The following is a 68,400-nucleotide window of genomic DNA, read 5'->3' as shown; positions in this document are numbered from 1 at the left end:
AAAAAAAAAAAAAAAAAAAAAAAAAAAAAAAAAAAAAGAAATGCTAAAGATTTAAATATGGTATAAAGGAAATCAAAGCAAAGAGGAAAAACTCTGGATTTCTTATTTGCTGTAGGCAATTCTTTAAAAAAGTAGAAAGTATACTGACTTGAAATATAGAAATATGTGCCACTTCAAGTATTTTGTTTGCACTTTAATGAAATTATGTATTTTCTGTAGATTTATTTTAGTACCACTGAATGCATTTCTTTACTACACTGTTCCCTGTTTTTGAATAAACAATTGTAAAAGAAAATATATGCTAAGACTCATTTATTTTATTCAGATGCGTGAGTGTTCTGTGTGCCTGGCCCAGGCTAGTTCCGAGGGAGACAGCGGTGAGTGAGGCAGGAACAGTCGACCCTTAGAGCCTGTGGTCTGGGGCAGACCCAGACCCACCACTTCCAGTCCAGTGTCCACTGGGAAGCCTGCTACACAGAACCAGCCTGGTGGGCTGTATCTCAGTCTAAACAGTCAGTCTGCTTGTCTCTCTTAATTACCCCATCACAAAAAGGCAAATAAATGGTCCTTGTTTGGGCCCAGAGAGTGATCTAGTTGACATTTCTAAAGTCTAAAAGATATATCCTGGAATATGACAAATACAAAGGTCCTACTATCCTAAATGTGAAGTTAGCATTCCATAATATTTATCATTTTTTAAATAAATAAATTCAGTCCTTCAGATTTTCGGGCTCTTGTTTCTGAAAAAATGAATTTTTCATAAATACCACAGAGTCAGATCTTTACAAAGTTTGAATCTAAATGAGGAGGGTGAAAATCTTACATACTTACATACTGAAAATTATTCCCTAAAAAAATTCTTTAACTTGCCCATAAAGTACAGCATGCATAATGTTTCTAATGTCCAGCAATATGTAAAAATGTGTACTTTGTACACTTAGGCACAGTCTATGATTCTAAAGCAGTGCTTCTCAACCAGGGGTGATTTTGCTTCCTGACTCCCCACCCTCACAGGAGACATTTCATAATGTCTAAAGACATTTTTTGTTGTCACTGGCATGGTGAGAGTATGAAACACTGACACACAGTATTGAAGGTCAGTATTTCCAAATTGGGACAGAAACACGTAGGAGAGAAATGGTCATTATTTTACTTGGCTCTTGCCATGTTGTAAGTGTGTGTTCACTGCTGGTCTACAAATAACGTGTGGGTCACTATTTTTTAACCGTGGTAAAATACACATAACTTGACCATCCTTACTATTTTTAAGTGTACAGTTCAGTCGTGCTAAGTGTACATGCAGCTTGTCTCCAGCGCTCTTCACCCTGCACAACTGAAATTGTATAACCATTCCAAAACTCCCCATTCTCCCCTCCAGGTGGCTCTTGGCAACCACCATTCTATTTTCTGTCCCTAGCTACCTCCTGTAAGTAAAATCATACAATATTTATGTTTTTGTCGCTGGCTTATTTCATGAACACAATGACCTTAAGGTTCATTCATGTATGTCAGAATATATACCACCATTTTATGTATCCATTTATCCATCAGTGGACACTTGGGTTACTTCCCCCTTTTGGCTGTAACAAATAATGCTATGAATATGGCTGTACAAACATCTCTTAATATGCCAAAAGTATATAAAGTATATAAGTGCTTTAGAAATGTCAACTAGATCACTCTCTGGGCCCAAACACTGCTGGATCGTCTGGTAATTATATTTCTTATTTTTGGAGGAACACCATACTATTTCCCATAGCAGCTACACCATTTTATGTTCTTACCACCAGTGCACAAGAATTCCAAATTATCCACATCCTCAGTGCCTGTTATTTTCTGGGTTGTTTTGTTTTTATAGTAGCCACCCTAATGGGGTATGGCTGAGTCATTCTTGAAAGTAATAAAAGTACTGTATACTTTATATAAATCCTATGAGTGCTATTGCAAGAACTAACAAGTTCAATGCAGGAATACAGGCATAAACCCTAACTCCCACCCCTGACCCCTAGCCCTAACCCTAACCCCAGCAGAAGTCAGGGCTTCTTTATCTAGAGAGGACTCTACTACAAATTACCAGGCACATACCCTAACACCTAACTCTAATCCTTAAATTTAATCCTAACCCTAACCCTCTGGAGAAGTCTCAACTGCAAAATACCAGGCACACACTCTAACCCTAACCCTAGATCTGAAGAAAGTGGCTTCCTGAACACACAATAGAAAAGCTGAGAAGCAGCCTAGTTGTCCTGGAGAAGACCCCAGACATTTTAAGTATTGGTAGTATTTCTGAAAATGGTTGGGAAAGTAGAGTTAAAAACAGAAGGACCAATTGAATATGTATTTGAAGAGTATTTAGATCCCCAAATCCCCTCCTTGCCTTAGCTCAGTGGATGACTATTATGTCTATTCTCACCCCAGCACAAGTCTGGGGTTTTATTCTCTGGAGAGGTCTCTGAACTGCAGGACGCCAGGTACACACCCTAATCCCTCACCCCTAACCCTAACACTAACCCTAACCCTCAGGAGAGGTCTCTAAACTGCAAAATACCAGGCACATACCCTAACGCTAACCATATAGCTGAGAAAGAAAAGTTTTAGAAGCAAAATATGTTCTCCAACTGATAATTTTGAAACCAGATTCTGAGTAGTGTTGTTAGCTTTGCTAGTAAATTTTAATGTTAGTTTATTTAAAAACTACCTCAAAGTGTTCCCTGATGGTACATACAGTGTTTGAATATTCACTGTAGACTTATGTCTTTGTAAATATTGCTAAACTTAGTATTTTCAAAAAGATTTATTTATTTATTTTAGAGTGAGCAAGCATGAGCAGAGGGAGGGGCAGATGGAGAAGGAGAGAGAATCTTAAGCAGACTCCATGCTGAATGTGGAGCCTGATGTGGGGCTCAATCTCTCAACCCTGATATCATGAACTGAGCTGAAATCAAGAGTCGGATGTTTTTTTGTTTTTTTGTTTTTAAAGATTTTATTTATTTATTTGAGAGAGAGAGTGAGAGAGAGAAAGAGCACAAGAGGGGGGAGCGGAAGAGGGAGAAGCAGATTCCCTGCTGAGCAGGGAGCCCGATGCGGGACTCGATCCCAGGACTCCAGGATCATGACCTGAGCCGAAGGAGTTGCTTAACCAACTGAGCCACCCAGGCGCCCAAGAGTCGGATGTTTAACTGGGCCACCTAGCCGCCCCTAAACTTAGTATTTTCTAAACTTTTTTTTTCGGTATGCATGATAATGAGAGTTGGAAATATTTTAAGAGAAAAATGGGTAATCAGTCAACTGGTTACAAATTTGTTTAAAGCCATTGTAGTGTAAACCCAACATGGAAAGTGGATTTCATAGGCCTCCCAAACATATTCATGGCATGAGAAGAATTAAGCACAATGAAAACAATCCTGTTGAATCAAGGCCTTCTACTCAAAGAACACCAGTGCTACTCAAATATTTCCTGATATTTTAGTAAGAGCCCATTTTATGAGGCCTGCATTATCCTTATATCAAAAATTATGAGTTACAAGAAAACTGAAGACCAGTACCATGATGCAATGTAAATCAATTTCATCAATATTTAAAAAAGTACATTGTGACCAAATGACATTATTGAGAAATACCAGGGTGGTTTAATATGTGAAAATCAATGTGAATAAACTAACAAAAACTATATGATCATGTCAATAGATGCAGAAAAGGCAAATGACAAAATTCAACACTTAGGATAAAAATTCATCAAACTAGGAATAAAAGGAACATTTTCAACTTGATGAAGGACATCCATGAAAAACTCACAGCTCACATCATACTTAATGGTGAAAGACTAAATGTTTTCTCCCTAAGATGAGGAACAAGGCAAGGATGTCACTCTTACCAGTTCTGTTCAACAATGTACTGGAGTTTGTACCCACCAATAGAGCAAAGAGAAAGAAAAGACAGTTTGATAGGAAGTACAGTTATCTTCCATTTGCAGATGACATGATCATCTACCTCGAAAAATTCTCAAGATTCTATATGTTAGGTCTAGATCACATGATAAAGGTCAATATACAAAACATCAACAATATTTTTGTGTACCAGTGTCAGAGTGTCCAGACTAGGCCAAAGATGGAATCACTTATTCTACATCCCACATCAGCAAACCAAAACAGCTCAGTTTCTATGCTCAGCTCTCCCAGAAAAGGAATGCCCAGACCAAACAATTAGCACTTGCCTGCTCAGCATAAGTTACTTAACCAGTCTCCCAGTCTTCCCTTTTCTCCATATATGAAAAGTAATACTCTTTTAACCAGTTAAATGCCCAATATAACTTCCTTGTTCCTGTTCACCTTGGTCTATGAAACTTCTTCCTTTGTAAAAAGCTCTTTTCTATTTTCTAGACTGGATGCTTCCCAATTCATCAGTCACTAAATGAAAGCCAATTATATCAGGAAATAAAATACCTGTAAAATTTTCCTTTATTACCAGGAATGCCTAATTTGAAATTAAAAAACAATAATTAAAATTTAAAAATATCATCAAAAACATGAAATAGCTGGGCATAATTTTAATAAAATATGTGAAGTGCCTGTATGCTGAAATTTACAAAACATTAATGAGAAAGCAAAGGCCTAAATATATACAGAGAGATGTACTATGTTCATGGATTGGGAGATTCAATATTATTAATAAGATAGCAATTCTCCCCAAATTGATACATGTAATGAATCAATGCAATCCAATCAAAATACAAGCTTTTTTTTCCCCCCCCTTTTGGAACTTCAAATCTATGTAGAAATGCAAAGGAACTAGAATAAGCCAAAACAATTTTGAAAAGGATAAAACAAGGTTGAAAGACTTAAAGCCATAGAAACAAATACAAGGTGGTAATGCCATAAAAATTAGACACAGATTAATGGAGGAGGATAAGGAATCCAGGAACAGACCCTCATATGAGACTAACTGATTTTCAGCAAAGGCTCCAAGGTAATAGTATTTGGAAAAAAAATTTAAAAGTGCATATCCATATGCAAACCCTCTCTCGCCACCCCCAACAAATCTCAAATCTTCTCTCCCACTATATACAATAACTAACTTGAACTAGATATATCTGAATGTGAGAGGTACAATTATAAAATTTGTATAAGAACTCCTTTGTCGCCTTGGTTTAAGAAAAGATTTCATAGAGAAGACACTAAAGCATTGGCCATTAAAAAAAAAAAAAGGTAAACTGGACTTTATTAAAATGAAAACTTTTTTTCTCCTTAAAAGACATTAAGAAAATGAAAACACCAGCCACACCTGCCAAACCATATCAGATAAAGGATTTGTTTTTAGAACATATTTTTTAAAACCTTTTAACACAACAAGGAAATAAACTAACTTGAAATTGGCAAAAGATTTTAAAATACACCTCACCAAAAAAGACATCCAAATGGGAAATAAGCACATTAAAGAACCTCATATCCTAAGTCATTTAGGAAATGCAAACTAAAATCACAATGAGATGCCATTCAGTATACATCCACTAGAATACTTAAATTAAAACATCTGACGGGCGCCTGGGTGGCTCAGTTGGTTAAGCGGCTGCCTTCGGCTCAGGTCATGATCCTGGAGTCCCTGGATCGAGTCCCGCATTGGGCTCCCTGCTCAGCAGGGGGCCTGCTTCTCCCTCTAACCCTCGCCCCTCTCATGTACTCTCTCTCTCTCTCTCTCTCATTCTCACTCTCTCAAATAAATAAAATCTTTAAAAAAAAAAACAAAAAAAACCATCTGACAACACCAAGTGACAAAATGTAAGTGGAACAACTCAAACTTGTTCATTGCTTGTGGAAATACAAATTGGTACAGCCACTTTAAAAAACAGATTCTTGAGTTCAACAGGAGGAAAGGTGGCAGAGTAGGAGGATCTGGACTCACTTCATCCCATAGACACACCAAGGTAACAACTACATGTATCGCAACTAATTCTGAAAATGACCTGAGGACTGGCAGAACAGGTTTACCACAGCTAATCCTGGACAGAAGGCCACACCGAAAAAGGGAGGAGTGGTGGAGACAAGGTTGGGAACCGCCCTCCAACTCCACACCCCCACCCCAAGCAACTAACCAAAAACAGGAGAGACATCACAAGCAAGGAGAAGTGAGAGGATGAGACCCCACACTGGGCACCCCTGGCAATGGGAACCTGAATGAGAAAGGTGAGTCCCTAGGCTTGAAAACCAGTGGGGCTTAACTCTGATAAGTTTAAAAATCAGTGGATCTTAACTTCAGAAGCTTTAAATACCAGCAGGCTCCACTGTGGGACAGTGTGAAGGCAATAGGAAACAGTCCTTACCCTTAAAGAGCCAGCATTCTAAATAACTGGCCAAGACACAGCACAGAAGAAGCAGTTTGAAAACTGCCTGGGGCATACATGAAGGAGAACATGTGCTGAAGGGGCAGGGTTCTGTAAATTTCTCCAGGAACAAAAGTGCTTGCAGGTGTCATTTTTCTCTCCTCCTCCAGCCTAGACAGCCAGAAGCTTGCAGGAGCCAATGCTAACACTCTCTATCTACCTGGCTTACAAAGTATACCCTGCTTCTGTGCTCCCCCCTACAGATGCACCCCACCCTACCTGTCTACCCAAAGCAGCTTTGGCTTCACCACATCCTGTAGGCAGCCCTGGCCAGGAGCATACCACTCCAAAGTGACTCCTGCCCTGGAAAGTAAAGGAGATAACCACACATACCAGTGTGTTCCCAGTTACTGCAGCCAGGCTCCTTAGCTGGCTGTTCAGGGAGCAAGCCCTGACCTCCAGTGCACCTACAGCTGTGGCAGAGAGGCTAACTGCAGACATCTGGGCTGACTGCTGGCTCCACACAGCAGTGGGCCTGTGGTGGTCACAGATGGGCCTCCCAACAGCACTGGGAGCAAATGCTGCCAGTGTACCCACAGCAGGCAAAGTGGGTCATTGCAGCAGGCTGGGCTAGAGGCAGTTGTGCTTCAGCCATAATGGGAAGGTGCATGCAGCCCACACAGGGGACACCCCTGAAGCACCTAATTCTGGTGACTATAGGGGATTGTACTATAGGGCCCACAAGACCTCTTCTACACAAGGCCACTACTTCCAAGACCAGGGGACTTCCTGACATAGAAACAAAAACAAAGAGTCAGACAAAATGAGGAGAGAGAGGAATATGTCCCAAATGAAAAAACAAGACACAGTCACAGTAAAGCAGCTAAATGAAACAGAGATAAGCAATATACCTGATAAAGAATTCAAAGTACTGGTCATACAGATATTCGCTGACTTGAGAAAAGAGTGAATGAACTCAGAACTTCAACCAAGAGACAGTAAATATAAAAAAGAACCAGTCAGAGCTGAAGAATTCTTTAACTGAAATGAAAGATACACTAGAGGGAATCAATAGTAGTTTAGAGGATGTAGAAGAACAGATCAGCAATCTGGAAGACAAGGTAAAGGAAAGAAACCAAGCTGAAGAGCAAAAGAAAAAAGAATAATAAAAAACAAGAATAGGTTAGGGGAATTCTGGACATCATCAGGCATAACATTCACATTATAGGGACCCAGAAGGAGAAATGAGAGAAGGCGGCAAAAAGTTATTTGAAGAAATAATAGCTGAAAACTTTCCTAATCTGGGGAAGGAAACAGACATCCAGGTCCAGGAGGCACAGACAACCCCTAAAATAATGAACCCAAGGAGGTCCACACCAAGACACATAATAATTAAAATGGCAAAAAGTAATGATAAAGAGAGAATCTTAAAAGCAGCAAGAAAAAAAGAGAACAGTTGTATACAAGAGAAACCCAAAAAGGCTTACTGCTGACTATTCAGCCGAAACTATGCAGGCCAGAAGAAAGTGACATGATATATTTGAAGTGCTGAAAGGAAAAAAACCTACAACCAGGAATACCCTATCCAGCAAGGTTATCATTCAGAACTGAAGGAGAGATGAAGAGTTTCCCCCAAAAAAACCAAAAGTAAAAATAAGTTCATCACACTAACAACCGTTATAAGAAATGTTAATGGGAATTCTATAAGAGAAAAGCAAAGAAAATTATGAAAGGAAAAATGAAATGAAAAGGAAAAATGTTCCGGGTAAAAAGCAAATATACAGTAATGATAGTAGATTAATTACTCATAAAGCCAGTAGGGAGGCTGAAACACAAAAATAGTAAAATCATTTATAGCTACAAAAATTAGTTAAGGGATACAGAAAATAAAAACATGTAAACTATGACATCATAGACATAAAACATGGAGGAAGGAATAAAAATTTAGTGCTTTAACAGTGGGTTCGAATTTAAGTGACCATCAAGTTAATATAGACTGCTATGCAATAAGATGTTATACAAAGCCAATGGTAACCACAAGTCAAAAAACTATAATAGATACACAAAAAATAAAGTTATCAAAGCATACACCAAAGAACCATCAAACCACAAGGGGAGAGAGCAAAAGAACAAGAAACAGAGAACTATAAAAATAACCATAAAATAATCAACAAAATGGCACTAAGTATATATTTATCAATAATTTCTTTAAATGTAGGGGCGCCTGGGTGGCTCAGTTGGTTAAGCGTCTGCCTTCAGCTCAGGTCATGATCCCAGGGTCCTGGGATCAAGCCTTGCATTGGGCTCCCTGCCCAGCAGGGAGTCTGCTTCTCCCTCTGCCCCTCCCCCTGCTTGCACTCCCTCTCCCTCTCTCTCTCAATAAATAAAATCTTGAAAAAAATAATTACTTTAAATGTAAATGGGCTAAATGCTCCAATCAAAAGACAGAGAGTGACAGAATGGATAAAAAACAAGGCGGCCCCCACCCCCGCCCCAAAATAAGACCTATCTATATGCTGCCTATAAGACATCACTTCAAACCTAAAGACACATATAGATTGAAAGTAAAGGCATGGAAAAAGATATTACATGCAAATAGAAGTGGAACAAAAACTGGGGTAGCAATACTTTACACCAGAGAAGATAAATTTTAAAACAAAGACTATAACAAGAGACAAAGAAGGGCATTACATAATGATGAAGGAATCAATCCAACACAATTATGTAACAACTGTAAATATCTACGTACCCAACACAGAAGCACCTAAATGGATGAAGCAAATAATAATAGACAAAAAGAGAGAAACAGACAGTAATACTAGGGATACTTAAACACCCCACTAAATCAAGGAATAGATCATCCAGACAGAAAATCAACAAACAGTGGCTTTAAGTAACACATTAGACTGGATGGACCTAACAGATGTGTACAGAACATTCCATCCAAACACAACATGATACACATTCTTTTCAAGTGCACTTGGAACATTCTCTAAGATAGATCACATGTTAGGCCACAAAACAAGTCTCAATAAATTTAAGAATATGAAATCATATCAAGCATCTTTTCTGACCACAATAGAATGAAACTAGCAATCAATTACAAGAAAAAAATTGGAAAAAACACAAAGACATGGAGGCTAAACAACATGCTATTAAACAACCAATGGGTTAACAAAGAAATCAGGAGGAAATAAAAAAATATATGGACACAAATTAAAATGAAAACGCAATGGTCCAAAACCTTTGAGACAGAGCAAAAACAGTTCTAAGAGGGAAGTTTATAATGATACAGGCATAACTCAAGAAACAAGAAAAATATCAAACAACCTAACCTTACACCTAAAGGAACTAAAAAAAAAGAACAAACTAAGCCCAAAGCTAGTAGAAGGAAAACAAAAATAAGTAAATCTTTAAAAAATAAATAAAAGAACAATAGAAAGGATCAATGAAACTAAGAGCTGGCTCTGTGAAAAGATAAAATTAACAAACCTCAGTGAGAACTCAAATAAAATGAGAAAGGAAGGAGGAGAAATAATAACTGACACCACATCAAGAGAATATCATGGAAAATTATATGCCAACAAACTGGACAACCTAGAAGAAATGATTAAATTCTTAGAAACACACAACCTTTTATTCAAATCAGGAAGAAATAGAAAATCTGAACAAATCAATTACCAGTAATGAAACTGAATTAGTAATCAACAAACTCCGAACCAACAAGAGTCCTGGATCAAGATGACTTCATAGGTGAATTCTACCAAACATTTAAAGAAGAGTTAGTACCTATTCTTCTCAAACTACTCCAAAAAAAAAACGAAGAGAGAGGAAAACTTCCAAATTCATTCTAGGAGGCCAGCATTACCCTGATACCAAAACCAGACAAAGACACTACAAAAAAGAGAACTATAGGCCAGTATCTCTGATGAACATGGATGCAAAAATCCTCAACAGAATATTAGCAAACTGAATCCAACAATACATTAAAAGATTCATTTACCACATTATTCTAGGGATACAAGAGTAGCTCAACATTCACAAATCAATCAGTGTGATACATAACTTCAGTAAGAAAAGGAAAGACAGACACCACATTATCCTCTCAAAAGATGCAGGTAAAGCATTTGGCAAAATACAACCTCTTTCATGATAAAAACTCTCAATGACGTAGGTATAGTGGGAACATATCTTATAAAGTTCATATATGAAAACCCCACAGCTAACATCATACTCGATGGTGAAAAACTGAGAGCTTTTCTTCTAGGATCAGGAATAAGACAAGAATGTCCACTCTCACCACTTGCATTCAACATGGTACTGGAAAGTCCTCACTGCAGTAACCAGACAAGAAAAAGAAATAAAAGGCATCAAGGGGCACCTGGGTGGCTCAGACTGTTAAGCGTCTGCCTTTGGCTCAGGTCATGATCCCAGGGTCCTGGGATCGATCCCTGCATTGGGCTTCCTGCTCAGCGGGGAGTCTGCTTCTTCCTCTCCCTCTGCCTCTCCCCCTGCTTGTGCTCTCTCTCTCCCTACAAAATAAATAAAATCTTTAAAACAAACCAAAAAAGGCATCAAAACTGTAAGGAAGAAGTAAACTGTCACTATTTCCAGATGACATGATACTATATAGAGAGAGAACCTGAAAGACTCCACCAAAAAACTATAACTCATAAATGAATTCAGTAAACTTACAGGATACAAAATTAACATACATAAATTTGTTGTGTTTCTATGTACTAATAACGAAGAACCAGAAAGAGAAATTAAGAAGTCAATCTCATTCACAATTACACTAAATATAATAAAATACCTAGGAATAAACTTTTTTTTTTTTAAAGATTTTATTTATTTATTTGACAGAGAGAGACACAGCGAGAGCGGGAACACAAGCAGGGGGAGTGGGAGAGGGAGAAGCAGACTCCCTGCAGAGCAGGGAGCCCGATGCAGGGCTCGATCATGACCTGAGCTGAAGGCAGACGCTTAACAACTGAGCCACCCAGGTGCCCCAAAATACCTAGGAATAAACTTAACCAAGGAGGTGAAAACTGAAAACTGTAAGGCACTGAGGAAAGAAACTGACAACACCACAAACAAATAGAAAGATATGCCATGCTCACAGACTGTTAGAATTAATATTGTTAAAATGTCCATACTACTCAGAGCAATCTACAGATTTAATGCAATCGCTATCAAAATACCAATAGCATTTTACAAAAAACTAGGACATATAATCCTAAAATTTGTATGGAACCACAAAACACCCTGAATAGCCAAAGTAATCCTGAGAAAGAACTAAGCTGGATGTATTACAATCCCAGACTCCAAAATATACTACAAAGCTGTAGTAACCAGAACAGTATGGTAATAGCGCAAAAATAAACACACAGATAGACAGCCCAGAAATAAACCCATGGTTATATGGCCAATTAATTTATGACAAAAGAACTAAGAATAAACAACAGGGAAAAGATAGTCTCTTCAATAAGTGGTGTTGGAGAAACTGGACATCTACATGCAAAAGAATGAAATAACTGTGTTTCTACACCATACACAAAAATAAGCTCAAAATGGATTACAGACCTTTATGTGAGACATGAAACTGTAATATTCCTAGAAGAAAACATAGGTAGTAATCTCTTAGACATCAGCATTAGCAATGTATTTATGGATATGTTTTATCAGTCAAAGGAAACAAAAGCAAGAATAAACTACTGGGACTACAGCAAAATAAAAAGCACACCAAAGGAACCTATCAACAAACCAAAAGGCAAATCTACTGAATGGAAGAATATAGCAAATGATATGATAAAGGATTAATATCCAAAATATATGAAGAACTTATACAACTCAACACCAAAAAAACCCAAATAATCTGATTTTAAAATGGACACAAGACCTGAAAGACATTTTTCCAAAGCAGACATACAGATGGCTAACAAACATGTAAAAAGATGTTCAACATCACTAATCATCAGTGAAATGTAAATCAAAACCACAATGAGATACCACCTTACACCCATCAGAATGGCTAGGATCAAAAAGGTAAGAAATAATGTGTTGACAAGGATGTGGGGAAAAGGGAACCCTCATGCATTCTTAGTGGGAGTTTCAACTGGTACAGACACTTTGGAAAACACTATGGAGGTTCCTCAAAAAATTAAAAATAGAATTATCATATGATCCAGTAATTCCACTACTATTTACTCAAAGAAAACAAAAACATTAATTTGAAAAGATATATGCACCCCTATTTTTTTTTTAAGATTTGAGTTATTTATTTGAGGGAGAGTGCATGCAAACAAGAGAGCACAAGCAGGGGGAGCAGCAGAGGCAGAGGGAGAAGCAGACTCAATGTGGGGCTCGATCTCAGGACCCTGAGATAATGACCTGAGCTGAAGGCAGCCACTTAACCGATTGAGCCACCGAGGTGCCTACACCCCTATGTTTATTGCAGCATTATTGATAATAACAAAGTGTGATAAACACACACAACACACACACACTAATATTACCTGGACATAAAAAAGAATGAAATCTTGCTTTCTGTCACAACATGGATGGATGTTGAGAGTATTATGCTAAGTGAAATAAATCAAACACCATATAATTTCACTTATATGTGGAATCTCAAAACCGTAAAACAAACAAAAAATAAAACAGTTTAAATACAGAGAACAAACTGGTGGTTGCCAGAGGAGAGGTGAATGGGGGGTTGGTCAAAACAGATGAAGGGGATTAAGGGGCAAAAACTTCCAGTTATAAAATAAATAAGTCAAGGGTATGAAAACTACAGCATAGGAAATATAGTTAATAATGTCATAAAATAATGTTGTATGGTGACTATAGTTATCATGGTGAGCAATGGGCATAGAATTGTCAAATCAGTATCTTGTGTTCCTGGAACCAATATAACATTGTATGTCAATTATACTTCAATAATATATAATTTAAAAATATATTTATATTTTATTTTATATAAATATAAAAAAAGAAAAAAACAGGTTCTTATAAAATATAGTTTGCCTTTGCTATTCCCCTCTCAGGTATTTCCCAAGAGAAATGAAAACATATGTACCCACAAAGACTCATACATGAATATGTACATAGCACCTTCATTCATAATGATCCCAAACTGGAAACAACCAAATGTCCATCAATTGGTGAATGGATAAATAGTGGGATAGCCATACAATGGAATATTAGTCATTAAAAAAGGAATGTACTGATATAAGTGACAAGAAGGATGAATCTCAAAAGCATTATGCTAAATGAAAGAAGCTAAACCAAAAAAGACTACATATCCTTTTTTAAAAATCTTTTTTATTTTTCAGTTTTAGAGTCATATTCTATCCCTTCATAGTAGTTAACCTTATTTTTGGTATATATATATATATATATATATATATATATATATATATAAGTTGTTCTCTCTTGAAAATTTCAGGATACAGTTTCTTCTAACAGACCAAAATATACCCTAAATCTCTAGTGTATGGCTTTGTTCTAGTCTCCTGCCTGATCACATTCTCTCCCTTTTTTTTTTTTTAAATCCTCTTCTTTCTTTTTCCAACCAACTTCTTATATTATCAATTCCTTTTATAAAGTCTTTTATAATTCTCATCTTTACAGTCATAGTCCATCCCTTTCATCGTATTTACCCTTATTTTTGTACATATGTAAGTTTTTCTTTCTTTAAAATTTTGGGAGGCACTCTCTTCTAACAGACCAAAATACGCCCAAAATCTAGGGTGTGGCACTGACCTATGCACCAGCCTGATCATATTTGATCATATTCTGTTTTTTTCTTTTTTATCTTTATCTTTTTTTTTTTCTTTTTTCTTTCTTTCCCTTTCTTTTCCCCCGGTTTCAGGTCTCTTCTGATTTGTTTAGTGTATATTTTTCTGGGGTCATTGTTACCCTGTTAGCATTTTGTTCTCTCATTCATCTGTTCTCCTCTGGACAAAATGACAAGACAGAAAAAATCACCTCAAAAAAAAAGAACAAGAGGCAGTACCGACCGCCAGGGACCTAATCAATACGGACATTAGTAAGATGTTGGAACTAGAGTTCAGAATGATGATTTTAAAGATACTAGCTGGGCTTGAAAAAAGCATGGAAGATATTGGAGAAACCCTTTCTGGAGAAATAATAGCATCATTCCATTTATATAACATTTTAGCAAAGGCAGAACTGTAGTGATTGAAAGGAGATCAGTGGTTTCCAGGGGCTTAGTTGAGGTGACTGGATTGACTGAAAAAAGGCACAATTTGGGGGTGATAGAAATACTCTGTCTTGAATGTTCTATTTACATGAATGTACACATTTGTCTAAACTCAAATTGAACACTCAAAATGGGAAATTATATCTCAATAAATCTGATTTTTTTTCTTAAATATACAGTAGATCCTCTGAACACTGTTTTTTGGGTTTTTTTTAAATACTTGAGGGTACAAGCCTCTAGTCAATTGGAATTATAAACCGATTTTTAAAGATACAATGTAGTAAGTGGGATGATGAGTAGTAGCAAAGGACGTTTCTGGGAACATAGAGTAATTCAGAAATGGGAGACCTGACAGGTACCTCCACTCCTCTACTCCTCCCCTGTGGAAGCTGAAAGACAGATTTTTGCTTTTCTAGCTTCTTTAGCTAAGAGTGCCCCCATGACCCAGTTTCATTTCAAGGATGCCTAAGGTGATGAGGGCTGGGGCTTCTGGTAGAGCTTTGGCTTTCCTGATAAAAGGAGAACTTGTCACATTGCCCTTTCCCCTTTTTTAAATGGAAAAAGAGATCTGCCTGACATGAATGCGCAAATGAAGGATGCTTCAAGTAAAGAAGAAAATTAATCTGAAGATTTTTTTGCACCTAAATGTATTTATTTAAGTGGGATTATTAGAATACAAGGAGTAATTTCTACATTTTCCATGACCATTGGATTCAGTCTGATGTCCTATTTCTCTTTAGGCTTCCTTACTTAATTGAGCTACATAGATTCTGTGCCAACAATGTGCAAGTCGTTCCGGTCAGAATAAACTATCTCTTGACTATAACCAACAGAATCTGGGCTTGACGGGCTATAGCTCAGAAAAGCAGAGTACTTCATTTTTATATTCCATAAGTGGAATCAGGTGTTAGTCTAGTAGAATTTGGTGTTTTATAAATATTTCCATCTAAATTATCTTCTGGTGTTCCCATTTTCTCCTCTGATATATCTGCATAGTCATATCTTTTTGTCCGTGGTTGCTCAAGTGTATAACCTAGAGAGAAATGACAAATGTTTAGGAGGATGTCAGATATGATGGGGTGTAGACTCATTCAATATGCCTCTACCTACCAGGTGAGGTCTCTTCCACATTCCTTCTTACCACTCTTAGAGAAGATACCTTTATATCCTACTTAGCCATAAATGTCTCAAATTTCCCAGCTCATCTACTTTTCACACCATCATCGTCTATCTCTACAACAGGCTCTGCGGGACCTGGGTCTGAGGTTTGATCTACTACTAAGTAGCTGTATAATTTGGGGCAGGTTACCTAACCTCTCTATGTCCTCACCTGTAAAATGGGGATAATAATGGCACATGCTTCGCTCCAAATTTCTATGAGAATTAACTGTGAGGGTGCATGTAAAGAACCTAACGTTTAGTCCGTTTGGCATTTAGCTGGTGCTCCATAATGAAGTATTAACCAACAGTTCTTTATGCATAAAGGAAGAGAAGCCTTTTCTTTCCCTAGAGCTAAAAGTTCCGTATCTTCTCTGGATTTGATCTCCTCGTGCTTCTTGGAGAAAGGGCACACAGTCTCTCCTCTTCTCCCATGCCAACAGCCTCGGGGTGGTCACCTTCCACTGACTGCACTGACAGGGCAAATCTCCCCGACTTAAAATGATTTTCACTTGGTCTCATGCACCTTCCAACTGCCATGCTATAACTTTCCTTCTTTTCACAGTAATCTCTTTTAACTCAGTATTTACATTCTCTGCTTCAATTTTTGTACTTGTCATTCCTTTGTATTCTTTTATCTGCCGCTGAGAACCTACTATGGGCTACAAGTTGGGGATTCCTATCAAACAGACAAATCCCTGCTGTCAAGTGAAGGCAGTTACCTAAAACTGTTCTCTAGAAGGCCATCAGCTCCATTAAACCCCTCAAGTGGAGACCACAGAGCATTTCTAAGGAACAGGCCGGAGGCTGGTGATGCAGGGTTGTGGGGGAGGGGGAGAGTGGGACACGATAAGGGTGGAAGGGGAGCCAGAACCAGAAGGCCATGGCAGAGTTACGACTGTACTCCAAGCGCAGTGCGAAACTATGAGAAACAGCAGAGGTACTCATCGTTAGGAGTGTAGTTTCTAAGGCTAGCCGGCCTCCCTTCAAATCCTAGCCATCACAGGAACTGACTGTGTGACCTTGAGCAAGTGACTTGGTATCTGTTTGCTTATCTGTAAAATGAACCTTGTCTCATTGAGCTGTTCTGAAACTTAAATGAGTTAATTTTATAAAGCACTTTAGGACACCACTTCCACATAGTAATTGCTAAAGAAGAGTCTGTTAAATAAACGTTTTAAATGTACTGATTTAAATCTGTAAAAGAGCACTATCTATTGTGTGGGCAGTGCCCTGAATGACTGTCAGTTTGGAGGCTGTTGGAGAAGCCTGCAGCGGGATGAGGGACACGTGGACTGTGGGGATGGCCGTGAACTGGGAATAAGCAGACAGGTTAAGACGAATGACAGCTAACATTTACAGAGTACATATTATGTGCTAGGCACTATTCTAAGCTCTTCACATGTATTATCTCTTATAACCTCAAAACAACTGATGAGCTAGGTACTACTGTTATTCTCATTTTACAGATGAGGAAACTAAGCCAGTAATTTCCCCAGTATCACACAGCCAGTAAACGGCAGAACCAAAAATCAGAACGAGGCCGTCTGAATCGACATTCCACAATTGTAACCTCCTTCCTCTCAATGATGATCACAGGACAGAACCCATACACTCAGATTATACAATACCCATAATTAGGCTTGAGCTATGTTAGAATTACTAATATTTCTAGGACATGAGAATATGCTTCCTCAAGAGGCTATCACTTTCAGCTTCTCAGTACTGTGGACCACTGGCGGGACAAGTGGCAGACAACCTAAAAAATATTTCTAACGTTAAAAAAAAAATTTTTTTTAAAGTAGGCTCCATGCCCAATGTGGGGCTTGAACTCAAGACCCCGAGATCAAGAGTCACACGCTCTAACAACGCCAGCCAGGCGCCCCTATTTCTAACATTTTGAGGCATTTATTTTGCCATGTGAAGTTTGCTCATTAAAAAGAATTACCGAAACCATGAGAGAAGCAACTTTCCAAAAGGAGGGTTCATTTTTTAAGGCATTTTATCCAACCTAAATAAAACAGAAAATTTTCTTCTATTCCCAAATAACAAGCTTACATGTAAAGGTAAAAATGACTTAGGAAATCCATCCATGTCTATATACTGTGCAGGGTGCTGAAATGTTAGGTGCTTAGAAATGTGTACGTGTGTGCAATGTGTCATTCTGTTCACAAGAATTCCCCATAAAAGTATTGCTAAAAATCACCTACTTTTGAAGTTATCTGAAGAGTTGCTTGTAGCAATTTCCTTCCAGTTGGCAATATACCTAAGCACATTATATGGGCATTCATTAAATTAAATCAATGTATTAGTAATAAATTGATCCATTAGTACATGTTAGACTACTTCTAAAATTCCACTTTCTCTATGAAATCTTGGATTGATGGTGCCAAATGCTCAGGTCCAAATGTTTAATTCTCATGACTTGTCCATCTCTAGCTAGCTCCCATGTACTTAAGGCAAGCCCTAGAACAAGGAGTTGAAGGAGAAATAAAAATGGTACATCTACCATCTACCATAATCGTGCCCTCTGATTTCCCTCCAGCACACCTCTTCTCATTCTATGCTGTTCCACTCCTGCAACTTCATGTCCTCAGTTGAGTGCACACTAAGATCTCAGTTAACTTCTAAATTAAAAGTACCAACAGAAAATTCTCTGGAAGGGAAAAAGTCAGGGGAAAACAACAACAAAAAACTTCCTCCTTCATTCTGGGTTGTCAGACTTAGGGTCTCTGTCATGTCAATGGAAATTTAAAGTGTGTGCTTTATGATATTATTAGAGTAACGGTGCCATCTTTGCCATGTCTGGTAAATATAAGAAATTACATTAAAGTCAAGCACAATTTTCGGGCTGCCACCTCTATTCCCTAAACAGAGACTGAATTAGGGAGACAAAGGCAGCCCAAGAAGAGGTAGAATAGGGAAGGGGAAGGCACGATGAGCTACAAAGATGAGTAGAGCTTTAAGGAGGCAGGTTTCCTGTGACTTATCCTATTTCATCCCTTTTCCCAAGCCTCCTTGAAATCAGGTAAGGAGTTGGTTGCATCCCAAAAACATCAAGTAAGGAGGTGATCCCAAAAGGTGCTGACAAGGGACCTGGCCGAGAAAAAAATGAGAATTCTGAATCATGTAATTCAGAAAAACGCTATGATTTTGCAAGTATTTATTTATTCCTTTTGAATTGTTTTTACCTTTGTTGACTGTGTGTTTCTGGTTTGTTTGGGTTCTTGTTGTTGTTATAGGAAGGTATATATTATCCAACAGTATTTAATTATAACAAAGTATTGTGGTTAAGTTGGCTCCTTCCTGTCACAACTACCTATTGTTGCTCCAATAACTTTATTCTACAGCCTTAAATAGGATGCGGGGGGTCACAGCCACATAAAAAAGATGCAGGAAAACAGCAGGCAGTGTAAACCCCCTCCAGGATCTCTTAGTAGACAATTCAACCTGGCTTCACCTTAAATTTAGGCAAATTCTGTCTTCAGTGGTCACTGTCCTCGGAGGAACACTATGAAGTGTTGGATGTCAATTATCCTGCTTCCTTGGATTTATATACTGAAAGGTTTTCATTACACTTTCAAGAAACCAAGATAAAGGACCTCCTACAATTGTATGCCACGACCTGACAGCTTGGGGCATAAACATACACCATATTTAAGGCTGATCACTAACCCTGCTCTACCTGAGATTAGGACATGAATTTATTTAGTTGCATAATTTTTTTTTTCTCATAATGTACATACGAGCTGTGAGCAATAAGAAATCTAAGTTTTACAAAGAGAAGCAACAATCTAATGAGAGTATTGCCATGCTGATCTTTCTAAGATATTTTTAGAATTTTTTACAAAATAAAGTGTATGTGGACTCTATAGTGAATCCCTCAAAAGTATAAATTTAACATCTTAACAGCCCAGGAAAAGTCCCTGGCCAGAGAAGCTATGTAACTACATGTCTTAGATAACAAAGGAGCAGCTTCAGACATAGAAACTACCCATAACACACATAGGCAAAGAGCTCTCACCAAAAGGATTCACAGAATATCAGAAGACTAAGATAATCCAGCAACTAACCACTCAACAGGTTATGTCAAAATTCACTTGCAGTTTGAAAAATATGAAGACTCTGGAAGAGGAACATCCATCTTGATAGAGAATATGACCCTGAAACCCAGCAGGATAAATGCCAGCAACAGTCACAGTAGCCATCATGTGGGTGACTCAGTCATGGCAATGCAAGCACTGTTTTACATTCTAAGTGCCTGTAGCAGCGTATCCCTGGATACCACAGAAGGGCAACAGTCCTCATCTGTATCCCTGAGTCCTAGAGTTAAGTTGGCTCTATCTATTCTTCAAAGTAATAACAACATCGTTCTCAGTTGATATTGTTGCAATCAGAAGATGCCCATGATTGTTTCCAGTGGAGCGTCCATCTGTCACACAAGGAGCTAGCACACAAGCTTTTTGGGAAGAAACTGGTTTGTATCACTGAACATCAATGTTCAACACATTTATGTCATTCTAATGGTCTGACTACTGAAAAGTGTCCACAGATTTCCACTATCAATTTTCCTGAAGGGAAAAATGTCAGACGCTGAAATTTTTAACAAACAAGGTGTCATCGAGACAGCTGCAAATATCTAGATGACTACGAAGATCTAACATAGAGTGGACTGTGGAGTCCATAAATACACTGCGAAAATGGTGCTTATACCTAACGCCTGCCATTAGTAGGGGAAGATGTTTGCAAATTTGGTCTTGACTGAGATAATCAGTAGCTTGAGTTCAGTAATGTTACTGAAATATTCCAAATGATCATGCTGGATTCCTTTGAAAATTTGTTGTCTAGGACTCAATAGAAAAAAGTTAGAATATGAGAATACCACTAAAGAAAAACAATCAAACCACAAGGGAAGAAAGCAAGAGAACAAGAACAGAAAAGAATTACAAAAACAACCAGAAAAAGAAATTAACAAAATGGCAATAAGTGCATACCTATCAATAATTACTTTAAATGTAAATTGACTAAATACTCCAATCAAAAGATAAAGGGTGACAGAATGGATTAAAAAACAAGACCCATCTATATGCTACCTCTAAGAGATCACTTCAAAATAAAGACACACACAGACTGCTGGTGAAGGTGTTGAATAATGCAAATGGAAGTGGAGAAAAAGCCGGAGTAGCAATATTTATATCAGACAAGACAGACTTTAAAACAAAGACAGTAGCCAGAGACAAAGAATGGCATTACATAACGATGAAGGGATCAATCCAACAAGAGAATATAACAATTGTAAATATCTCTGCACCCAACACAGAAGCATCTAGCAAATGTTAACAGATATTAAGGGAGAAATAGACAGTTATACAATAATACTAGCGGATTTTAACACTGCCTCTATGTCAATGGATAGATTACCCAGACAGAAAATCAATAAGAAAACAGTGGCTTTGAACAACGTATTAGACCAGATGAACCTAACAGATGTATACAGAAAATTCCATCCAAACACAGCAGAATACATATTTGAGTACACATGGAATATTCTTTAAGACAGATCACATGTTAGGCCAAAAAACCAGGCCAGAAAATAAATCTCAATAAATTTAAGAAGACTGAAATCATATCAAGCATCTTTTCTGACCATATCTGTATGAAACTAGATATCAATTACCAAAAAAAACCCCACCAAAACCAAAAAAAATCACAAACACATGAAAGCTAAACTAAACAACCAATGGGCCAACAAAGAAATCACAGAAGAAATAAAAAATACATGGAGATAAATTAAAATGAAAGGATAACAGTCCAAAATCAATGGGATACAGCAAAAGCAGTTCTAAAAGGGAAAGTTTGTAATTATACATGCCTAACTCAAGAAACAAGAAAAATCTCAAACAACCAACCCAAACTTACACCTACGGAACTAAAAAAAAAAAAGAAAAAACTAAGCCCAAAGCTAGTAGAAGGAAAAAAAAAAAAGGAATAGAGAGGAAATAAATTACATAAAGACTAAAAGAACAATAGAAAGTATCCATGAAACCAAGAGGTGGCTCTTTGAAAAGATAAACAAAATTGATAAACCAGAGAATAAAATCAGAAATGAAGTTGGAGAAATTACAACTGACACCACAGAAATACAAAAGATTATGAGAATATTATATAAAATTATATGCCAAAAAATTGGAACAACTGAGAAGAAATGAATAAAGTCCTAGAAACATATGATCTTCTAAAACTGAATGACAAAGAAATAGAAAAAACTGAACAGGTCAATCACTCTTAATGAAATCGAATCAGTAATCAAAAAACCCCCAACAAAAGTCCAGGATCAGATGGCTTCACATGTGAATTCTACCAAACATTTAAACCATAAGATATCTAGAAATAAACCTAACCAAAGAAGTAAAGGATCTGTACTCTGAAAACTATAGAACACTTGTGAAAGAAATTGAGGAAGACACAAAGAAATGGAAAAACATTCCACGCTCATGGATTGGAAGAACAAACGTTGTTAAAATGTCTATGCTACGCAAAGCAATCTACACATTCAGTGCAATTCCTGTCAAAATACCATCAACATTTTTCATAGAGCTGGAACAAACAATCCTAAAATTTGTATGGAAACAGAAAAGACCCTGAATAGCCAGAGGAATGTTGAAAAAGAAAACCAAAACTGGTGGCATCACAATTCCGGACTTCAAGCTCTATTACAAAGCTGTCATCATCAAGATTATATAGTGAGGGCCCAAAAACAGACACACAGATCAATGAAACAGAACAGAGAACCCAGAAATGGACCCTCAACTCTACGGTCAACTTATCTTCAACAAAGCAGGAAAGAATATCCAGTGGAGGGGCGCCTGGGTGGCTCAGATGGTTAAGCGACTGCCTTCGGCTCAGGTCATGATCCTGGAGTCCCTGGATCGAGTCCCGCATCGGGCTCCCTGCTCGGCAGGGAGCCTGCTTCTGCCTCTGACCCTCCCCCCTCTCATGTGCTCTCTCTCTCTCATTCTCTCTGTCTCAAATAAATAAATAAAAAAAAATCTTAAAAAAAATTAAAAAAAAAAAAAAAAAGAATATCCAGTGGAAAAAAAGACATTCTCTTCAACAAATGGTGTTGGGAAAATTGGACAGCCACATGTAGAAGAATGAAACTGGACCACTTTCTTACACCATACACAAAAATAGACTCAAAATGGATGAAAGACCTAAATATGAGACAGGAATCCATCAAAACTGTAGAGGAGAACACAGGCAGCAACCTCTTTGAACTCGGCCACAGCAACTTCTTGTTAGACATGTCTCTAAAGATAAGAGAAACAAAAGCAAAAATGAACTATTGGGACTTCATCAAGATAAAAAGCTTTGCACGCAAAGGTAACAGTCAACAAAACTAAAAGGTAACCTATGGAATGGAAGAAGATATTTGCAAATGACATAACAGGTAAAGGGCTAGTATCCAAGATCTATAAAGAACTTATCAAACTCCACACCCAAAAAACAAAAAAATCCAGTCAAGAAATGGGCAGAAGACATGAATAGACATTTCTCCAAAGAAGACATCCAAATGACCAATAGACACATGAAGAAACGCTTCATATCACTCAGCATATCAGGGAAATACAAATCAAAACCACAATGAGATACCATCTCATGCCAGTCAGAATGGCTAAAGTTAACAACTCAGGAAACAAAAGATGTTGGCAAGGATGTGCAGAAAGAAGAAGGAACCCTCTTATTATACTGTTGGTGGGAAAGCAAACTGGTATAGCCACTCTGTATGGCGGTTCCTCATAAAGGTACAAATAGAGCTACCCTACAACCCAGCAATTGCACTACTTGGTATTTATCTAAAGGACACAAACATAGTGATTTGAAGGGGCATATGAACCCCAATGTTTATCGCAGCAAGATCCACAGTAGCCAAAATATGGAAAGAGCCCAGATGTCCACCGACAGATGAATGGATAAAGATGATATGGTGTGTATACACACACACACACACACACACACACACACACTCACACTGGAATATTACTCAGCCATCAAAAAGAATGAAATCTTGCCATTTGCAATGACGTGGATAGAACTAGAGGGTATTATGCTAAGCAAAGTCAGTCAGAGAAAGACAAATACCATATGATTTCACTCATATGTGGAATTTAAGAAAACAGATGAACATAGGGTAAGGGAAAGAAAAATAAAATAAGACGAACACAGAGAAGGAGACAAACCATAAGAGACTCTTAACCATAGGGAACAAACTGGGGGTTGTTGGAGGGGAGGTGGGTCGGGCGATGGGGTAGTTGGATGATAGGCATTAAGGAGGACACTTGAAGTAATGAGCAGTGTGTTATATGCAATTGACAAACCACTAAATTGTACCTCTGAAGCTAATAATACAGTATATGTTAATTAAATTGACTTTAAATTAAAACATTTAAAAAAATAAAGATTTAATACTGATTCTTTTCAAACTGTTCCAAAAAGCAGAAGAGAAAGGAAATCTTCCAAATTCATTCCATGAGTACACATTAGCCTGATGCCAAAACCAGTCAGACACCACAGAAAAACAAAACAAAACAAACTATGGGCCAATTTACCTGATGACATAGATGCAAAATCCTCAACAAAATATTAACAAACCGAAGTCAATAATACATTAAAAGAATCATCCACCACAATCCAGTGGGATTTAGTCCAGGGATGCAAGGGTGGCTCAATATTTGCAAATCAATCAGCGTGATACATCACGTTAACAATAAGAAGGAGAAAAACCATATGATCCTCTTAATAGATGGTAAAAATGCATTTGACAAAATACAATATTGTTCATGATAAAACTCTAAACAAAGTAGGTTTAGAGGGAACATACCTCAATATAATAAAGGCTATATATGAAAAACACATAGCTAACAATGGTGAAAAACTGAGAGCTTGCTTTTCTTATAAAATCAGGAACAAGATTAAGAATGTCCAATCTCACTACTTTTATTCAACGTAGCACTGGAAGTCCTAGCCACAGCAATCAGACAAGAAATAAAAAGCATATAAATTGGTAAGGAAGAAGTCAAACTGTCACTATTTGCAGTTGACATGATACTATATATAGAGAACCTGAAAGACTCCACCAAAAAACTACTAGAACTCATAAATGGGGTGCCTGGGTGGCTTAGTCCGTTAGGCATCCGACTATTTTTTTTTTTTAAGATTTATCTATTTGAGAGAGAGAGAGTACTCACGTGAGCATGAGCACTAGCATGAGCACGAGTGGGGGGAGGGGCAGAGGGAGAAGCAGGCTCCCTGCAGGGAGTCTGACACAGGGCTCTATCCCAGGACCCCAGGATCATGACCTGAGCTGAAGGCCAATGTTTAACCAACTGGGCCACTCAGGTGCCCCTTGGCATCTGACTCTTGATATTGGGGGTCATGAGCTTGAGCTCCATGTTGGGCTCCATGCTTAGGAGCCTACAAAAAAAGAAAAAAAAAAGAATTCATAAATGAATTTAGTAAAGTTGCAGAATCCAAAATTAACATACAGAAATCTGCTGCATTTCTATGTACTAATGACAAAGTAGCAGAAGGAAATTAAGAAAACAATCCCATGTTCAATTGCACCAAAAAGAATAAAATATCTAGGTATAAACCTAACCAATGAGGTGAAAGACCCATACTCAGAAAACTGTAAGATACTGATGAAAGAAATTTAACACAACACAAATGGAAATATATACTGTGCTCGCACATTGGTTGTTAAATGTTAAAATGTTCATACTACCCAAAGCAATCTACAGATTTCATGTAATCCCTATCAAAATACCAACAGCATTTTTCACAGAACTAGAACAATCCTAAAATTAGAATGGAACCACAAAAGACCCCAAATAGCCAAAGTAATCTTGAGAAAGAACAAAGCTGGAGGCATCACAATCCCAAAATTCAAAATACACTACAAAGTTATAGTAATTAAAACAGTATGGTAGTGGCATGAAAACAGAGTCATAGGTCAATGGAATAAAGTACAGAGCCAGAAATAAATCCATACTTATATGGTTCTTTAATCTACAACAAAGGAGGCAAGAATATATAATAAAGACATTTTATTCAATAAATGGTGCTGGGAAAACTGGATAGCTACATACAAAAGAATGAAACTGAACCACTTTCTCAGACCACACACAAAAATAAACTCAAAATGATTATAGACCTAAATGTGAGACCTAAAACTATAAATCTCCTAGAAAAAAATGTAGGCAGTCATTTCTTGATATTGGTCTTGGTAACATTTTTCTAGCTATGTCTCCTCAGGCAAAGAAAACAAAACCAAAAATAAACTATTGGGACTATACCAAAATAAAAAGCTTTTACATAGCAAAGTAAACTATGAACAAAATGAAAAGGCAACCTACTGAATGAGAGATATTTACAGATGAAATATCCAATGAGGGGTTAATATCCAAACTACATGAAGAACTTATACAACTCAACACACACATACACACACACACATCCGGTTACAAACAGGCAGAAGATATGAATACACATTTCTCCTAAGACATGCAGATGGCCAACAGACACATGAAAAGATGCTCAACATCACTCATCATCAGGGAAATGCAAATCAAAACCACAATGAGATACCACCTTACACTTGTCAGAATAACTAAAATAAAAAAGACAAGAACTAGTAAGTGTTGGTGAGGATGTGGAGAAAAGGAAACCCTCCTGCACCGTTGATGGGAAGGTAAACTGGTGCAGCCACTGTGGAAAACAGTACGGAGGGTCTTCAAAAATTGAAAATAGAAATACCATATGATCCAGTAATTCCACTACTGGGTATTTACCAAAAGAAACAAATACACTAATTCGAAAGGATATGTATGTTTATTGCAGCATTATTTACAGTGGCCATGACATGGAAGCAACCCAAGTGTCCATCAACTGATGAATGGATAAAAAAGATGTGGTAGATACACACACACACACACACACACACACACACACACAGTGGAATATTACTCAGCCATAAAAAATGATCTCAACATTTGTGAAAATATGGATGGAGCTAGAGGGTATAATGCTAGGTGAAATAAGTCAGAGAGAGAAAGACAAATACCAAAGAATTTCACGACCCTATGAACTAGATTTTGTTTCTAAGAAACAAAACAAATGAACAAAAAAGAATCAGACCCTAAATGTAGAGAACTGATGTTGGTCAAAGGGGAGGTGGGTGGCAGGATGGGTGAAACAGATAAAGGGGATTAAGAGATACACAAACCTCCTACAGCCAAACTATGGAAAGAGCCTAGATGTCCATTAATAGATGAAAGAAGATGTGGTATATATACACAATGGAATATTATGCAGCCATCAAAAAAAAAAAAAAGAAATCTTGCCATTTGCAACCATGTGGATGGAATTAGAGGGTATTATGCTAAGCGAAACAAGTCAATCAGAGAAAGACAATTATCATATGATCTCACTGATATGAGGAATTTGAGAAAGAAGACAGAGGATCATAGGGGAAGGGAGGGGAAGATGAAACAAGACGAAACCAGAGAGGGAGACAAACCACAAGAGACTCTTAATCTCAGGAAACAACCTGAGGGTTGCTGGAGTGGGGGGGTGGGGTGGGAGGATGGGGTAAGTGGGTGATGGACACTGGGGAGGGTATGTGCTGTGGTGAGTGCTCTGAATTGTGTAAGACTGATGAATCACAGACCTGTACCCCTGACACAAATCATACATTATATGTTAATAAAAAAAGAGAGAGATGCAAACTTCCAGTTATAAAATAAGTCACAGAGATGAGAAGTACAGCATCGGGAATACAGTTGATAATATGTGTGGTAAAGTTGTACGGTGACAGATGGTGACTATATTTATCATGGTGAACACTGAGCTACACACAGAACTGTCCAATCACTGTTTATAGACCTACAACTCATGTAACACTGTACGTTAATCATACTTCAATTAAAAAAAAAACCTAAGTCTAATTCTCTTTTTCTACTTTTATATCATCTTTTTTATATTCTTCCCTCTTATCTTCTTTTTTTCTCGACAAACAATACTCGTTTGCTTTTTGTTTTTCTTTTTTAAAGATTATGTTTGTGGGCCCAAGATTCGAGGCAGAGGTGGGAACATCAGAAACATACATGAGGCCCGCCCTTGCTCCCCAGTAAAAGCAGAATGCATTTACTCATCAAAGTTCAGTGCATTTGTCCAGTTCAGCACTTCATCCACTTCCCATTCCATCACAGAATCTATTCCACCGCCTTCGACAGCTCTCATTAGCCCCTTGGTGGCTGTGTGAATTAAATCTAGAGTTCTATGATTTGTTGACTTAGCCTCTAGGTTTCCTGCATAGTACCTAAACAGGGGAAAGGAAGGGAGACATCATCTTGTGAAACAGGTCATTACTAGTAGATACAGTTAATACATATATTGTTGCTGTGAAACCACTTACATATTAAACCAGGTTTTCACCTGATTTATCTCAAATACATCCAAACCACGTTCTATGTGATGGGATCTTTTGGGGAAAAAAAAGAAAAAGAAAAAAGAAACAAGGCAACTTAATCAACCATGCTAACTGGTGAAGCCTCATTTCAAAACCACCCCTTGGTACACTGCCCTGCTATGATACAATGAAAAACCAAGTAATTAAATCACCAAATCATAGAATTACAGAGTCAAAGGATCTTGGAGACCAGATGATTAGCCTTCTTGTCTTACAGGAGAGAGATTTAAGTCCTGGAAGACAAGGTCATGTGGCTAACAGCAGGTAAAGAGGGGAAAGCAGAGGGAACAGGAAAGAGAGGGAGAGGCAAAGGGAAGAGAGATGGTAATATCCTTTTTTGTGTCAGGTACTTTTCATACATTATCTTGTTTAATTCTCTCTAAAAAGACACAGCCATTTGTGACACCTGTTTTTATTCCTATTTTACGGGTGAGGAAATGGAGAGCTGGGGAAGTTAAATTGTTCAAGATCATGTAAGTAGTAAGCAGACGTCAGAGCCCATCTTCGAATCAGACTCCAAGTCCAGACTTCTTCGGCTGCACTGTTCTGTCTCATGTTAGTCTGAGCACATAAATGAACGCATCCCCCAAACGTGAGCTAAGTGTGTACAGGCAAGTTAGCAGTCCTTCCAAGAATATTAGAAAATGGTGTTTTTTCTTTGGTTTTTCATTTTAAGATCTACAATGGTATTCCATTTTCAAAGTTAACCCACTCTGAAACTGTTTTCATTTCTTTTTTTTTTTTTTTTTAAAGATTTTATTTATTTATTTGACAAAGAGAGACACAGCGAGAGAGGGAACACAGGCAGGGGGAGTGGGAGAGGGAGAAGCAGGCTTCCCACCAAGCAGGGAGCCCGACGCGGGGCTCGATCCCAGGACCCTGGGATCATGACCTGAGCCGAAGGCAGACGCTTAACGATGGAGCCACCCAGGCACCCCCTGTTTTCATTTCTTAATTCAACACAGAGTAGGAAGCAGCATGGTGGTCGTGTAGGGCTAGATAGGACTCTGATATCCAACTATCTGGCCTTGAGTCTTGCTTCTGTGATTTATTTACTAGCTCTATGACCTTTGCCAAATAACCTAGTCTTCCTGGGCTTCAGATTACCTTAAAATGGTAGTCATAATACTCCTCAGCATTCTTGAGAGGTTTAGAAGTGTAAGTCTTTATAAAGCATTCAGAACTATGACTGGCACATAGGAAGCATTCAATAAAAGAAGGCACACAAATTCCTGGAGAGAAGTTAAAATGCAAAAGACCTAGTAAGAATCAAAGTTTAAACTGGAAAAGAAGTCAAGAAAAGCTAAGATCTCTAGGGCAGCACAGGAAGGGAATGTAAAAACCACATTTTTTTTTTTTTTTAAGAGAGAGGTAAAAAAAAATCAAGATTTTGTTGATTTTGTTTACTGCTGATTCTCAGCAGAAGTAGGTAGAGGATGCCATCATCAGTGAACAAAGCACACGAAGTAACACTTCTCATTCATCCCCTGCAACCTTACAGAAAGGAAACATTGCAACATCCAGCTATAAGGACTCACTCCCTCCCTCCCTCACTCAACTCATTCAACAAACAACATGTCTTCATTAAGGATCTACTATGTCTACAGCCCTGTGCTGACAAATAGATCAGAGTCCCTGTTCTTTAGGAGCTCCCAGTGTAGTGGACGTGGCAGACAAATATGCAGAGATTTGCACAAGTGTGACAACTGAGTATATAACACATCTGTGAGGGCACCTCCGAAAACAGAGCCCGTGCCTCGCTATGTCAGGGTCAGGGCAGGCTTCAGAAGCTGTTTGAGCCAAGCATCACAAGGTGAAGGCCTTGTTGCCATGGAATTGAGCCAGAAAAGAGCAATCTGGGGAGAGGGACTATCATGTGGGATGGAGGTAATGGTGAGCCCCCAACATGCTTCGGGTAAGGAGGTGATTTAATTCGTGTTTTCAAGACATGGCATCAGTGTTTACACAGAGATGGCAAAGGATGAGAGACAAAGAGACCAAGTGGAAGGACTCTGCCTGTGAAGTGGAGATGAGAATACTGAGAAGCTCCAGTCGGGGAGGGACAGACATGCCAGACTTGGGAGAGTCTCTGGAAGCAGAATTGATAGGACTTTATGACAGATGACCCACGGGAGCTTATGACAGGTAAGAAGTCAAAGAGAACCCCTACATTTCTGACTTGGATGACTGGGTAAATGATGGTGTCATAACCTGAGGCCAAGAGGAATATGGAAAAGAAACCATTTTTATGATGAGCAATATAAGAAATTCAGTGTTAGACCAGTTGAGTTTGAGATAGAAATGTCCATGTAATTAGAAATAGAGAGCTCAGTTATGGATGAGGATTGAGAGTAAACAGAGCAAAAGAAAAGAAAAAAGAAATAAAACAGATTATTATTCATGTGCATTGGCTTATTTCCAGGTGTCTCGCCCTCCGGTCTCCCCCCACCGCGGTGCTGTGTCTCAGCGTCAGCAAATCACACGAGCGTTCTGTCAGTGCTAGCTGTTTCTGGGGACAGCACACACGGTGAGCGTACTGCGTTGTTCTCAGCCTATTACCACTTCCTTTACTGTACATGCATCCCCAGTTAGAGGCAATGTTGTATGGAATAAAATGATGATGGATAAGGCTTCTGTAATAAATGGTATTGCTGACAGAAGTAATGCAAGCAGAGAAATAAAACACACACCCAAAATATTTGTCTATCACTGCGAACACAAAGAGATGCCACCTCTATCTGGGAAGGGTCCAACATAATCAGCCTGCCACCAGGCAGCCAGCACACTGTTGGAGGCAAAGTAATGGTTTCTGCTGTCCAGTTATCTGTGACTACAGAGACGGAACAACCTCAGTGAGGAAAAGACCAAGTTTATGAATCTGTATGTAGCCTCCATCCCTATACCCATGACCACTTTGTACATGGCTCCATTGAGCAACAACTGAAGAGGCCAGGTGAAAAAATGGACATTGACAGGATGGATCACCTCGTCCATCTGAATACTTAGAGCTTTCTGCCTCCTAGGGAGGACATTCACAAGGACACAAATATATGCTATGCCCATTCTGAGTATACCTGTCCCCAGACCTAATCCCAATTTCCCCCATTTAATTCCATCCAAGTACCTAATCAGCTGAGAAGCTTTCAGTTACTGCCCATAGACAGTAAGGTTTCTATCTCAAACTGCTTCTCCTTTCTATATGAAGCAGAAAACCACTTGTGCTCACTGGGAGGATACCCTTTGACCATTCTCTGGGCCTACTGCGGGGTTGTAATCTAGTCACTGTCCATATTTGGATGTTGCCAGAATCCTGTGCAGATGCCTGGTGAATTAGACCTAATATACTCTCCCTCTGTTAGCTTGTCACAGGGGACTCCCCATGAAGCCAAAGGCATGGAGATGAAGCAGAGCCAAAGTACGATTGAAGGAATCCGAGCCATCTGCTCATACAGCTTACCATAGCCCTCTGGACCTTCTCAGACCCATTCTCTTTTGTACTGAGATGATGCTGTATACTCTCAGTTTTACGGTTCATTGGATTAGATAAAAGTCAGGTCAGTTCATAATCACAGAGCACTTGGAATCCTACTGCCAAGCATCCAGTCTCTCCCAGGGCCGAGTAGCAGAACCAGAACTGATTTTCAAATGTAAAATAGCTGCTGGCAGAAGAGGGCATTACCTTACTCCTAAAACCTCTGTGCTGAGATCCTCTAATTGTAAGAAGCTTCATACAGCATTTCACTGTCTGTCCAATACTGTTGGGACTGCTTGGCCCTAAATGCCAAGTGGGAGCACCTTGACCACACTGTGGACCTGCTACCATGTTCATTCTTACACCATGTCCCACTTGAGCCCAGTAGCCTCATTAGGTTACCTTGAAAACTAGTTGGAGCAGCATACCGTAATGTGGCATGTTTTACCTCCTAAATCCAGAGAAGCCCTTTAAGTGCTGTGTGCCTTCAAGACAGACATGCCAAGGTATTGAAACTTATCTCTCACTTTAGAAAGGATATCCCAAAATGTCCATAAGCTTTAGCTATGTGGCAAACCCTGAACATTTTGCAAAATTTCTCTCTCTCCTTCTGGTGTGCATTTGTCCTAGGAAGTCAACCAGGGAGTTCTTTTCTGCTCACTGCATCTGATTAGTATAAGGTCACCAATGTAAGGACATGCATGATGGTCTGTGGGAACTGAGATGTACAAGCCCCTAGGGAAAACAACAGGAGAGCAGACACAGCTCTGAGAGTAAGATGGAAAGGCACATCCTCTTCTTTCCATGTAAACGCAAACTGCCTCTCTTTTTGCTTACGGGTTGGGATGGAAAGAACACGCGTCAGGTCAACAGCAACGTAACAGGGGCCAGGGGCTGTGCCGACCTGCTGCATTAGAGGAAGCACTTCTGGAAGTTTAGCTGCTATCTGTGTCACCACCTGACCTCCACCGTTACTCCTGGTGAATTAAAGGTACCAATCCCACCACTGCTTTCACCACTGTCATGTCCAGTCTATAAAAACAGCCACCACGGAGTTCATCAAGAACTCTGCGGCTCCTCTCATTTATTAATGACTTGATGAAAACTGTATCTTCTAGGCCTCCTGGGGTTACAGCCTGTGGGTAGCTGAGTAGACTGCATGTAAGAGGAACAAATATATGCATTCCCCTGACACGTCAGAAATCCTTTTTTCTACAGTATACCAGAGAAGTTCAGGCATTTTGCAATAGTAGAGCTTTGGTTGAGTTGAGGCTTTGATTAGCCAACCAGACAGACTATTTAACATCATTTCTGGGTACTCAAGCCAACACATTAAATTCATAATCCTAGATGAACGTGGCCATTATCAGTAAATTTAACCCATTTTCTGATCTTGCAACCTGAAAATTCACTCTCACACATGTTTCCAAGACTCCTATTAATGAGATTGGTAAATTCTTTTAAGTCTTTTGATTTATAAGCAATCTCCTCCTGGAGTAGATCTCGTACCTCTGTGTCCCGGCTGCTCTGAGACAGAACTCCCGCTGGGGGCTGGAGGCGATGCGCGATGTTTGTGGGAGAACGCTAAGGAGAATCAGCATGAGCACGTGCAGCAACTGTGCCAGATGCAGTCACTGAAAAGCTTTTATGCAGAGAAGGCCTGTCCCACAAAACAGGGAGGAAGAACTTCCTCCACCAACAGGGGAGTTTGAAGTTCAAGGTTCTCAGCCTTGTCTATACCTGCCCATATGTCTCCATCCTAGGTCTCTGGAGTCCACTTCTTCCCCACTCATGCCCTTAACCTTAGTGCATAAGGCCTGAGAGCATTAAGCATTTGATTGCACTGTAGGCGCTATAACCCTATGACCCTTACAACTGGTTCCTGGGTTGCCCCCAACTCACCCTGCAAGTACAAGAGATGAAGAACTACTTTATCAAGATCTTCTGAATGTCTGCACATGTTCTCACAAAAATCAGTGGATGAACGGACAAATAAAATGGGATACACACACGAGAATATTATTCAGCCATAAAAAAATGAAATTGTGCCATTTGCAACAACATGAATGGAGCTTGAGAGCATTATCGAAGTGAAAGAAGTCAGAAAGATAAATACCATATGATCTCACTTACATATGGAATCTAAAAATACACACACAAGCTCATAGATTAACAGAATACATTGGTGACTGTCAAAGGCAGTGGGTTGGGGGGTAGACAAAATGGGTGGAGGGGGGTCACAAAAGTTTTTACAACTTTACTGAGGTATATAGTAAACACACATATTTTAACAGAACAACTTGAAGAGTTTTGGTATAAGTATACACCTGTGAATCCATCACTACAGTAAAAAATGAACCTATCCATCACCCCCAAAGTTCCTTGGGGGACTTCGTCATCCTTTCCTCCCTTCATCCCCCCACCCTCATCTCCAGACAACTACTAATCTGCTTTGTGTATCTCCAGATTTGTTCATATTTTCTAGCATTTTATGTAAATGGAATCATACAGTATGAACTCTTTTTATTATTGTTATGTTAATCACCATACATTACATCATTAGTTTTTGACATAGTGCTCCATGATTCATTGCAGTATGAACTTTCTTTTTTTTTTAAAAGATTTTATTTATTTATTTGACAGAGAGAGACACAGTGAGAGAGGGAACACAAGCAGGGGGAGTGGGAGAGGGAGAAGCAGGCTTCCCGCCGAGCAGGGAGCCCGATGCGGGGCTCGGTCTCAGGACCCCGGGATCATGACCTGAGCCAAAGGCAGACGCTTAACGACTGAGTCACCCAGGCACCCCAGTATGAACTCTTTCTTGACTGGTTTCATTCAGCGTTGTTATTTTGACATTCATCCATGTTGCTATGTGTGTCAGTAGTTCATTCCTTCATATTGCTGAGTAGTATTTCTTTGTATAAATAATCACAATTTGTTTATCCAGTGACATTTGGGTTGTTTCTGGGTTTTGGCTATTACAAATAAAGCTGTTATGAACACTCATATATACAATCATTCTGTGGACATAGGTTCTTATTCTCTTGAGTACATATCTAGGAGTGGAATGTCTGGGATGAATAGTGGGTGTATATTAATTAGTAAGAAAACTGTCAAACTGGTTCCCAAAGTAGATGTAGCAATTTGCATTCACTCCGTATCTGTGCCAACAATTAGGCAGACTGAACCATTCTATATATATAGTGGTAACTCATTAAAGTTTTAGTTTGCACTTCCCTGATGACTAACGATGACAGTCATTATTTGTGCTCATTTGTTATCCATGTATCTTCAAGGATAGAGTGTTCAAATCTTTTGCTCATTTAAAATGAGGCTGTCTTACCATTAAGTTTTGAGGGTTTTTAATATTCTAGATACAAGACTTTAATTATATATATTTTTTGCTAATGTTTTCTTCCTGTCTGTGGCTTGTCTTTTTTTCCTCAGGATTTTACTTAAATTCCAGTTAGTTAAATACATGTAGCTTGTCTTTTTATTTTTTTAAACAATGTCTTTCAGAGAGCAAAAGCTTTTAACTTTGATGAAGTGCAATTTGACACCTTTTTCATGTATCATGCTCCTGTGTCCTATTTAAGAAATTTTTGCCAGAACCCAAGGTCACTAAGATTGTCTCCTTTGCTTACTTGTAGGTATTTTATGGTTTTAGCATTTATATTTAGATCTGTGATCTCTTTTGAGATATAAAACTTTACATATATGGTGTGAGAGATAAGGGTAAAGGTTCATTTTTCTGCATTTGAATATCCAATTTGTTGAAAAGAATATCGTTTTCCAATTATATTGCCTTGGCACCTGTGTTAAAACTCATCAGTATACATGTGTATCTATTTTACTCAACTCTTGATTCTGTTCCATTAACCTATGTCTGTCTTTATCCTAATAACACAAAGTCTTGAGTATAGTAGCATTATAGTAAGTGCTGGAACCAAATAATGTAAGTTCTCCAAATTTTGTGTTTCCAAAATTGTTTTGGCTAATCTAGTTCCTATGCATTTCCATAAAAATTTTCAAATTAACTTGTCAATTTCCCCAAAAATCCTACTCTAACTTTTGTGACTGAACTGAATGTACAGATCAATTTGGAGACAATGGACATCTTAACAATATGGAGTCTTCTGATCTAAGACCACCTTATATCTCATCTTTTATTCAGGTCTTTTTTAAGTTCTCTTAGCAATGTTTTGCAGTTTTTAGTGGATAGGTCTACAGAATTTTTTCTTCAGTTTATGCTTAGGTATTTCATTTTTTCTGATGTTACTGTAAACGTATTTTTAAAAATTTCCCATTGTTTCTTGCTGAAATAATGGCAGTACGGTTGGTTTCTGTATCTCACAATCTTGATAAACTCACTTAGTAGTTCCAGTAAGTTTGTAAATTCCTTAGGATTGTGTACCTAGTCAATCATGTCAACTGTGAATAAAGACTCTTTGAAATCTTCCTTTCCAATCTCAGTGTCTCCCTCCTCCCTCTTTCTTGCCTTATTGCACTCACTAGGACCTCTCCAGTAAAGAAGTGGTGAGAGCAGACATCCTTGCCGTGTTCCTGATCTTAGGAAGAAAGCGTTCAGTCTTTCACCTTTAAGTTTCTGCATCTATTGAGATGGTTATATCCAACGTTCTTTCTAAGTCTGTGAGTATGGTAAATTGCATTGATTGATTTCCAAATGTTAAGCCAACCCTGTACTCCTTGGATAAACTCCATTTGTTTATGATGTTATTTACTAACCCGTATATATGTTCCTCAGAGATACTGGTTGTTATTTTCTTGTAATATCTTTTTTTAATAAGCCCCGAGTGATTTTTATATTGGGTAATACTTTACAGATATTGTTGGGACATATTCCCTCCTATTTCTGGAAATATTGTGTAGAATTTGTATCGTCTTTCTTAAATGCTAACTAGAATTCACTAGGAAATCCACCTGAGACTGGAGTTTTCTTTGTGGGATTTTTATAAACTCAACTTACAATTTAATAATTTAATAACTCAAATTTAATTGAATTTAAAAATTCAATTTAATAGACAGACCTATTTGTTATTTTTATTTGTTTTTTAGTGAGTTTTGGTTTATGCCTTACAATGAATTGTTCTTTCACCTAATTTTTCCAATTTGTGGGCATTAAATGATTCATAATATATCATCTTAAGGCCTGTAGGATTGGTAGTAATATCTTGCTTTTTATTTCTGACATTTCTGAATTGCGTGCATTCTCTTTAAAATTTTATTTAGAGGTTTATAAATTGTATTGCTCTTTTCAAAAGCAACAAGTTTTGATTTCATTCATTTTCTCTGATGGTTTTCTATTTGCAATATTACTGATTTCTACTGTTATCATTTCCTTCCTTTTACTTGCTTTGGGTTTAATTCGCTCTTCTTTTATTGATTCTATGTTGGAAGCTTAGATCACTGATTTGAGATCTTTCTTTTTAAATATCAGTATTTATGCTATAAATTTCTCTGTAAGTACTGCTTTAGCTGCAGCCTCAATTTTTTATGTTGTATTTTCATTTTCATTAAATCAAAGATACTGTCAAATTTCCTTTGTGACTCATGGGTTATACAGAGGTATGCTATTTAATATCCAAATATTTGGAAGTTTTCCAGAAATTTTTCTGTTATTAATTCTATTCTATTTTTAAATACTTTTTAATTCCATTGTGATCAGAGAAGTTTCTTTGTATGATTTTAATTCTTTCAAATTTGTGGATGTTTGTTTTATGACCCAGAATATAATGTATCTTGGTGGATGTTTCACATGCACTTGAAAAGAATATGTTTTCTCTTGTTGGGTGCAGTGCTCTATAAATGCCAATTATGTCAAGCTGGTTGATAATTTTGCTCAAGCCTCAGCTCTATCTTTACTAATTTACTGCCCACTTGTTCTATCAATTACTAATAAAAGGGTTTTGAAATCTCTGATTATAATTCTGGTTTTGTCTACTTCTCCTTTCAGTACTACTAATTTTATTTTCATGTATTTCAAAGCTTTGTTACTAGGTAAATAAGTATTTAGGATTGTTATGTCCTTATGTATGGCCTTCTTATCCAGTCTGTCAATCTCTGCCTTTATTTGGGGTGTTCAGACTACTTAACATTTAATATTATTATTGATATGATTGATTTTAGTCTTTATCATGCTATCCACTTTCTATTCTCTCTGTTCTTTGTTTCCTTTCCTCTTTTTTTACCCTTCTTTTGATGTTTCTTTATGATGCTATTTTATATCCATCATTACATTATTATATATACATCTTTGTTCTTGTTCTTGTTGATTTTATGGTTGTTTTATGGTTTTTAATAATCACAGTCTACCTTTAAGCATATCATACCACTTTATATGTAGAGTAAGGACCTTCTAGCAGTATACTTGCATTTCACCTCTCCCAATCTTTGTGGTATCATCATCATACATTTTACTTTCGTACTGTTTTGAGTTTATAAATGTCACAATACACTGTCAGTGTTTCTGCTTTAAATAGTAAATTAACTTAAAAAGTTTTTTTGAATTTTATTCAGTAATTGCATACATATTGATATTATTTTGTTATTTTGGAACAATCTATTTGTAATGTCAGAAAAATAAGCAATTATATTTTATTTGAAATGAAGATTTTCAATATAAGAGAAAAGGAATATAATTGTGGAATCAAAAATGTAGGTAGAACTGGATTGGCAATATCAATATTAACTCATTCCTCTACAGTTTTAATACCTATCTTTTCAAAATTGTAATAAAAAACATGTAACTTAAAATTTATCGTCTTACCTATTTTTAAGTGTATAGTTCAACAGTTAGTTAGCTACCCTTTAAAGAGATTTAGTAAGAATAAAAGTCCTTTATATTTACTTACATAATTACCACTTTTGGAGTTCTTCACTCCTTATATAGATCCAGATTTCTACCTAGAAGCATTTTTCTTCTGCCAGAAAAATTTCTTGCAGTGCTGGTCTTCCATGATAAGAGAACTCAGCTTTTATTTGTCTGCAAAGTTATTCTTTTGCCTTCCTTTTCAAAAGATATTTTTGGTGGGTCTGTTGCTACTTATTAATTTTTCTTCTCGTATGAGATCTATTTTCCTGTTTCTTTGCATACCTGGTTATTGATTGTTATATGGTAGACATTGTGAATTTTATATAATTTGGGATACTGGATTTTTTTGTATTACTTTAAATATTTGGGGGGAATTTGTTCTGCATATGGAGTGAAGTAAACTTGTAAACAATTTGATGTTTTGGCTTGCTTTTAACATTTGTTAGACAGGTGCAGAATGTCTTTTAGTGTAATCCATACAGGTCAGAGTCTTAGGGCAGAAAGAAGGGTTGAGAAGGGTACAGAGTGGATCTGGAGGGCCAAATAAAAGTTATCTGATATATAAGAGTAAATGCTTATTTTCATATCTGGTATTCCAATAGACTGTAATTTCCTTGGGGTCAAAGACAAAATGTCTTTCCCCATTTATATCCTAGAGATTAATAGTATCTCACACATAGCAGGCATTTGTTAAATGTTTGCTTTCTATATATTTTTAAAAACATAACTGTAATCTTACACTTTTCTTTTTAAAATAACATGTAGTTGTTTTAATAGTGATAGCATTTTTTAGAAAGAACTTAAAATAGTATATATTTAGTAAGTCTATTTCATCAACTTACATTTTCCTCATCCATTCCATCTTTCTAATTTTTCTTTTCTTTTCCATATCTTGCCTTCTCTTCAGTTTAGAGAAATGGAATTTGATTTCTTTTTCTTCTCCCACCTCTACATTTTCAGTAGACACCCAAAACTATTGAGAAATGAAAGATGAATATACAAAATGTTGAAATACTGATTGTGAGGTTATCTGGCTACAGACAGGAATTTCTGTAAGTTCAGTGGGAATATGCCAAGGTAGAAATAGAGGAGCGAATACACCCCTTTTAAGGTATTTCTGATTATGTCATGGGTGAGTGGCACATTGAGCTTTTGGAGGCACATGTCACAGAAAGACTAACAAAGTGCTAGTATACTGAGGTACTTAAGAACTATTTGTTGAATGGATAAATGAATAGACATACTCCAGTACTGTTTTTGTTTTTCATAAGAACAGACCTTACCTACTCTTAGTGCTGTTGACTTTTGAAGACTCTAAATCTCAAGAAGTACAGGCACCCTTCAAGAACAAAGTCTCATCATTACATCCCCAGAGTTTGTGGTTTCCCTGTGTGACATGCTATCCTAACTGGTTGCCTGTTTTCCTACTTCGAATTCATTCCCTCTCCTTCACCACATACACATTAAAGAACAAGGAGGAGAGTTTGCTATCCCCCGCAACCCTATGTATTTGTCCCTCTTAAAGCACGTATTTACTGCACTATACTGAAATATTCTTTTTACTTTTGACTCTCTCACAAATTAAAAGGAAAGATACTTGAGGGGAGGGACTATTTTATCTACCATTGTATCCCTAGCATTTAGTACTATGCCTGACATATGGTTGGTAGGCAATAAGATTTGTTGAATGAATGTATGAATTCACACCTTGATTATTTTCATTTTCATACTTAGTATACTCAATATACCAATTCTATAATCTGCCTACCACAGATTGAGGACCTGAATGAAGACATGAGCCCATATAGACATCTAGAGCTATACAGAACCTGATTATATTAACCTATAAAATGTAAGCTTACAAACATCCTTAGGTAGAGATTATCTCCACAAAAAGGACATTAAACATGGATGTCTATGGAAAAGTCCCTAAATCATATATATGTTTTAAGAACTATGTATATTTAAAATAATTCCATTCGATTAACGAAGACATGTTGAAGTTCCAAACACCATGACAATCCAAATGATTTCCCCCCAGTCTCTGCTGTGACAAGCTCTATAAGAGAAAATGTCATATTTTTCTCAAGAATTCCCACCTCTAGTCCAAGGATTAATCAATATAGAGTCAACAACATTTTCAAATTCGCTTCACTATAAAGATGCTAAACTCCTGAGTACCAGACAGTATCTAAAGATGACCCAGATGAAAGCTCATTACTAAAAGTAGAAGTTAGAGGGAAAAAAAGGATATATAGCTGATCTTGAAGTATTATTAGTAACCCTTGAGTAGTTAATGTCATCACTTTTTATCAGTTAAATCACCAAGATTTATTATTTTAAAATTAATTTTCAAGAAGACAAATGAGTTTCTAAATATATAAGATTCAAAGTTATTAATATTTCTCTTTTCTTACTGTATCAGAGACAGGCCTCCAGCCATTGTTCTCTACACGACGATACCAGCCACTATGATCCTCTTCCTGAAGATCATCACTTTTAATATGAGATGTATATTTTGCTGGAAGTTTTGTATAATCTCTAGGGCTATTAGCACACAGATCTTCAATATGTCTATGAGTGAAAATTTTATAGTATATATCAGGTGGAAATTTAACCTGTATATGGAGAAGTTCAAAGGACCATTGTAATCTAATTACAAAAAAAGGTTTACATTTTAAAAACTTACATCTTTTAAATTTCACATAAATGTGCTTTAAAACTACCAAATAAGAATTCATCCATACTTACACCACCTAATCTGAATCGTACATGAACGCCAGCAGCAGCATCTAGAAGCTCTGCCTATAAAAAAATGTATTACTCTTCAACACTGTAGATATCAATTCACTACTTCTCACTCTATCATGTTAAAATAGTTGCTGAATATTGATTATTTATGAAATAGGTCAAATAAATAAACCTCAAATAATTATTTTTAAATTAAAAATATTTTAAGATTTAATTTCTTATGGGCATCCAATAAGTAAAACAGTTTTCATGGTAACTGGAAAAATGATACTAAACTATGTTTACATTCTATGTAACATATAAGTATAAAAACCAACTGATATGTTTTTCACAGAACAGAAATTTTATATAAGTCCTCAAATATATTATTTAATTTATTAAATTTAATAAATTTAATTAATAATACTATTGAGCATTATTTTACAGGTAAATTCAGAGAAAAAATTATCATTGGCTAATTTGAGTTTAACACCAGATGACCTTTCCTAACTAGCTTTTATTAAGTCAAAAATACATGTTTAAATTTTGTAAGAATTGTCTATAATTGGTCTTCTAAATTTTAGTGCCCTGCACCAAATGCAAAGTAGAGAAAACAATTTTGGGTCCTCAGTCAGAAGACAGTTTAATCTTACCTCCTGATAATATTAAGTTAGATGAGAAAATACATGTTATCCTAAGTCATTCAGTCTGTAAAGCCTGAAAGACCACATGGACTTTTGCACAATTTTCTCCTGACTAAAGAGTATATATATACATGCATACATATATAGGGTCACAGTTCAAACATGAAAAAATATGTTTTATAACAGGATCTAAAACTTATAAAATTCATAAAATTTATACAGGTGACACTTGAACAACATGGGTTTGAAGTGTGCAGGTCAACTAATATTTTTTTGTAGTACAGTACTGTAAAAGTAATTTCTCCTCCTTATGATTTTCTTAACATGTTACTTTAGCTTACTTTAATGTAAGAATACAGTATGTAATATATATAACATATAAAATATGTGTTAATTGACTACTTATGTTATTAGTAAGGCTTCTGGTCAACAGTACGTTATTTGTAGTTGACTTCTTGGAGAGTCACAAGTTACACATGGATTTTCGACTGCATGGCGGCGGGGGGGGCGGTCAGTGCCCCTATCCCAGTGTTGTTCAAGGGTCAACTGTATGTAATTTTTAAGCAAAATTCATTATATATACACTTTTATTTCCACTAAAGTAGGCAAATCTTAAGGGTATAGCTTCGTGGATATTTTTTTCTTTCCTCTTTTAGTCAGTTAGGGTGAGAGGATGATCAAGTCAATCCAATCAGAAATTGAAGTGGGTCAAGCCTGGATTGCAGTTTTACTAATCCATATCTGGTTTGTCCACTTCTAGTTTTTCTCTATTTCTTAGAGGTGGTCCTGGTAAGTCTCTATCTCCTCAACTATGAAAGCCTATAGGAAATTCAGGTGTACTTTTGGGAAGATTTGAGTTTACTTCTTTATCCTTCTATCATCTACAAACTTAAATGGCGGTGAGGGTTGGCTGGGTATTTGAAGCAGTTCCCTTCCTTTTAGCATGACTTTGTCTCCTAAACTCATGGGAATTTTTATTTAGTAGAATAGTGTTGTTTAAAGTGGACTTAGATTAGTTGTAAATATTGACTGCAAACTCTAGGGAAATCAAAAAATAGTAAAAAAGAGGTATAATTGATAATGCTGAGAGGAAAGAAAATGTAATCATATAAGATGCTCAATTAAAACCAGAGAAGGCAGAAAAAGAATGTAATACAAAAAAAGATGGAACAAGGGCAAGAAATAGAAAACATTAACAAATATGTTAGATATCAATCACTATATTAAATGTCAATGGTCTAAATATACAAGGTAAAAGGCAGAGACTATAAACATAGATTAAAAAAATAAGATCCGGGCGCCTGGGTGGCTCAGTCGGTTAAGCGACTGCCTTCGGCTCAGGTCATGATCCTGGAGTCCCAGGATCGAGTCCCGCATCGGGCTCCCTGCTCAGCGGGGAGTCTGCTTCTCCCTCTGACCCTCCTCCCTCTCATGCTCTCTGTCTCTCATTGTCTCTCTTGCAAATAAATAAAATCTTAAAAAAAAAAAATAAAAAAAAATAAAAAAATAAGATCCAACTGTATGTTGTCTATAAAAAAACATTTTATTTATTTATTTATTTTTTTAAAGATTTTATTTATTTATTTGACAGAGAGAAACACAGTGAGAGAGGGAACACAAGCAGGGGGAGTGGGAGAGGGAGAAGCAGGCTCCCCGCAGAGCAGGGAGCCCGATGCGGGACTCGATCCCAGGATCCTGGGATCATGACCTGAGCTGAAGGCAGTCGCTTAACCAACTGAGCCACCCAGGCGCCCTATAAAAAAACATTTTAAATATAAAGACACAGATAGGTTAAAAGCAAAGTAATGGAGAAAGATATAACATATTAACTAACATTAATTATATGAAAACTGAGCAGGTATATTAATTTCAGAAAAAGCTGAATTAAGAGCAAGGAAAATTATCAGGGATAAAGAGGAGGATTACATGATGATAAAGTGGTCAATTCTCTATGAAGATATAACAATCCCTAAAGTATATATGCCTAACAACAGAGTATCAAAATATGTAAGGTAAAACCTGAAAGCACTACAAGAACTAAGAGAAATCCACTATTACAGTTGGAGAATTGAACACCTCTCTGTCAGTAACTGACATATTCAGCAGACAGAAAAATAATTAAGACCATTAAGAAACTGAACAACACTTGTAATCACCTGGACCTAACTGACATTTCTAGAACACTTCATCCAACAATAGCAAATATACACTCTTCTCAAGCTCATATGGAACATTTACCAACATAGAACATGTTATGGACCATAAAACACACCTTAACAACTGTAAAATAATAGAAATCATACAAAGCATGTTCTCAGACCCCAATGGAATTAAATTAGAAATCAGTAACAGAAGGATAGCTGAAAAGCCCAAAACTTGGAAATTCAACAATACACTTCTTAGTAACAAATGGATCAAATAAGAGGTCTCAAGAAAAATTTAAAAATACTTTGACCTAAGGGAAAATGAAAATACAGCTTATCAAAATTCATGAAATGCACAGACAACAGTGCTTAGAGGAAAATTTATAGCACTGAATAAATATATGAAAACAAGCAAGACCTGAAATCAATAATCTAGACTTCCATCTTAAGAAACTAGGAAAATAAAGCAAAAGTAAGCAGAAGTGGGGCACCTGGGTGGCTCCGTTGGTTAAGCGGCTTCCTTTGGCTCAGGTCATGATCCCAGGGTCCTGGGATAGAGCCCCGCATCGGGCTCCCTGCTCAGTAGAGAGCCTGCTTCTCCCTCTCCCTCTGCCTGCCTCTCTGCCTACTTGCGCTCTCTGTCAAATAAATAAATAAAACCTTTAAAAAAAAAAAGTAAGCATAAGAAAAGAAATGATAAAATTTAAAACAGAAATCAATGAAATTGAAACAGGAAACCAACTGAGAAAATCAAAGAAATTAAAAGCTAGATCTTTGAAAAGATCAATAAAATCAGTAAGCTTCTGACCAGGGAAACTAAGAAGGAAAAAGAGAGAGAGGGAAGACACAAATGACTAATATCAGAAAAGAGGGGCTATCACCACTGATTCCATGGGCACTAAAAGGATAATTAACAAATATTAAGAAAAACCCTATGCCTACAAATTTGATAGCCTATATGAAATTGTTCAAATGCCTGAAAGACACAACCCGACAAAACTCATACAAGCAGATATAGAAAATCTGAATAGACCTATTAAAGAAATGGAATCAATAATTAACCTTTCAAAAAAGAAAGCACCAAGCTTCGATTGGCTCAGTGGTTAACACTACCAAACATTTCAGGAGAAAATCATATCCATTCTCTGCAATCTATTCCAGAAAACAGAAGCAAAGGGAACACTTCCTAACACATTCTATGAGTCCAGCATTATCCCAATACCAAAACCAGACAGAGACACTACAAGAAAGGAAAATTACAGACGATTATCTCTCATGAACATAAATGCAAAAATCCTCAACAAAGTATTAGCAAGTCAAATTCAACAATGTATAAAAGGAATTATAGGGCGCCTGGGTGGCTCAGGTGGTTAAGTGACTGCCTTCGGCTCAGGTCATGATCCTGGAGTCCCGGGATCGAGTCCCACATCAGGCTCCCTGCTCGGCAGGGAGTCTGCTTCTCCCTCTGACCCTCCTCCCCCTCATGCTGTCTCTCTCATTCTTTGTCTCTCAAATAAATAAATAAAATCTTTAAAAAATACCAACAACAACAACAAAATAAAAGTAATTATATACCATGACCAAGTGGGATTCATTCCAGGTATGCAAGGCCATTATCAAATTACAACAGGCTAAAGAAGAAAAATCATATGATCATATCAACAATGCAGAAAAAGCATTTGATAAAATTCAATACCAATTCATGATAAAAACTCTGACAAACTAGGAATAGAGGCAAACTTCCTCAATTTGACAAAGGATATCTACAATAAACACACCTATCATATTTATTGGTGAGAAACTGTATGCTTTCCTGCTAAGATAAGGAACAAAGCAAAGATGTCCCTTCACCCTTCCTATTCAACATCATATTGGAAGTCATAGCTAATTCAATAAGAAAAAGAAATAAAAGGTATACAAATTGAAATGGAAAAAAAAAACACCTGTTTTTGTTCACAGATCACATAATCGTCTATATTAAAAATTCCAATGAATCAATGAAGAAATTCCTGGCACAAGAAAGCAACTATAATAATGTTGGGGGATACTACATTAACATACATAAGTCAATTGCTCTCTTATATACCAGCAACAAACAACTGGAATTTGAAATTCAAAACACAATGCCACTTATATTAACAACAAAAAAGTGAAATATGTAGGGTATAAATCTAACAAAATATATGAAAATCTGTATGAAGGAAACAACACTGTAATAAAAGAAGCTCTATTTTTTAAAGATTTTATTTATTTATTTGAGAGAGAGATTAAGAGAATGAGTGGGAGGAGGGGCAGAGGGAGAAACAGACTCCTGCGGAGCAGGAAGCTCACCCCAGAACCCTGAGGTCATGACCTGAGTAGAAGGCAGATGCTTAACTAACTGAGCCACCCAGGCACCCCATAAAAGAAGACCTAAATGAGAGATATTCAATGTACCTGGATAGAATGATTCAATACTGTCCAGATGCCCACTCTGCTCAATCTATAGATTCAATGCAATCTCACCCAAAATTCCACCAAGTTATTTTATAGATATGGACAAACTGATTCTAAATTTTATACAAAAATGTAAGAGACCTAGAATAACCAACATAATATTGCCATTTGCATAATTTTGAAGGAGAATAACAAAATTGGTGGACCCATCTTTAAGATTTCCCGTAATAATCAAGTGTGGTATTAGCAAAAGAAAAGACAACAGGTCAGTGGAACAGAGACAGCCTGGAAATAGCCCCACATAAATATAGTCAACTTATCTTTGATAAAACAGCAAAGGCAATTCAATAGAGTAAGGATAGTCTTAAACAAATGGTGCTGGAAAAACTGGACATCCACAAGCAAATGTTTAATTCCAATTCCAGTTAGGTAACATACAGTGTAATATTAGCTTCAGTTGTAGAATTTAGTGATTTCAACATTTCCTCTTTGATTTCCCGTTTGATCCATTCATGATTTAGTAGCATACTGTTTAAATTCCATGTATCTGTGGGCTTTTCACTTTTTTTCTTGTGGTTGACTTCTAGTTTCATAGCATTGTGATCAGAAAAGGTGTGTGGCATGACTTCAATCTTTCTGTATTTGTTGATGCCTATTTTGTGACCTAATATGTGATCCACTCTGGAGAATGTGAGAAGAATGTGTATTCTGCTGTTTTAGGATGGAATGTTCTGAATATATCTGTTAAGTACATCTGGTCCAGTTAGTCATTCAAAGCTACTGTTTCCCTGTTTATTTTCTGTTTAGATGATTTGTCCATTGATGTACATGGAGTGTTAATGTTCTCTACTATTATCTACTATATTATCAATGAGTTCCTTTATTTGTTTCATATATCAGGTGCTCCCATGTTGGGTGCATAAATATTTATAATTGTTGTATCTTCTTGTTGGATTATCCCTTTTATTATGATATAGTGCCTTTCTTTACCTCTTGTTACAGTCTTTAAAGTCTATCTGTCTGATATAAATATTGCTACTACCTCTTTGACACTCATTAACACAATAGATGTTTCTCCATCCTTTCACTTTCAATCTGCAGGTGTCATTAGGTTTGAAATGAGGTTCTTGTATACAGCATATAGATGGGTCTTGTTTTTTTATCCATTCTGACACCGTACGTCTTTTGATTGGAACATTTAGTCCATTTACACTCAAAGTAATTATTGATAGATATGTATATACTGCTATTTTATTACCTGTTTTGTGGTTGTTTTTGGAAATTTTCTCTGATCCTTTTTTATCTTTCTCTCTTTCACGTTTTGCTGATTTTCTTCAGTGATATATTTGGATTTCTTTCTCTATATTCTTTGCATGTTTATTAGTGGTTTTCAATACATGGTTACCATTAGGTTTGTATATAACTTCTTCAGATAGCAGTCTATATTATATTGGTGGTCACTCAAATTTGAACCCCTTCTTTTCTCCTCTCCTTCCCACATTTTAGGTATATGTTATTATATTTTACATCTTTTTAATGTGAGTTCCTTGACTGATTTTTACAGAAATATTCATTTCTACTGCTTTTGTGTTTCCTGCCTTTATACCGTCACTTTTGGTCTCTACTTTCCACTCAAAGGATCGCTTTAATATTTCTTGCAGGGTTGGTTTAGTGGTCATGAACTCCACTGGTTTTTATTTGTCTGAGAAACTCTTCATCTCTCCTTCTATTCTGAATGACAGCCTTGCTGCATAGAGTATTCTTGCCTACAGATTTTCCCCATTCAGCATTTTGAATATATCATGCCACTCTCTTCTGGCTTGCCAAGTTTCTGTTGAAAAATCTCCTGCTAGCCTTATGGGTTTTCCTTTATTCCCTTTATAAGCAGTTAAGGACTTCTTTTGGCTTGCTGTTTTTTAAGGTTTTCTTTCCTTATCACTATTTTTTTTAAAGATTTTATTTATTTATTTGACAGAGAGATAGAGAGCACAAGTAGGCAGAGCTGCAGGCAGAGGGAGAGGGAGAAGCAGTCTCTCTGCTGAGCAGGGAGCCTGATGTGGGGCTCGATCCCAGGACCTGGGATCATGACCTGCCGAAGGCAGCCACTTAACCAACTGAGCCACCCAGATGCCCCTCCTTATCACTATATTTTGCAAATTAAATATGTCTTGGTGTTGGCTTGCTTTTGTTGATTTTGATGGGAGTTCTCTGTGCCTCCTGTATCTGGATGTCTGTTTCCTTCTCCATATTAGGGAAGTTTTCAGCTATTATTTCTTCAAATAAATCTTCTGCCCCCTTTCTCTCTTCTTCCTTTGGTACTCCAATAATACAAATGTTACTACGTTTATTGGAGTCATTCAGTTCCCTGAGTCTATTCTCATGTTGCACAATTGCCTTTTCTCTCTTTTGTTCAGCTTCATTGTTTTCCATTACTTTGTCTTCTAGGTCATTAATTCTTTCCTCTGCTTCTTCCAGTTTACTGTTCATTGCCTCAAGTGTGTTTCTAATCCTGTGTATTGCACTCTTCATCTCTGATTCTTTTTTAACTCTTTTATCTCTGTGGTAAGGGTCTCATTGATGTCTTATATTATTTTAAGTATCCTTATGATCGTTGCTTTAAATTCTCCATCAAGCATGTTACTTTATATCTGTTTCAGTTAGATCTCTGGTGGTGGCCTTATCTTTTTCCTTCATTTGGGATAAGTTCCTCTGTCTTCACATTTTGCCTAATTCTCTGCCTTCTTCTCTGTGTTAGAAAAGCCAGTTATGTCTCCTGCTCCTGAAAGTAATGGCCTTATGAAGAAGAGGTCATATAGTGTCCAGGGACTGGTACTTCAGGGAATATCTCCAGTGTGTGCTGTGTGCATTCTGCTGATGTGTTCTCTGCTCTATCCTTTAAGCCAGTCATCTACAGAGGCTCTCCTTGCTTGCTGTGGGAAGTGTTTGGTCCTTGGCTTGAATGTGGCGAGTTTTAACTAGGTGTGCTCTGGTCTGCTTCTGAAATGAGACCTATTATTACCTCCACCAGAACTGAGGCCCTGCAAAACTCTCTGGTACAGAGGCGTGGTATGAGCAGGAGTTTGTGCTGGTCTTCCTGGGGAGAGGTCCACCACACTGGGACTGAGGCAGGTGTGACTGAGAAGGGCAGTTCCACCAGGGCCGGGAGTGGTGGTGGCATAGGACTTGGTGTATGCAAGTTAGGCAGCCAGTATCAGTGCTGCACTACTTCCCACAGGTGGCTCTGTGTTTATGCTGAGGGGCAGGGTTGGGAAATGGTGCTGGCCAGCTCCTCTGTTCCCAGAGAGGTGTGTCTGTGAATGCTGCCTCTGAGGGACACACTCTGAGAAGAGCAAATAATCACCCCCTGAGTGCCCTAGGTGTTCTTAAGATTGCTGTTTCCAAGCTGTCTGCTCCTGGGATGTTTGCCCGCTTTCTCTCCAGGAGTAGGGCAGTACCCTCCAGGCTCTATCCCAGCCAAGCCGGCTGACCTTTAAAACTCCAGATTTTATTAAGCCCTGCTGGTTACAAGAACCCACAAAATTCAGTCCCTCTCATTCTCCAAGCCAATGGCTTTGAGGAAATGTTCTCCTTGTGTGTTTCCTGTGTGCTCCTGTCTCTTGCCCTTCTCCGTGACCACAGCTCACTTCATAGTACCCATGATCTATTTCTCCTTTAAACCATGTCTCTGCACTTCCTACCTTCTTTGATGTGGCTTCTGCTCTTCTTTTAGCTGTGGAATTTGTTATGTTGGTCTTCAGGTCAATTTCTGGGGTATTTAGGATGATCTGATAGTTATCTACTTATATTTGTGGGATGAGACAAGCCTAGGGTCCTCCTACTCCATTGCCATCTTCCTGCTCTCTCAAAACTAGACTCTTAAATACAGAGAACCAACTGATAGTTTCAGAGGGGAGATGGGTGAGGGGGATGGGTGAAATAGATGAAGGGGATTAAGAGGTACAACTTTCAGTTTTAAAATAAATAAGTCACGGAGATGAAAACTACAGCACAGGGAATATAGTCAATAACACTGTAATGACATAGTATGGTGACTACACTATACTTATCTTGATGAGCACTGAGTAATATATAGAATTGTCAAATCAATATGTTGTACATTTGACAGTAATATAACAGTGTATGTTAATTATACTTCAATAAATATAATTAAGAGGGAAGAAAGAAAAAGAAAAAGGCAGAAGGAGAAACTATTATAGATTCTAAGACATTAGAAAGATCATTAGAGAATATTATAAATAATTTTAGTAAATAAACTTGAAAATTTAAGTGAAATGGACAACTTCCTAGAAAAATACAACTTATCAAATTTAGCACAAAAATAAATATAAGATAGGAATAGATCTGTAACTATAAAGGTGATTCTGACAGTTATTCTTAGTGCTCCCTAGTCTACTATTTTCCTGATGGTGGAGGATTTTATGTGTGTAAACTGACAACTTAATTCTAAAATTTACATGGAAATACAAAACATCCAACAATAGCCTGGAAGTGTCTTCTTGAAGAATTACAAAATGGGAGTACTTCTCTACCATATAATACACTTGTTATAAACCTGTAATAATACAAACCTATAGTAATTATGACAAGGGTAGAAAAATAGACCATGGAAAAGAATAGAAAATGCATAAACAGACCCATACAAAAATGGTTACTTGATTTATGATAAAAGTGGCATGGAGAGCAGTGGAGAAAGGACTATCTTTTTAATAAATAATGTTTCATCATTTGGATATCTATATGGAAGAATATGAAAGTGACTTCTACCTCACACCATATACAAAATATCAACCCCAGGTGTACTGCAGATCTAAATATGAAAGGCCAATCAATAAAGGTTATATATAATATAGGAAAATTCTTTCATGACTTCAGGGTTGGTGAAGTTTATAAAAAGCACCAACCATATACAAAGGGGTTGATAATTTAAACTACATTAAAATTAAGAACTCTGTTCACCAAAAGACAGTCTTGTTTCAAAATATTAACCTAGGGATTGGGGAAAGAGGATGGAAATGTAGATGAAGCAGGACTGGCTGTGAATTGCTAATTGTTGAAGTTAGGGGATGGGTACATGTGGTTTATTACTTTATTCTTTCTACTTCTGTATATGTTTGACGTTTTTTGTGGTAAAAAAAAAAAAAAAAAACAGTGGGAAGACCATCTTAAGAGTGACAAGTCAAATCATATAATGAAAAACGATTTGTGCAGCACAGAGAACGGACAAAGGGCTTGTGTGAAAAATATATAAAGAACTGCTTAAAGCCCAGAAAAATAAGAGACAATACACACATAGAAGGCACGAAAAAAAATGTCAAGAGCTCAGCTGATCTGGGAGGATGGTCGTTGAGCTGTCGGGTGTCAGAAGAGCCAATGAAGGAAACAAGCAGAAAGGGAAAGAAAGCTTTTAATCACTTACTGTAATGGTACTAAGTAAGAGTTGGAGCCTCTAACACTGGAGGAGGCAAGGATTCCACCTGGTCATCTCCCCCCCTCCTCACCCAGGGCTGCAGCGTTTGAGAGTGAAGTGGAGCAGACACGAGTCCTCTCACTGTTAGGGAGTCCCAACTTTCAAAACTCTGAGGCGTGACTGTGTGGGGTAGGGGGTAGCAAGGAGATTAAGGGAGGAGAGTCTGCGAGGACTGACTCAGAGTGGGACAGCACAGGGGCCTGAAGCCTCAGATTGAGAACTAAGAATGAAGGCGCTGGGACCAAAAATTTAAGTATGCCTAAAGGGAGGACTGTCCCTAAAAAGCGGATAATATTAAGCACTGGTAATGATGCAGAACACCAAGAATTCCAAAAGATTGATGATGGTTAACACAAATTGTACAGTAACTTTGGAAAAGAGTCTGAAATTCCATTTCTGGGTGGAGTAGAAATTTGTATACATGTGCACAGGACAGATGAATAAGAATATTCCCAAAAGCAGTCTTTGTAACAGACTCAAACTGGAAAAAACAATACAAATGTCAATCAACTGTAGAACGAATAAACAGCAGTATATTCATAAAATGAAATAACTGTCATTATTTTTTAGAAAATGAATAAAATTCAGCCACACAAATGCAATGTTGAATGGTAAGATACAGAAGCGCACCAGAGGATTCTATTTACATACGGTTCAAAAATAGAGAAGACTGAAAAAAACAAAACAAAACAAAACAAAAAAACAAAGCTTCAATTCAAAATAGTGGTTGCCTCTTGGGAGCAGGGAGTTGGCCGAGATGTGCAGAGCACCGGAAGGCAGGGGTCTGAAGTGTGAGACTCTGATCTGGGTGATGGTTACATGGGGGATTGTTTGTGATGATTCACTGAGCTACACATTTATGTTTTATGAACTTTTCTATGTGTGCGTCACACTTCAAGATAAAGTTTTTTAAAAGAAACACATATAAGCACATTTATAAAGCGGTCACACATTTTGAAGGGAAAAAACAGATGCTGTATGAATAAATAACATCCTCACCTCTTTAGGATCAATATATTTCACTATCTGACGTGGCTCTCCTTGTCTTCTGATATCAATCAGTCTTTTATAGTGTTGGAATATAGCGACATTCTAAAGGTTCAAGCACATAAGATTCTATGGTCAAAACTGGATTTTCTACCTCTAAGTTAAGCTTTGTGCCTAACCAGGGCAAAATGAGTAAGAACCATAAAATTGACTTTATGTATGTAAACTAGATTTTAGAAATATTATCCACTCAGGGTTTGCTTTGGCAAGCTAGGAAATACTGGTTTTATTCTCACAGAGTTTTACCCTTAACTTTGGGACTACATCATTAGCAACTATAAATAAAATACCCAGAATGTTGGTGGAGTCACTTCTATGTACTCCAGAGTAAACCAGGAAAAAGACAAAACAGCCTACTGGTTAAGAACATTGAGTACGGCATAGCATTATCTGGGTTGAACTGTTAGTGTGACGGTGGACAAGCTGCTTAGCTTCTCCACTCAGTTTCTCATCCAAACAACTGGAATGACAGGGATATCTCATACAGCTATGGTGAGGAATTAATGAGTTAATATTTGTAAAGCACTTAAAACAACTTCTGGCACAAGAAAGCACTAAATAATTATTATCTTATTATCATTCCAGAAACCTCGGTCCTGTAGTAATGCCATTGATTTACAAACCCAATCTACTATTCATGTTAGCACAGTATTTAGTCAGATGACTCCAAACAATTCTTCTATCTCAGAAAACTATTTCTTTGGTAACATTCTCCGTTTACCCTATGCCCCAAAAAGCCCTTAGTAACTCTTGGTAAACTTCCCCTGCTGCCCCAGTATGCTTACATCAAATCAAATCAATTCAAACTGAAGTAACCCACAGCACCAATATGACAATTTGAAGCCCCACTGCAGTTGTCTGTGGAAATGGTGCAGCTCACATCAGCTGACAAAGATGGCACCTGCCATTCCCATCTGCCTGTCTGGCTGGCAGGGAAGGAAAAGAACTTGTATGTTGGTGAACAAAGAAGCTGGGTGGGATGACAGTGAAAGCTGGTCCAACATGTCCTGTAGGCTGTAAAATGCCTTTTTTGTTGTTGTTGTTGTTCAAGCGATTTTAATGATTGGAATGCACAATTTTTTAAATACGCAAATAAAAAGTTTTAAAACCTGCAGGAAAAAAAAAAAAAAGAAGTACAACAGATCAATGAAACCAGGAGCTGGTTCTTTGAAAAGATCAATAAAATTGATAAACCTTTAGCCAGACTCATTAAAAAAAAAAAAGAAAACAAAACAAAAAAGAAAGAGAGGGAGAGAGAGAAGACTCAAATAAACAAAATCAGAAACGAAAGAGGAGAAATAACCAACAGCACAGAAATACAAAGGATTATAAGAGAATATTATGAAAAACTATATGTCAACAAATTGGACAACCTAGAAGAAATGGAGAAATTCCTAGAAACATATATCCTCCCAAAACTGAAACATGAAACAAAAAATGTGAAGACTGATAACCACCAAAGAAACTGAATCAGTAATCAAAAAACTCCCAAAAAACAAAAGTCCCAGGGCCAGATGGCTTAACAGGCAAATTCTACCAAATATTTAAAGAAGAGTTAATACCTATTTTTCTTAAACTATTCCAAAAAGATAGAAGAGAAAGAAAACTTCCAAATTCATTCTATGAGGCCAGCATTACCTTGATATTAAAACCAAACAGACACTGCTAAAAAAGAGAACTACAGTCTAATATCTCTGATGAACAGATGCAAATATTCTCAACAAAATATTAGCAAACTGAATCCAAGAATAAATTTAAAAAATGATTCAAAATGATTAAGTGAGATTTATTTCTGGGTTGCAAAGGTGATTCAACATTCACAAATCAATCAGTGTGACACATCACATCTACAAGAGAGAGGATAAAAACCATATGGTTACTTCAGGGGTGCCTTGGTGGCTCAGTTGGTTAAGCGTCTCTTGATTTCAGCTCAGGTCATGATCTCAGGGTTGTGAGATCAAGCCCTGTGTTGGGTTCCATGCTGAGTGTGGAGCCTGCATAAGATTCTTTCTCTCCCTCTCCCTTTGCCCCTCCCCTTTCTCTTAAAAAAAAAAAAAGAAAGAAAAGAGGCCTCAGAGAGATCCCTCACCCCTCCCACCACATGAGGACATAGCAAGAAGACAACTGTTCACCTATGAACTAGAAAGCGGGTCCTTACCAGACACCAAATCTGCTGGTGCCATGATTTTAGACTTTCCAGACTCCAGAACTGTAAGAAATATATTTCTGTTATTTATAATCTATCCAGTCTATTGTAGTGCAGCCCAAATGGATTAAGACAGCTATCAAAGTTTGACCTAAATAATGTCAGAATACATTTCTTCCTCAAGTTCACATGGAACATTTACAAAAATAGACTTTAAGCCAGGCAAGTTTCAACAAATTTCAAGTTATTAAAATCATATAAATAACCGGCTTCAGTGGAATTAAACCAGAAATCAGCAACAGAAAGGTAATTAGAAAACTCCTAAATATTTGGTAATTAAGCAACATACTTTTTAAAAAAAATTTACTTATTTATCTGAGAGAGAGAACACAAGCAAGGGGAGGGGCAGAGGGAGAGAGAGAAGCAGACTCCCGACTAAGCAAGGAGCCCAATGCGGGGCTTGATCCCAGGACCCTGAGATCATGACCTGAGCTGAAGGCAGTCACTTAACCCACTGAGCCACCCAGGCACCTATAAGCAACACCAGGCTAGCTCAGTTGGTAGAGCATGCAACTCTTGATCTTGGGGTTGTGAGTTCGAGCCCCATGTTGGGTGGAAAGATTACTTAAAAATAAAATCTTTAAAATCAATCAATCATGGGTCAAAAAAATCACAATGGAAATTATAAAATATTTTAAATTGAAATGTAATAAATATGACATATCAAAACCTGTGGGATACATCTAAGGGAATGTTCAGGGAGAATTTAAATGCTTTAAATACATATATTATTAAAAAAGAATAAATGTGTAAAATCTAAGATCTAATGTTCCATCTCAAGAAGTGTGAAACAGAACAGCAAACCAAACTCCCTCAAAAGATGAAGGAAAACACAATAAAGATCAGCAGTTAATGAAATGTAGAGTTAAAATAGAGAAAACCCACAAAGCCAAAAACCAGGGTTGGTTTTTTTTTTAAAGATTAAGACAGATGTAGAAAAATAGAGAGAAAACAGATATGAGAAATACCATCCCAATCTTACAGACATTAAAAGTACAGTGAGAGGAGATTATAAACAACTTTAGGCAAATAAATTTGACAATTTTAAGAAAATGGACAGATTCCTTGAAAAGTAACATCAAAATGGGCATAGGAAGAAATACAGTTTTGAACAGTCCCGTATTATTAAAGAAATGGAATCCCTAATTAGAAACCTCTCATAAAGAAAACTCCTAGCACACAATGTTTTGCTAATGTATTCTCCCAAATATTTATAGAAGAAATAGCATTAATCGCACAAATTCTTTCAGATAATATAACAGAAAGAATACTTCCCAATTCCCTTTAGGAGGCCAGCATAATCTTGATATCAAGATCTGGGAAGTATATGACAAAAAAGAAAAATTACATTCATGAGCAAATATGCAAAAATCCTAAATTAAAGTTGATAAAGGAAATTTTCAACTTTTAATGCTTGTGGGTCCTATTCCTGGACTCCAGGGGAGGCTATACTTTAACATTTACCAAGGTGAAAATGACTAGGCAAAACTTCAAAGCATGGATTCTGTTTCTTCCCTGAGCACACACTATATCTGCTTCATTAAAGAAAATAACCAGGAAGGAGCATTCTGAACATAAAAGAAAAAGGAAGAAACTTCCCTGGTTCCTGTAAGACTGAAGTCTACAGCCCTGCATATATTAGAAACTTAAGATAAGGTCTACAACTTTCTAAAATGTTCTTTGTCTAATAATTTGTAACTCTTTATGTATAAAATGTATATAACCTTACACCAAATGTTCTCCCTTACCAAAGCACTCTCTTCTTTGTAAAGACTGTGTATCCAGGGCAGCTGTCCTAACTTGGACTTGAAAGAAACTCTCTTTTTTTCCTAGAAATTCTAAAAGGTTTGTTCATTTGTGTCAATAAAGTTTAGCAGATCAAATCCAGGATATATCAAAAAGGGTAATAATACATCATAGTGAAGTGGAATTTATTCCAGGAATACAAGGTTGGTTTAACGTTTGAATATCAAGCAATGAAATTCACCACATGGAAAGAATGAAGACAGACCATATGATCATACAGTAAATGCAGCAAAAGCATTTGATAAAATTCAACACCCAGAGTTTTCATAACAACAAGAATAAAAAGCAAACTAGGAATAAAGTTAAATTCCCCAAACTGATGGTAAGTTTTCACAAAAAAACTACAGGTAACATCTTAGCTGATGGTGGAATATTACATGCCTTCGGGGTTCAACAAAAGGGCAAGAATGTCCATAATTACTGCTTCTATTCAATCTTGCACTGGAGGGTCTAATCAGTGCAATAAAGAAATAAAAGGTATAAAGTTTGCAAAGAAAAAATAAAAGTTGTCATTCAAGGATGACATGCTTAAGTGGAAAATCCAAAGGAATCTATAAAAAAGCAATTAGAAATAATAAGTGCACATTAGGTTGGCAAATAAAAATAAACTATATTTCTATAAACTAGAAATGAACTAGAAAATAAAATTTAAAAATAATACCACTTACAGCAGAATCAAGAAATGCCAAGTACCCAGAAGTTAAATGAAAGATGTTTAAGACTTCTACACTGCAAACTACAAAACATTATGAGAAAAAATTTTAAAGATCTAATAAACAAAGATATGCACCATGTTCATGAAAACTCAGTGTAGAAAAATATCAGTTCTCTCCCAAATTGATCTACTGATTCAATACCAATTATATAATCTCCACAATAATTTTTGCAAAAATTAATGAACTGATTCTACTATTTACATGGAAATGCAAAAGCCCTAGAATAGCTATGACAATCATGAAGAACATCAAAATTGGAGGCCTGTAGTGCCCTATACCCATATTTCTGATAGAGCTACAGTTACTGAGACAGTGTGGTATTGACTCAAATAAAGACAAATAGACCCATGCAACTGAACAGAGACGATAGAAAAGACACCCCTGCAATTTACTATGGAAAGAATGGTATTTTCAGTAAAAGGTACTTAATCATTTGGTTATCCATAAAGACAAAAATGAACTTTGTCCATACCTCTCAGCATCACAAACATTAATTTGAGATGGATACTAGGTCTCAATCTACAACTAAAGCAATTAAGCCTCTAGAAAAAATATAAGGAAAATATCTTTTGGCTTCAGGTTACATAAACATTTCCCCCAGATTTATTTTAATATATTTGACAAGGAATACTGTCCTGGGTGAGTTGGGTGTCCACCTTGGGATCTCTTTCCCCACTGGAGAAAGGAAAGGCCCAGTGGGCTCCTGAGGGCTGCCTTGTGCCTGGTGATGTGATCGAAGTGAAACCCCTCCTCTTATCCTTCTAATGTGGTCCTTCCTGTTCTCTCTGGTCCTGGGCTCTGGGATTTTCACAAGAGTGCTTTCTATGGATAGTTGTTAGTTGGTCTTCTTGTGAGGGGGACTGAAGTTGAGAATGACCTATGTTGCCATTTTGATATTGTCACCTCTTTAGGTAAACTTTTTTTTTTTAAAGATTTATTTACTTATTTGAGAGAGAGAAAGACAGCATGCAGAGGGGAGGGCAGAGGGAGAGAGAGCATCTCAAGCAGACTCCACCGTGAGTGCGGAGCCCAACATGAGGCTTGCTCTCACTACTCGGAGATCATGACCTGAGCCGAACTCAGGAGTTGGACACAACTGACTGAGCCACCCAGGCACCCCTAGGTCAACATTTCTTATACAGGACACAGAAAACACTAACTATAAAGAACAAGTGATAAATTGGATTTAATGAAAATTAAAGACTTGTCATTATCAAAAAACACCTTTAAGAATGCAATGAGGCCAGTATGAAGAAAATACCTGCAACACACGTATTCAATAAAGGACTTCTGTTCAGGATATATGAGAGACTCCTCAAAGTGAATGTTGACAGCGTAATAGTGGATGTAATGGGATTTGGGGATTTGAAGATTGGGAGGACAGGTAAAAAAGAAAAGGAGGGGTAGGGATATTTATATCCTCATCATACATAATAAGTCACATAATCTTATGTTAGCATGATGGAACAAGGAACAAAGGTTTAAGGGCGCCTGGGTGGCTCAGTCGTTAAGCGTCTGCCTTCAGCTCAGGTCATGATCCCATGGTCCTGGGATCGAGCCCCACATCGGGCTCCCTCCTCGGCGGGAAGCCTGCTCTCCCTCTCCCACTCCTGCTGCTTGTGTTCCCTCTCTCGCTATCTCTGTCTCTGTCAAATAAATAAATGAAATCTTAAAAAAAAAAAAAAGAAACAAAGGTTTAAATATTCTTTAAAGAAGTAAGGTAACAAATAGAGGAACTAAAAAGTAATCATATATGATACTGGGAGGGGAGATTAGCAAGGCTGTGTAAGGGATAAGCAAGATAAGCTCTCAATTATCTTTGCAGAAAGTCAACGGGTCACTTCTAAAGTTGATAAATAAAAAATAATTATACAAGAATATTATGCAGAAATACAGAAATAACTACTACAAGATCTAAAACAAAAAACAGTTAAAAGTGGTTCCCTTTAGGGGCGCCTGGGTGGCTCAGTTGGTTGAGCGACTGCCTTCGGCTCAGGTCATGATCCTGGAGTCCCTGGATCGAGTCCCGCATCGGGCTCCCTGCTCGGCAGGGAGTCTGCTTCTCCCTCTGACCCTCCTCCCTCTCATGCTCTCTGTATCTCATTCTCTCTGTCTCAAATAAATAAATAAAATCTTTAAAAAAAAAAGTGGTTCCCTTTAGGATATGAGGGTAGAGAAGAGTATGAGAGGGTAAAAGAAGTGCTTTTATTTGTAAGTTCTCCTACATTATTTTACTTAATGAAATATATATATATTATTTTTATTTAAAATATTCAAATGTGAGAAAATGCCTTCATTTACATTAGTTTGACTATGCAGATTATTCGTTTATAAGGCCACGTAATGTGTTAAAATTAGGCATCCTTATTTAGAAGTCATCCTCTGAGCCACTTGAAGCAGAATGTTTCTAGACTTAAGATCAAATGTATTCTCTTTGAATCTCAGAACTATTATGGTTCCATGACTTTCATGGTTAGCTTCTCTTCAGTTTCTAACCACTTTTTAAATGCAACTGTGCAGTCATACCTTCTGTTGCAGGGGTACCATTTTATCTTCTGATACAACCTGCTTAGAGACATTCAACATACTGATCTTATCTAAACTGATCACCATTTTTATTTCATTTTTTTAATTTTCTAAATTTTTTTTTACATCATTGATTTCCCTTAAATATCAGTTGATCCTTGGTTGTGCATTAATACTTAAGAATGAAGGTCTATGTCAATTTTTCCAGGGAACTAGTCGGAGTATCCTGAGCTTTTTTGTAAGTCTCCATTTTCCCATTGTTGTCACATATGAATGGGAAGATGGTCTGGGAGCTTTGTAATGTGGGTGGAATAAGATAATCAATAGACTTTCGGGGGGGTGGGGTATGCTTAGGTAGCCAGCAATCAAGCACAGTGTCTTTCAAATACTAAAATTAAGAGACTTTTACGTGTAGTGCCAAATCCACAATAGAATTAGCTTTTCCAAATAAATAGTTCACTTAATTTTTTACAAAAGAGATAAGCCATCAGGGTTTTTCCCCTAATAGTAAATATCCATCTACAAGCAAATTTTTTGACCAATGGTAAATATCCATTTACCTGTAGCTTTGGGGCTTGAAGTGACAGCACGGACATCTGTCACAGCTACACTGCATACAAGTAACCTTGTACGTAACCAAGTAACCAAGTAGTGCCTACGGTCATTCTCCTTCCAGATCTTTTAAATTGCTAACTCCAAATCGCTTCTCGGCCTTTTGGCTAAGATCAAGTGTAAATTGCTAACTCAGAAGTGATACAAAATTCAGAGTTGAAATAAAATTTTAGAGGTTAAAGCCAAATAACCCTAGTAGTGATACTTTTGTTGATCACAGCCATTATCGAAGTGACTGGCCCTGACCAGGAGCTCAGTAAGGATTTGTGAGGCTAACAAGATAACTAATTAATGTTAAGTTTTTTAACTTCTAAAAAACGTGTGGTTTTAAAGCAAAGGGTGGTACACAAATCCGTAAATATACTAAAAACTATTGAACTGTACACTTTCAACAGGTGAACCTTATGATATATAAATTATATTGCTATCAAGCTGTAAAAAATAAACTCACAAGGAAACATTTCCAGGCCTTCTGAATGATTCTGGCAGCTTTATCCCTCTCTGTAAGTTCTGACTCCTCTTCCCAAGGCATTTGAAAGTCCTAAAATAAAAAAAGGGTATATTCAAAATCTCTTTATAAACTCCATTATGAAACTCACTAGAACTCAAGAAAAAAAGAAGTTGAGTAAAGGAAATAATACTGATGAGATTTGGTATAAAAATAATTTTAATAAAAATAAAAATTGTTACCTACTATTGATTGCCTTATATGCTCCAATTTGTTTCTTTTTCTAATTTATTTATTTATTTATTTTATTTTATTTTTTTTAAAGATTTTATTTTTATTTATTCATTTGAGAGAGAATGAGATAGAGAGAGCATGAGAGGGGAGAGGGTCAGAGGGAGAAGAAGACTCCCTGCCGAGCAGGGAGCCCGATGCGGGACTCGATCCTGGGACTCCAGGATCATGACCTGAGCCGAAGGCAGTCGCTTAACCAACTGAGCCACCCAGGCGCCCTCTTTTTCTAATTTAAACAACAATCTTGCAGAGCAGATTTTGCCAATTTGCTTGTGTTAGAGATGAGACTGCACTTCAAGACCTAAGGTCAAATAGTGATTGACTAAGCCAGTATTAAACCCATGTCAGTTTCTCTTGAAAATCCATGACCTTTCATGTCCCCATTCAATGACTTCAAATAGCTTTTTTTTTTAAGATTTTGTATTTATTTATTTGACAGAGAGAGAGAGAGAGTGAGCACAAGTGGGGGAGCGGCAAAGGGAGAAGGAAAAGCAGGTTAAGTAGGGAGCCCAACATGGGGCTTGATCCCAGATCATGTCCTGAGCCACCGGCAGATGCTTAACTGACTGAGCCACCCAGGCGCTCCCAAATAAACTTTTCTTAATCAACATGCACAATGACAGTTTCATCCCAAATGTATCCAGGCTCCTAACCTAGAGTTAGAGATGATTATAGAATTTTTCTTACTTTGTAACTCATAAATGTGCTGACAAGTTAATAAATCATGCATTAAATTGCCAGAAAAAGAGATGAAGCCTGACTACTAAGAAGCAAAACAAAATCACTAGTTCTAGCCATAATTTTTATTAATACTGTGAAGAAATAAGTAATGGGAGAAGTCAGAAAGTCATAGTTTAGGAGTCCTTTAAAAAGTTGCAGCAGGGCGCCTGGGTGGCTCAGTTGGTTAAGCGACTGCCTTCGGCTCAGGTCATGATCCTGGAGTCCCTGGATCGAGTCCCGCATCGGGCTCCCTGCTCAGCAGGGAGTCTGCTTCTCCCTCTGACCCTCCCCCCTCTCATGTGCTCTCTCTCATTCTCTCTCTCTCAAATAAATAAATAAAATCTTTAAAAAAAAAATATTAAAAAGTTGCAGCAGACAGAGAGGATCCTGGGAAGAAAGTGGACTAAGGAAGCACCAGGAATCTGTCTCCCCATCTAGACAACTGCACTGGCCAAATCTAATGTAAACATTTGGAACTCTGGACTCTATTGAAGGCTTGCAACTTCCAGGGGGAGGCTTGGGGGGTAAACTGCTGTTAACTCTGGTCAGTTCTGGCTCTTAGCCCAGTCCTAGCTATCCACTCCTTTACCTCAGCCCCAGCAGCAGCAGCTGTGTACACGTTCCTGGAACAACCTGCACACAGCTTGTGGGAGAGGGGGTGGAGAAAAAGGACCCTGTCCTGGATATACAGGAGATCTGTGTTGGGATTGTTGGTTGCCGCTTCAGATTACAGAGGTGCACACAAACAGGAGGGCAGTCATTGGTGCTGTACCTCCGCCTTCCACCATTGTTGCAAGCCCTTCCCATCTGGCAACTTCCAGGGAACTTAAAGGGTTTTTCCTTCCCTCTACATTGTTCTCCTTTCCCCCTTTGGGGGCCAGGCATTCAAAACTAGGACATTCAAAAATAACTACAAAGAGAGAGAAAATTAGAAAGTGACCAGTCATTTCCAGGGAAAGGCACAGACTCAGAAAACTGAGAAGACCTTAAGTTTACAATTCTGGCTGATCCTTAACTGATCCTTGTAAGCTATGGAAACAGTCTACAGCAATTAAAAAAAAAAGAAAACACACACACACACACACAAACAACACAGTAAACTCTGAGGAAAGGAAAGAAGCTCATTTCCAGAGTACCTGCATTATTAAATTCAAATTTCCACTTTTCAACAAAAAATTATAAGGCATATAAAGAAACACAAAATGATGGCTCATTCAAGGAAAAAAATAAATCAACAGAAACTCAGCCTGAAAAAGACCTGATGGCAGATCTACTAGACAAAGACCTTAAAACACTGTTTTAAAGATGCTCAAAAAACTGAAGGAAAATGTGGAGAAATTCAAGAAATGATGCACAAAATGGAAATATCAATAAAGAAACAAAACCTAAAAAGAGGCCAAATAGAAACTCTGAAGTTGAAAAGTAGAATAACTGAAAGGAACAATTTATTAGTGGGATTCAAAAGCAGAGTTGAGCAGGCAGAAGAAATAATCAGCATACTTGAAGATAAACCAAAGGAAACTGTCAAGTCTGAGAAAGAAAAAAGATTGAATAAAAGTAAATAGAGCCTAAGAGACCTATGGTACACCAGTAAGCAGACCAACATGAACATTGTGGGAGTCCCAGAAGGAGAAGAGAAAAAGAAGGGGGAAGAGAAGGTATCTCAAGAAATAATGGCTGAAAAATGCCAAATTTGATGAAATACATGAATATCAACATCCCAGAAGCTCAACAGACTCCAAGATCAACTCAAAGATACATCCACACCAAGACACATTATAATTAAACTTTTGAAAGCCAAACATAAAGAGAAACTCTTGAAAACAACAAGAGAGAAGTGATTCATCACATACAGGGAATTTTTAATACATTAACAGATTTCTCATCAGAAACTTTGGAGGCCAGAAGGCAGTGGGTCAATATATTTAAACTGCTTAACAACAACAAAAAAATACAAGCCAAGAATCCTATATCTAGCAAACCTGCTCTTTGAGAGTAAGGGAGAAATTAAGACATTCCCAGATAAACAAAAGCTGTAAGAGTTCATTGCTACTAGACCTGTTCTGCAAGAAATGTTCAAGAGAATCCTGCAGGGAAAAATGAAAGGACACTTGACAGTTACTCAAAGTTATATGAAGAAATAGAAATTTCATTAAAAGTAAATAAATGGGCAGTTATAAAAGCTAATATTATTGTAATAATTTGTAACTCTATTTTTTGGTTTTTATATGATTTAAGAGAATATATTTTTTAAAATTATAATTCTAAAAACTAGAATTATGGTAACTTTGGTTTGTAATTCCACATACTGTTTAATTTAAAAGACAAGTATATTTAAAATATTAGATTGTGTTTTGGGGGCACACAATGTATAAAAATGTAATTTTGTAACATCAACAATTAAAAGGAGTTGGGATGGAGCTGTAAAAGAGGAGTTTTGTATGTTAATGGAGTTAAACTGGCATAAATCCACAATGGAGTGCTTTAACTTTAGGATGTTAAATGTAATCCCCATGGTAACCACAAAGGAAACAGCTATAGAGTATACACAAAAGGAAACGAGAAATGAATTTAAATGTTTCACTATAAAAAATCAACTAAACACAAAAGAAAACAGTAATGCAGGAAATGATTTAAAAGCTATAAAGCAGGGATGCCTGGGTGGCTCAGTTGGTTAAGTGTCTGCCTTCAGGTCATGATCCCAGGGTCCTGGGATTGAGTTCTGCATCAGCCTCCCTGCTCAGCGGGGAGCCTGCTGCTCCCCCTGCTAGTGCTCACTCGCTCTCTCTCTCTCTCTGACAAATAAATAAAATCTTTTTAAAAAAAGTTATAAAGCATATAGAAAACAAATAGCAAAGACAGAAGTAAGGCCCTCCTTCTCAGTAATTACTTTAAATGTAAATGGATTAAACTCTCCAATCAAAATACAGAGATTTGCAGCATGGATAAAAACACAGAATCCAACTATATGCTATGTAAAATAGACTCACATTAGATTCAAAGACACAAATAGACTGAAAGTGAAAAGATGGAAAAAGATATTCCATGCAAATAGTAACCAAAAGAAAGGAGTGGTGGCTATCTTAATATCAGACAAAATAGACTTTAAATCAAAAAAGTTTAAAAAAGACAAAGGACATTATGCATTAACAAAAGATTCAATGAAGTAAGAAAATATAACAAACATTTATGCATCTAATAATAGACCAGCAAAATATATGAAGCAAAAAATGACAGAATTGAGGAATATATATATATGCCATAGACATATATAGCTTTACTATAACAGTTGCAGATTTCAATACCCCATTCTCAATAATGGACAGAATAACCAGACAGAAATAAATAAGGAAATAGAGGACTTGAACAACACAATAAATCAATTTGATCTAACAAACACAGAACATTCTACCAAATAATAGCAGCATTCACATTCTTCTCAAGTGCACAAGGGACATTTTCTAGGACAGACCACATATTTGGCCACAAATTATGTCTCAATGTATTTTGAAAGACAGTTATCATACAAAGTATCTTATCAAAGCACAACAGGATGAAGTTAGAAACCAACAACAGGTAAATTTACACATTTGTGGAAATTAAATAACATACTCCTAAACAATCAATGGATCAAAGAAGAAATTACAAGGGAAATTAGGAAAATGAAAACTAAAACACAACATATCAAAACTTACAGAAAGCAGTGTTAAGAGGGAAACTTAGAACTATATACCCATTAAAAAAAAGAAAGATCTCAAATCAATATCTAACTACAACTTACAGAACTAGTAAAAGAAAACAAACTAAACCCAGAGCTAGAAGAAGATTAGAACAGACATAAAAGAAATAGAGAGCATAAAAACAATAGAGTAAATCAATGAAATTAAAGATGATTCTTTGAAAAGATCACCCAAATTGGCAAATCTTTAGTGAGATGGATTGAGAAAAAAATTACTTTTGGTAATTTAGAAATGAGATGAGGACATTACTACTGATTCTACAGTACTATGAACAATGAGTCATAGTTTATAGTCATGTTTGATAACCTGATGAAACTGACAAATTCCAGTGGTGCCTGGGTGGCTCAGTCCTTAAGCGTCTGCCTTCAGCTCAGGTCATGATCCCAGGGTCCTGGGATCGAGCCCCGCATGGGGCTCCCTGCTCCGCGAGAAGCCTGCTTCTCCCTCTCCCACTCCCCCTGCTTGTGTTCCCTCTCTCACTGTGTCTCTGTCAAATAAATAAAATCTTAAAAAAAAAAAAAAGACAAATAATGTATGATTTTACCTATATGAGATACTTACAGAAGTCAAAATCATAGACAGAAAGTAGAATGGTGGTTGCCAGTGGCATGGTGGGGGTACAGGTTGGTTATGGTTTAATGGGTATGGGTTTCAGTTCTACAAGATGAAAAGAGTTATGGAGGTTGATGGTGGTGACAGCTGCACAACATTATGACTGTATTTAATACCAATGAACTGTACACTCACAAGTGGTTAAGATGGTTAATATTGCTTTTTGCATATTTTACCGTACATGAAAAATTTGTAGTAAGCTCAATTCTTTCTTATACTGCTTAAGCATTTATTATCCTAAAAAAGGATATCATTCAAAATTGAATGACTGATTAGGTCAATAATGAAACCGTTCCAATATTGCTCCAATGTTATCAGAAAAGTGTACTGCAAGAATTTTGTTTCTCTAGGTTATGTAAATTATGTACAACAATTCTATTTGTTGTCGGTATACATAAGGAGAGGAAATACAAGCTATACATAAGCTTTGTAAGTAACGCACTGTTTTTGATAGTTTTTGTACACAGAACCATAGAATGAAGACTACTGAACTGACAGACTGCCCATGTGGTTTAGCTTTAGTTCCTACTGCTACTTAATGTAACCTTAGACAGACAGCTCAACATCTTTAGGCTTCAGTTTCATTAGCTGTAAAATAAAAGCACTGCAATAAATTAACTCCAAAGGCACTTTCAGTGTCACAATTCTGTGAGGTTACATTATAAAGGACACAATGCTCCAATAGTTAAATAAAAAGAAAAAAAAAAAGGGTCCTGCACTGGACACAGGGATAAACATGGGTTTTACTTAATCTCTGTTATTAACACTTCACAGTATAAATACTGTTATCCATTACATTTATAACAGCAATACGGTTCTGAGATGCTTTATCATAGTCCAAACTAAGTGAATAAATTCCGCTCAAAATTTTAAAATCCTGAACTGTTGCTCGTAAAATGTGGAATTTATAAGGATTTATAAATTCCCAATCCCTGAAGTATTTAAATATATAACAGACATTAACTAATATGTGCATTGTATTTAGAGAGACAAAGACCAAGAGAAAAATTCTCTACCAGATATGCCATTTATAGGAAAAATTAAAGAAAAAAATATTTTCTTTGTTATTTTCTTTTGATGTTTATTTTTAGGCTTAAAACTAAAGACGTCTTCTTCCTGACTGTATGTATTGTTGAGTTTTTAAAAAATTGATATTTTTAACAATAGGGAGAAAGTGCTCTATGAAAAACAATGTATGATTTTTTTCTTTCTCTTCAAATAGTTTTAATACTATAGGAGGCATGGGGATACAGGTTAAGTCTGTGGGTCTAAAGTGAGAAAAATGGGGGTTTAAATCTTTTTTTTTTTTTAAGATTTTATTTATTTGGGAGACAGCGAGAGAGAGAAAGCACAAGAGAGGGGAGGGTCAGAGGGAGAAGCAGACACCCCGCTGAGTGGAGGAGACCAATTCGGGGCTCATGACCTGAGCAGAAGGCAGATGCTTAACCACTGAGCCACCTAGGCACCCCATGGGGCTTTAAATATTTAAAAAATTCTACCTCATACTTAGCTGTGTGATCTTGGGTAAGTTATTTAACTTATTCCAACTTCAGTTCTTCATCTGTGAAATATGGGGACTCATAATAGTACCTATCTCATAGAATTAGGAGGATTAAATTAGGTAATACAGGTGAAGCAACGAGCACTGTAACTACTCAATGCATTGTATCTTTTATTATAATACAAATTATTTTTAAAAATAG

At 37.0% G+C, this 68,400-nt stretch overlaps 1 protein-coding gene across 1 annotated transcript; it reads right to left on the bottom strand.

Annotated features, from left to right (window-relative positions):
- Positions 1–15,367: 15,367 nt before the first annotated feature.
- Positions 15,368–61,418, bottom strand: C11H11orf65 (chromosome 11 C11orf65 homolog). Its single transcript, XM_021696511.1, has 8 exons — positions 61,338–61,418; positions 52,973–53,065; positions 41,283–41,336; positions 40,949–41,149; positions 39,374–39,504; positions 27,907–28,077; positions 17,909–17,964; positions 15,368–15,573 (listed from the first exon to the last, which is right to left on the bottom strand). Exons 1-8 carry the CDS (start codon positions 61,416–61,418, stop codon positions 15,422–15,424), a joined length of 939 nt encoding a protein of 312 aa, XP_021552186.1. The 3' UTR covers positions 15,368–15,421.
- Positions 61,419–68,400: the final 6,982 nt, after the last annotated feature.

Source organism: Neomonachus schauinslandi, chromosome 11, assembly GCF_002201575.2.
Source record: "Neomonachus schauinslandi chromosome 11, ASM220157v2, whole genome shotgun sequence".
Classification (NCBI taxonomy): Eukaryota; Metazoa; Chordata; class Mammalia; order Carnivora; family Phocidae; genus Neomonachus; species Neomonachus schauinslandi.
Note: the sequence above shows the minus strand (reverse complement) of the source record. Positions and strands in the feature narration are given on the sequence as shown.

Coding starts and splice junctions, on each gene's coding strand:
- C11H11orf65 (XM_021696511.1), bottom strand. CDS start 61,418: ATGCCTTGGGAAGAGGAGTCAGAACTTACAGAGAGGGATAAAGCTGCC. Junction 53,066..61,337: donor AGGCCTGGAAATGTTTCCTT/GTGAGTTTATTT, acceptor TTGAACCTTTAG/AATGTCGCTATATTCCAACA. Junction 39,505..40,948: donor GGAGGCCTGTCTCTGATACA/GTAAGAAAAGAG, acceptor ATTTCTCAATAG/TTTTGGGTGTCTACTGAAAA.